Genomic DNA, 72,089 nt, shown 5'->3' with positions numbered 1-72,089 from the left:
ATTCAGTGTTTGTAAAATGACACATACTTCCCTCAAACTTCAATTCTTATCAGATTAAGGCATTTCTAACAACCTTGTGGTCCTTTGGCAGCAGTTGTCTTCATTCACCAACATGTCTGTTTATATCTAAGGTCATTAAGATAATTTGCCTTCCACGATTTTACAGACATGTAAGTTAATCAATAATCTCAGTAACTGTAATGCACAACAAGAGGCCCCATTTTCATACATGATTGGTTGATTTAGGCTTAGATTTTTCTGGACAAAATAGTCTTGAATCATGGAGACTTTGGAAGAATTTAGCTTGCATAGAAAAATATGTGGGTTGCTTCCTATTTATGTTAGTAAGCTTATTTGACATCATTCTCTTCCCTAAACATGTACATGTAGGAATTTATAAATTAAGCAAAAAAGTTTCACCTGTATTTTTGAAACAAAGCAGTATTAATTTCAGAAGTCTTGAAAGTTTACTCATAAAAAACCTTTTCAGGGAAGAAAATGGAAGAATGAGAGTTTACACATTAAAGTAAAATATATTTGGTGATGAATTTCAGTACATCACACTAATAATGAAATCATAAGAAAAGAAACCCATTAGTTTAGGTAATGCTTAGATGATCCTTAAATGCTGAAGATATCCATTTCAAACATAGCTTCAAGAATAGATGGAAATTAGCCTTATTTGTGATGGTAATTTGTTTCATAAAATAGCTTTTTTATTTTTGGATTAATCTTTATAACACCGTGATCTTTTATGCATAAACATCTAGCTAATAATAAGTATAGAAAGTAATATATATGCAAAGGTCTTAGAAGTATGAAAATTAGCCTTTAGGATGTCTTTAAGCAGAAATATATATCCCTCTATATGGGTTTGTGCCTTACAGACTTATAAGTTTATGTATTTCTAATTTGAAATTTCCCCTTTCTTTTTCACTGTTTTTTTTTTTTTTTTTTTGAAGGACTTAAATCCTTCATTTACCTTGAGAAAGGCTGGTCTTATAAAGTCAGTAGAAACATAGTTATGCTTTTCTGAAATATGGTGATCTATATGCAGAGGATGAATTCTTAAAGATAGGTTTTAAAATAAAGAATAAGAATCGATTAAAAACATCAGAATGAAAGAGAATGTACATCCAGTGAAAGATCTTTATTCTCCTTTTGTTGAATAAGCAACAATTCTATAAAAGATTATAACAAGGATTATATATTAATTCTCCCTAGGGAATTTTACCTTGTGTATTGAGAAATATACAAATTCAAAATTGGTAGATGTTTTATATTTTAATATTTGATTACTATAAAGAAAAGTGAGAACTACAGCAGAGACATAGTGCAAACATTAGAAGAGTGGCAAAGACAGTGGCAAGCAATGTATAGTTCCTACTCCAATTAAAATTTTTAGTAATTATTGATTGTGTTGCTGCTTTATATCTTAAGTAGTTAGGAAAATATAGAAATATGCAAATAATACAGGAATTATTTGGACATTGATCTTTTATTGATAAAATTCATTTAATCATATATTAAGCTATGAATGATGGGCTATCAGTAAATAATTGGAGAATTAATACAAATGATGTCAAATTGCTAAAAGTAACCTATAACCTGCGAACTCTTTTTAGTATTGAACAGTATGTTCAAATATGTTTCTATTATCCTTAAAGATCTGATGTAAGATAGCACTGGATATTGCTTTGTGTGATTGAAAGATGTAGCTATGTGAAAAGAATATGTTTGAATTTCTTATTATGTATGGTCTGTATGCTAAGTTCCAGGTAAAGAAATATAATTTAAAAACTTTGAATGTGATTAAATATATTTATCATAAAGTCACACCCATGTATATAAGTTGGATAATAAATCCATAATCGAAACAAACATTTTATTTTTCTCTAATAGTAGCATCACAGAAACCACTTACTTAGTATTCTACAAATATGGTCGCAGAGATGATTTTTTATTTTTCTCATTTTAGCTTTATTGGATACCCAAATTACCCATTTTCTGATGAATATTAGCGTGGAGACCTTTTTCACGATTCTACTACAAGTTCTCCCAAGAGTGTTGTAGGGCAAGCGACATCTCAGATGCTGGTGACTGGGTAACTCTCTTCTGGTTAATCTATGCTGTTTTAAAACTGGACCTCAACTAGAGCTGTATCCATGGGGTATGAAGTAATGGCTACAACTTTTGTCATTATGGAAAATAAATCAATCTTGTTGTATTAAAGATTTTTACCTACCACTGATTTTATTACTTGCCTGCTTAGTTTTATTCTAATTTCTTAGTCCCTCAAACTGATTTTACCTAGAAGTCTGTAGACCTGTGGTGAAAGATGATAAGAAATAGTCCACAGTCATTCCTGGGATTCAGGTGGGAAGTGTTGTCTGCCTGTAGAACAGTCAGCAAAGACTTTTCAGTCATTGCTTCTCCAATGCTTCCAGGAACAAGAAAACACACTGTACAAATCCCATAAAGCAAGGAAATACTGCGAGGATGACCAAGAGTCCAGAGGTCCCTTCCAGGAGCTTATGGATCATAGCTGCAGATACCAGGATATTTGGTATCTTTGGGGGGATGTTAAGTTGCAGGCGGTGGAATTCATGGGGATGTAGCCAGGAACAGTGCTTAGGAGTCAGGAGTGAGTGAGATTGAGGATGTAAAAAGTAAACATGCTTCTACTTGCAAATGTTGACAAAAGTCTTTTTTATATTATTTTCTGCAAATAAAATGTAATATCAATAGCCATCAGGGAAATGTAAATAAAAAACTCAATGAAGTTTTATCTCACCCAAGTTAGAATGGCTATCATCCAAAAATAAATAAAAATAACAAATGCTGGCGAGGATGTGGAGAAAAAAATACCATATACACTGTTGATGAGAATATATACTAGTACAACCATTATGGACGACAGTATGGAGATTATTCAGGAATCTAAAAATAGATCTACCATATGACTCAGCAATTTCACTCCTGAAAATTTACCCAAAGGAATTGAAATCAGTAAATAAAAGATTTATCTGTACCCACGTGTTTATAGCATTTCAAATCACAATAGCTAAGATACAGAAAGGACACATATGTCCAACAACTGATAACTGGATAAAAACTCACAGTATACATATACGATGGAATACTATTCATATATTATGAAAAAGAACAAAATCCTGACTTCTGTAATGAAATGGATGCAATTGGAGACCATTATACGTAATGAAATAAGCCAGTCTCAGAAAGACAAGTATTATATGTTTTCCCTTATTTCTTGTAACTAATATACAAAGTATAAAAAAGTAATGTATAGGAGTGAAATTGGTATTTTGATATTTTACTATTAATTATAGCCCTTGTCTATACTCTTGAGGAAGAGTTATTTTTCTATATACACTGCTTGTTGAATTCTTTATTATCAGAGGGTTAAGCTTGTGATTATAAGGTAAATTGAACGAATGTTATCACGAATAAAAAATAAGAAAGGAGGAAGGTGGAGAGAGGGAGTAAGTGAGGGAGGGAAGGCAGAATAGGAAGTATCATTATGTTCTTAAAATTGTTTATATGAAATACATGAAATTTGTGAAATAAGACCCAATGCTTTAAATGTGTTCTTTTCTTAGAACATTTTTACCAAATATAGAATTACTTTGTATAGGTTTTAGTGATGTAAGGCTAATTAGAAAATCACAACAGAGTCAGTATCTCATTTTAAAGCACTTTGTTAAAAAGTTGAGACAATTTCATGATCAAGACACTAAGAAACACGGTTTTCATGACTTGGGTACACCTTCAGATATTAAGGTGTTTAGTTTAACCCTTTTTGTTCCGTATTTACCTTTTTTCCTGTCAAATAGGCTTTCCCAAGCCATTTCCTTTAGCTGAGACATATCCTACCAAGATGTACATCTCATAGTTTTTCTGCAAATGAGTCACCTTTGAATTAATGTAAACTGTGAACTTGAAATGACCTAAGGTATTTTTGGACACTTTTCTGTCTTCACAAATCCCTTATGATCATAGATAGTCTCACCACTTTAATATCATCAATCATCAGTAAACTTCAAATTCAAATCTCGAGCTTAGCATTTTACTTAAACCCTGGGTAGTGTTGTGAAATTTCTACTCAGAATCTCTATGTGTGCCTACAATGTACATCTCACAATATTCTCTATCAAAATTCCATACTCCTCTGGCTATGTTCTCTACTTCACTTTTGCCATCCTTGGCAATTTTTGACTATGCCATTCCTTTTACACAGCTTGGACATTTGAAATCCTTGTTTCGCTTTTATTTTTTAAAAGTCCACATATAATCTTCATGTAAGGCTTGCCATCCATATTCACCTTCAAAATGTAACCAAAACTTGTCGTCAAGTGTTTGTGGCAAAGTCTTAAGTGTGTTGACTTTTGCCTACTAGATGAATAGAATAGGGAATTAAGGACACAGTAATGTTCTATATAAAAGGAAACATTTATGTTGATGATGGACAAAGTAACATTAGAGACAAAATAATATTGATAGAATTGCTTATCTTTAGTGGCAGTGGGAAATCAATAATGGAGAGGTGAAAATTTTCTAATTGACATTTTTCCAATGATCATTGCAAGATCAGATGGAATTGCATTGTTTAATTGAAAATGGACATACTATAACATTATTATAACAAAACAGCAAATAAATGACACAAAAAATGGATGCTTTGACCAACAGGACAGAATAGAATCCTCAGAATTAAATACACACATCTACAAACAATGAATCTTCGACAAAGATTGAAAAACACTTACTTGGGAAATGAGATTCTCTTCCATAATTGGTAATGGGAAAATCTTATTTCAGACCTTTACCTTACACCCGATAGAAAACATAATCCCAATGGGATCAAAGATACAAACGTTAATAGCTGACATTATGAAACAACCTTGAGAAAAGCATCTAAAAACATTCAAAGCTGTTAGGAAATCGTTTTGATTAAAAATCTCAAAAACACAGACAACAGAAACTAATGATATTAGCTAACAGTGTAATTGATAAGAATGCATTAGAAAGGACTATTCATGAGTTCTCACAAACACTCTGTGTAATAACTTCAACTGTCAAATTATTTTTACAGATAACGGCACTGTCTTATACAAGTTGACCTGAAATAAACACTTCTTCCTCTTTGCATGTTCTGATTGTCAAGATGCAACTTTCACTTTGGAACCTTTGCTAAGCTTCTCTTCCTTGCTTTTCCCTTAATCTGACAATAGGTCATGGTAGATACTGCACAGTCAGTGTTTACTGCAGGAGAAATCTTTATGTGTTACTTTTGCTCTTTACAGAAATGGTTTAATACTAGGAAGAAATGTGATGTTAGACCTTTAGCTTCCCACCTGTTTCTAAAGCCACTTTATGCATGAAATTTCCCACCGTTTCTAGGGAAACATATTGACTTCCACAGTTATGTAGGAGAACAGCTAAGGTCTGTTTGATATCTTGCACAGTTCTTGTGTAGCTCTTGTCTCATGTCTAAATATTTCTATACCAAACTTTAAAGACCTTGTTGATAGACAGCAGCTTGGAGGTTCCAAGGATCACTCCATCCCTAGATTAGAGGTTTCTAGTATTTGGTGTCCCCAGAGATTATTTGGAATTGAATGGCTATCAGGAGTGCCTCCAAGGGGTCAATGATAAAAAGAATAATTTGATGGAAAGGAAATCAGGATCATACTAGCCAGTTTTCCAAGGCTGACCTCCTCAATGCATTGTGATTATGGAAAATTTTGCAACTTCTCCTGTGTTGTCTTTTCCGGTTTTATTTTTCTTGCCCTGATTAAAACAGTAATATTATTTTTTTCTAAAATACAGTCACCTCAGGAGAAGAGATGTGGTTTTAGGTGAGCAAGTAGAAAGTGCATTTCACCATTTAAGTTGTTAGCATCAATAACAGAGATGCAAGATCTTCACCAATTAGGAAAAGCAAAACCACAGCCAAACACATAGTAAGATGGTGCAGTTCTCTTAACTATTGTGATTTGTATCTCAAACAGTATAGCGGTTTATTTCTATGTTTCTGTCAGAAGCTGATACTCAATATTTTATGACCCAGAGAAATATTGGAAGAAGTAAACAGCTTGCATTGGGAGATGGCAAATCCTTATAAAGAGAAAAAGTTAGCTCATTATAAATAGTGTCTATTGACCAATTTTTTTGTTTTCCAAGATAAATCATAAAAGAAAAGTACTTCCACATTATCAAGCTATAAAACCACCATTAACAAATCAACATTGATTATTGGTTGACACTATTTTAATTACTATAAAATTTGCTTCTAACTGACAAATAATAACTGGATTTTTCACTAGGTAAAATGTGATGTGTTAGGCTGGCGCTGCGGCTCACTAGGTTAATCCTCCGCCTAGCGGCGCCGGCACACCGGGTTCTAGTCCCGGTCGGGGCGCCGGATTCTGTCCCGGTTGCCCCTCTTCTAGGCCAGCTCTCTGCTGTGGCCAGGGAGTGCAGTGGAGGATGGCCCAAGTGCTTGGGCCTGCACTCCATGGGAGACCAGGAGAAGCACCTGGCTCCTGCCATCGGATCAGCACGGTGTGCTGGCCACGGCGGCCATTGGAGGGTGAACCAACGGCAAAGGAAGACCTTTCTCTCTGTTTCTCTCTCTCACTGTCCACTCTGCCTGTCAAAAAAAAAAAAAATGTGATGTGTTTATATACAACTACATTGCGCAAGATTTGATCATGAAAATTATCATATCTATAGTTCTGCAATTTTTAACAAGAATAAAACGTTTCTACACTTTCAGGGCCCATGGGTTACTTGAGGGAAGCAAAGAGTGAATTGGCTGGTCTGCACTGATATGAAGAGTTTTTTGTAGATTTGCCTCTAGTTTGTGCCTGTGCTGTTGGATATCTGGGTTCAGGAATATGAGGAGGAGCATAACCTGGTTCATCTGAAGGCTATTCATGATGCCAGCCATAGGGTGAGGCCTACACCCACTATTTGCTCCCAGTTGGGAAAACTTATTCACAATTGCACGTCCATGTCTGTGAGGTACTAAATTCACCTTCCCATAAAGTGTGTGTGTTGGGCGAATGACAAATGTGAAAAGATGCAATGGTAAGCTACTTATCCAACAAATGATATAGTATGCATACTATGTATACATAGTATATTTGCATATATTAATACTAATATAAAAGATACTAATATTAAAATTATAATATGTATTGTAAATACTAATATACTAATATATACTAGTAACTACATATACTACTAATAATATATATTAATATCTATAGATATATATTAATATACTAATATTATACATATATATACATGTGAGAATATATATATATATATATATATATATTCTGGCTTCCAGATTAGGCTGATTTTTATATATTAAAGCCTGGTTGGAGCCAGCGCTGTGGCGCAGTGGGTTAATGCCCTGGCCTGAAGTGCCGGCATCCCATATAGGCACTGGTTCGAGTCCCAGCTGCTCCACTTCTGATCCAGCTCTCTGCTATGGCCTGGGAAAGCAGTAGAAGATGGCCCAAGTCTTTGGGCCCCTGCACCCACGTGGGAGACCCAGAAGAAGCTCCAGTCTCCTTCTTCAGATCGGCGCAGCTCTGGCTGTTGTGGACAACTGGGGAGTGAACCATCGGATGGAAGACCTCTTTCTCTCTCTCTCTCTTTCTCTCTGCCTCTCCTCTTTCTGTGTAACTCTGACTTTCAAATAAATAAAAATTTTTTAAAAAGCCTGGTTAAGGGTTAAAGAGTTAATTCTGATGCCAACAGATTAGGGAAGGACTTTAATGCAATGCAGAATCTGAAGTCCAGGCCTTTGGTATGTGATATAACTGCATTAGGTTACTAAGATAGAGCTCAGTTACCATGATCAAATCATGATGATTCCTAAATAAAGACATGTGTACATGGAAGCAGACCATAATTCCTGTCACTCTGCTTCCCATGTAATCCTGTCTCCACACATGTTTTGCCTTCAGATAATGATAAATGGGCTGCCTTGTTTTTTTAAATGTGAAACTCATGCCTGTAAGGCAGAATAAACCTCTGCCCACAAAGTAGTTTATCTTAGGAATTAAAAATAATGAAAAATGTAACTAGAACACCATATACAGGTAAGAACATAGTATATAAAGGATTCAGTAACATCCATGGATTCTATAAAGTCTCAGAATAGTATACCCTCCTTGGAAAACAGTGGACAAATCGATATGGATATATCAGGTCAAAGAAAGAAAAGGAGGGTAATATGTTTTTCTAGGGCAGCAGTTCCCAACCTTTAGAAAAACATCTATACTAGGCAAAGAAAATCAATAAAATGGAACCAAGTTATAATCCCCAATTAAATTTTCTAATGTTTGCATTCTGTTTCACTTTCCAGCAATCTCAGTGGATCCAATGAGCCTTGGAAATGTCTCTGAAAAACTTCAGTTGGATGTTGATCTCTACATTTACTCATTTCTTAATGCCTCTGAAGTTGAGCAATGTGTGTGATCAAAATCATCTTACTACTGATATCAGAATGCCTTTACATTATATGGAAGTAGAATTAAAATTTTTCCTAGCAAGTTGAAAGGATTCTTATATTAGAAAAGAATCCTAAATAATGAATTCATAAGAAGCACTTCCTTTTTTCTTTTCTTTATCTCAGCCTTATAATTGGTATGCCTGATATAGGTCTCATCCTTCTCACTGGAAAGAAACCATGGCTTGGAGAATTGCTAGATCATGATCAGTAACACTTGAGAGTATCTCTGGAAATGTTTTGAATTATGGAGGATTCAACCCTCAGGATGTGGATTTATAGAAAAGGGAGAGATTTAAAATCAAAGGAAGAGTGCAGAGGCAAAGTCCCACCGATGGGGAAAATTGACAACAAACAACACATAACTTTCTGAATGCTTTCAGGTTACAGAATTTGAGACAGGACCTATAAATACATATGTAAATACATGTAAATATATACCACTTCCAGTGGGAATTCTAATTGATGATAGAAATAAACATGGTGCTGTTTGGAAACACATTACACAATGAAAACTAGAATGTTAAAAAAGTTAGATATCCTGTTATTGATATAAACAAGCATATTTAGTATTCCTACTGACACTGGGAATTTTAATTGATAAAAGAAACAAATATGGCAATGTTTGAAAACACATTTGACAATGAAAAATTGTATGAAAAGTGGTAGAGATTCTGTTGTTGACACAGACAAGAGACAGCTGAGGTATGAGGCCTGTAGCCAGTTACAAGGGGCTCAAGTGATCCAAGCCTGACATGCAGAGTTTGACTCAGCCGACATAGCAAACGCAAGCCTGACCTAGAGCAGGGCATGCCTGGAACTAAATGCTTCTATTCAAAATCAAGATAGAAAAACTAAAAACAAAACAAGATGACTTTACAGCTGGAGCTGTGTAAGTCCAAATACTGACTCCCCAGCAAGGAGGTCATCAATGACTAACTGAGAGGTTTGCAAAACTCTGTACAAACTTCTCCTACCCCAAAGGATATAAAGCCCGAACCAATTTTTCCTAAAGGATTCCTATTGAGAAACCCCTCCCACCTTGGAAGCTTTCCCATGCTTCAGTAAAACTTTGCTTTTTTTTTTTATTGCTAAATAAACCTTCCTTCCTGTTAAACCCTTTGTGAATCTTATTTGTCTGTGCACCTCAATCTTGTTGTCCATAGCGCACAAACCCAAACAGCAAGAACTACAGGACTCCTGCAACATTATCACTGCTAGTATATCTGTGAATGTAGAAAAAAATTTAACAATAATGTATGTACATAGTCAAAGAAACAGTGGCAAACAACAGGCATTCTTAAAACCTATTAAATACTCTGATGTTATTGTATTTCCTTTTATTATTAATGCACAAAGATCTCCCAATTATATGCGTTTTTCAGACATCGAATTCCTTCTTATAAATTGATATCCTTTGGATTTCAGAATCTAACACACTTTGTTGTGTGTGAAGAGTAGTCAGTAAATAATCAGCAAAATGGAAGTGAAGTTGCTAATATATGGGTGAGTCAATGTACTAAAAAAGGAAGTTTCAATTTATGTTTGACTATTCTAAATGAAGAAAAATGGCATATTGTTTTATTAAGTTGATAAGGTAAGAAAGAGGATTATGTTTAAATTAAGTTAAATTAAGACACCTTAGTTATGAATTCTATCATCACATTGTCCAGTGTGAAGATTATCATGGAGGCAGCATCTCTGATGTTAGTGATTGGATATCCGTTTTCTGGTTAATCCAAGATGCTGTTTACCAATACACACTCAGCTATACCTATGTCCACATAGTAGAAAGCAAAGGCTCTACATTATCATAGTTTTGTGTAAAACAAGAAGCTGTCGCTTTCCCTCAAGATCCTTACCTAACACTGAACTTATTACTTGTATGGTTTGTTTCCTTATGACTCTTTAGGACAAACAGCAGTATGATGAGCAGTGTGAGGACTGGTGGTGAGAAATACTACCATTCCTTTGACATGTCCTTGCACTTTTCAGCTTTTAGGTAAGTAGCAGATAACAGATGTTTCCCAGAAAGTTGTTCTCTCTAACCACTGAAGAAAGAAAACTCACTGCATTGAGTCTGAAAGATGTGACATATATTTCAAAGATGAGAAACAGTTCAGACTCCCTACCATCAGTACAAAGGTGAGGGCTGCAGGAAACTAAGGAAGGAATATCCTTGCAGGAGAACTGACCAAGAGTGTGAGAGGGGAACTACAGTGGAAGAAGGGTCATGAATCATATACAGGGGAGGTTTGGGAGGAGGTAAATGAGTCAATACCTACCTGGGAAATATTGATAAGTAGTCTTTTGATGATTACATCCTGCTGACCAAAGGGAAACTTTGCTGATATTTGTCCATGAGATGAGGATCAAACTTAGTAAGTTCCTAAGAACCCAGGGAATGGCAGTGATGTGAGGCTGTATGTAGTCAAGAATTTGAAGAAACAATTGACTGATCAGATTTTCCTGAATATCAACTCCATATTTATTTTATTTACTTATGTTATAAATAATTTAGACCATTTATAACTCATCCTTTTAAATAGGTTAAAATAAAACAAGGAAGATTTACGACTAAAAATACTAAAAGTAGTAGCTGTGGACATTTTGCTAATGAACAAAATGGAAATGATGATGAAAGATCTCTAGTTCTCCTTTCCTATAAAAAAAATTGCAGAGGTGTGGATATGATGTTCCTCATAACTAAATATTGCACAATGTAGTTGTAGATCAAGACTTTACATTTTACTTGGTGAAAAATCCAGTTATTATTTCTCATAAACATATTTTATAGTAATTATAAAAAGTCAACCAATAATCAAGGCTGATTTGTTAATGGTGATTTTATAGCTCGATAAGGTGAAGTACTTTTTCATGATTTATCTGGGAAAAAAATAAAGGTTAATAGGCACTTTATAATACATTAAGTAAGTTTTCTTTATAAAGAATTTGCCATCTCCCAATGCAAGCTGTCTACTTCTTCCATTATTTCTCTAGGTCATAAAACATTGAGTATCAGTTTCTGATAGAAAAGTAGAAATAAACTGCTACTATGATTCTGATGTAAACACAGCAGTTTAGAGAATTGCATCATCATACTATGTGTATGGTTCTGGCCCATTTCATAATTGGTAAAACAGCTAAATCTGTTATTGAGCTGTTATTGAGGCTAACAACTTAAATGGTGAAAAAAAAATCCCACTTGTTCCCCTAAAGCAACATCTCTTTTACTGAAGTGATTGTATTTTACAAAAAAAATACTGTTTTAATATTAATCAGGGCAAGAAAAATAAATCAGAGAGGGGCCGGGGCCGGGGCTCACTTGGTTAATCCTCTGCCTGCAGCGCCAGCATCCCATATAGGCACTGGGTTCTAGTCCCAGTTGCTCCTCTTCCAGTCCAGCTCTCTGTTGTGGCCCAGGAAGGCAGTGAAGGATGGCCCAAGTGCTTGGGCCCCTGCACCCTCATGGGAGACCAGGAAGAAGCACCTGGCTCCTGGCTTCGGATTGGTGCAGCTCCGGCTATGGCGGCCATTTGGGGAGTGAACCATGGAAGGAAGACCTTTCTCTCTGTCTCTCTCTCTCTCACTGTCTATAACTCTACCTGTCAAATAAATAAAATAAAATAAATATTAAAAAAATAAAAATAAAACCAGAAAAGACAACTCAGGAGATGTTGCAAAATTTTCCATAATCAGAGTGCATTGAGGAGATCAGCTTTGGAAAACTAACTGGTATGATTCTGATCTCATTTCCATCAAGTTATTTTTTGTATCACTGACCCCTTGGAGGCACTCCTAATCACTGACAATTCCAGATAACCTCTGGGGTCACCAAATACTATAAACTTTCAATCTATGACTGGAGTGATCCTTGCAACCTTCAAGCAGATGGTTAGCAACAAGGTCTTTACAATTTGGTATGGAAATATTGAAACATGAGACAAGGGTTACACAAGAATTGTGCAAGATATCAAACAGACCTTACCTGTTCTCTAACATAACTGTGGAAGTCAATATGTGCCCCTAGAGTAGTGAGAAATTTCACGTATGAAGTGGCTTTAGAAACAAGTAGGAAGCCGGCGCCGCGGCTCACTAGGCTAATCCTCCGCCTAGCGGCGCCGGCACACCGGGTTCTAGTCCCGGTCGGGGCGCCGGATTCTGTCCCGGTTGCCCCTCTTCCAGGCCAGCTCTCTGCTGTGGCCAGGGAGTGCAGTGGAGGATGGCCCAGGTGCTTGGGCCCTGCACCCCATGGGAGACCAGGAAAAGCACCTGGCTCCTGGCTCCTGCCATCGGATCAGCGCGGTGCGCCGGCCGCGGCGGCCATTGGAGGGTGAACCAACGGCAAAGGAAGACCTTTCTCTCTGTCTCTCTCTCTCTCACTGTCCACTCTGCCTGTCAAAAAAAAAAAAAAAAAAAAAAAAGAAACAAGTAGGAAGCTGGGGTTCCAGCATCTTATTTCTTTTTAATATTTAAACCATTTCTATTTAAAGCATAATTAATACATGAAGATTTCTCCAACAGTAAAAACTAAGTGTCTTCTATCTACCATGAGCTATTTTCAGATAAAGGGAAAAATAAGGGAGAGAAGGGTGAACAATGGTCCCAAACTACAGGTTGCTTTTGGGAATCAGAAAAGGCAACGAGGAAGAAACGTTTATTTCAGGTGAACCTGGATAAGTCAGTGCCTTTATCTGTACAATAATTTGATAGCTGAAGTTACTGCACAGAGTGTGTGTGAGAACTCATGGATAGTACTTCTAGTGCATTGTAATCAATCACACTGTTAGCTAATATCATTAGTTTCTCTTGTCTGTGATTCTGAGTCTTTTTTATCTAAAAATAATTGCCTAACTCAATTTTTGGATATTTTCCAAATGCTTTTCTCTGGTTGTTTCATAATGTCAGCTCTGACATTTGTATCTTTTATCCATTTGGGGTTGTGTTCTCTATAGGGTATAAGGTAAAGGTCTTGTTTCAAATCTCTGCATGTGAAATCCCATTTTCCCAGTACCATTTATTGAAGAGTCTCTTGTTTCTCCAGAAAGTGTTTTTCAATCTTTGTCAAAGGTAAGTTATTTTTATATGTGTGTTATTTTTTTTCTGAGGATTCCCTTCTGTTCCATATGTCATTGTATTGTTCTGATATATTACATGTATTGATTTGCATTTGTTGAGTCATCTCTAAATCCCTATAGTAAATTTCAGTTTGTCAGAATGAATGTTGGTTTTTTTCTTGATATTTTGTTGAATTTATTTGCTAGTATTTGTTCAGGATTGTTTACAACACGTTCATAAGGGATATTCACCTACCATTTCCTTTTTCCTTTATTCCCAATGCACTTGTCTGGATATAGAATTATAGTAAAATTTGCATAGTGGCACAAGTTTGAAAGGTTACTTTTTTTTCTATTTTTAGAATATTTAGAACAAGTGGCCTCATTTTAGCTCTTCCTAAAAAGTTTGGTAAAGGGACCAGCATTGATATGTAGTGGGTAAAACTGATACCTGAGATGCCAGTATTCCATATCAATACCAATTACTGTCCCAGTTGCTCCACTTCTAATCCTGCTCTCTGCTAACAGCTTTTGAAAAGCAGCCTAATATGGTCTAATTATTTGGGCCCTTAAAATCCATGTGGGAGATCTGGATGAAGCTCCTGGTTCCTGGCTTCAACCTGGCTCAACTACAGCCATCTGGGTAACCAGCAAATCAAAAATCTCTCTTTCCATCTCTACCCCTCTCTCTGTAACTCTGCCTTTCAGTAAATAAATGAATGTTTAAAAAGTAGTTTGGTAGAAATCATTATTGAAGCCATGGGGTCCTCTGCTTAGGCCTCTAGATTCCTAAGAAAATGGGCCTACCAATTTAACTATAGAGCCTGAATTCTACCATATTGATTATTTTTTAAAAGATTTATTTATTTATTTGAAAGTCAGAGTTACACAGAGAGAGAAGAAGAGGCAGAGAGAGAGAGGTCTTCCATCTGCTGGTTCACTCCCCAGTTGGCCACAACAGCTGGAGCTGGGCCAATCAGAAGCTAGGAGCAAGGAGCTTTTTTTGTGTCTCCCCTGCAGGTGCAGGAGCCCAAGGACTTGGACCATCCTTCACTGCTTTCCCAGGCCACAGCAGAGAGCTGGATCGGAAGTGAGAAGCTGGGACTAGAACCATTGCCCATATGGGATGCCAGCTCTGCAAGGTGGCAGCTTTACCCACCACACCATGGTGCCGGCCACTACTATATTGATTCCACTTGTTCAAATGGAACTGTGAAGAGAGACAATATATTGTACATTTAAAGAGTATTGTGTACAAAATGTGTGATTTTATGTATACTAATTCAATGTTATTACATGGACATGACAATTATATAATTAAACATATAGGTGTTGATGAATTATACTCATAGGTACATTTATTGACACATATTCAAATGATAGAACAGGCAAAATATTTTCTTGTCACATGGATGTTCAAGTCTATGATTTTACTGTAAAGCTTTTTACCATTTTGAGGTAATGGAGAAAAAAAGAATGACCACATCCACATAGCTATTTTAAATATTTTACATTTTTCAATATCATTTCTATTAAATATTCTTGTAACTCTTTTGCTGTGCCCAATTTTTACATTAAATTTTTATGTATGGATAGAAAATAGCTATATTATACCTATATCTATAGCTGTATCTATTTCTATATCTATCTTTCTCTATCTATATATAAGTATATGTGTGTATAGGAATCCTGTGCATATCTTAGAACATATCCCCCATGAATAATGATGGACTACACTATATGGATACATTGCAACAAAAATTCCTTAAGAAATTAGAGGGTCTTTTTGCTGGAGTCATCAGTTTATTTCTTGCTTTTTAAACATTTATTTATTTATTTGAAAGGCAGAGTTATGAGAGAGAGGGAGGGAAGAAGGAAGAGACAGAGGTAGAGAGAGATCTTTCATCTGCCTGTTCACTCCCCAATGTCTGTATCAGCCAGGAGTAGGCCAGACCAAAGCCAGGAGCCAGGAGCTTTTTCCTAATCTCCCACATGGGTGATGGGGACCAAGTTTTCCAAGGCACATTAGCAAGAAGCTGGATCAGTAGTTGAGTAACAGAGACTTTGAACCAGCAACCCATATAAGATGTACGTGTGGAAGGCAGTGTCCAAAACCCAGTACAACACAACACTGGTCCAGTTTCTAAGAGTGGAAAATGGAACTAGTTAAAATATTAACTCAGGGGGATGACATTGTGGGGCAGCGGGTTAAAGCCCTGGCTTGAAGCACTGGCATCCCATATGGGCGCCAGTTCTAGCCCCGGCTGCTCCTCTTCCTATCCAGCTCTCTGCTATGCCCTGGGAAAGCAGCAGAAGATGGCCCAAGTCCCTGGGACCCTGCACCCACGTGGGAGATCTGGAAGAAACTCCTGGCTCCTGGCTTCAGATTGGCACAGCTCTAGCCATTGCGGCAAACTGGGGAGAGAAACAGCGGATGGAAGAACTCTCTCCCTCCTTTCTCTGTAACCCTGTCTTTCAAATAAATAAAATAAAATCTAAAAAAAAAATTAACTCTGTTTCATTTTCAAAATAACTGGTCTATTTTCAAACAAACAATGCAGTTCCATATGACCTTGCAATGATCTCTGAAAAAAAAGTCAATTAGACAATTTGACCTCACCATTATTGATTTCCAAGTGCTACTAAAGATATGCAATTTTCATCAATATTATTTTACCTCTGATCTCACTTAATCCGTCATCAATATAAATGTTTCTTTCCCATTATATAGAACACGTATTGAGTCCTCAATTTCCTACACTATTCCTCTATTAGGCAAAAGTCAAAACACTTAAGGGTCTGCCACAAATATTTGAAGAAAAATTTTGATACATTTTGAAGGTGAAGAGGGTAAGTCTTGCATGAAGAATATATATGGACTTTTAAAAAAATAAAAGCAAAAAGAAGACTTCAAACTTCCAAGTGGTATAAAGGGAAAGGCATATTCAAAAATTGCGAAGGATGGCAAAATTGAAGTAGAAAACATAGCAAGTTGATTATGGGATTTTGTTTGAGAATTTTGTAAGATATGCATTATAGGCACATATGGAGATTTTGAGTAGAAATTGCACAACATGGGTGTAAGCTCAAATACTAAGCTCAAGATTTGGATTTGAGGTTTATTGATGACTGATGATATTTAAAGTGGTGAGAATATCCATGGTCATAAAGGATTTGAGAAGACAGAAAAGTATCCAAAAGCGCCTTAGGGCATTTCAAGTTCACAGTTTACATTAATTCAAAGGTGAATCATTTGCAGAAAGTCTGAGATTCACATTTTGGTAGGCTATGTCTCAGCTAAAGAAAATGGCTTGGGAAAGCCTAGTTGACAGGAAAAAGGTAATAACAGGAACAAAAAGAGTTAAGGGCTTAAATTTCTGAAGGTGTATACAGGACATGAAAATTGTCATTCTCTGAGTTTCTTGATTAGTAGTCCATGACATTGTCTCAACCTTTGAAGAAAGTTCTTTAAAATGAGATACAGACACTATTGTGATTGTCTAATTATCTTTATATCACTGAAGGCTATGGTAAGTAATTCTAAGCTTGGTAAAAATGTTCTGAGAAGAGAACACAATTAAAAAGCAGTAAGTAGAAACAACTTTTCTTTAAGAGTATAGATGGGCTAAAATTAATAATAAATTCTGAAAATGTCAATTTCACTCATATACATTACTTTTTGTACTCTGCATGTTAGTTACCACAAATAATGGAAAACATATGATATTTGCCTTTTTTGGACTTGCTCATTTCACTATGCATTATGGTCTCCAATTGCATCCAATTTGTGGCAGAATTCAGGATTTTGTTTTTTTCATGGCTGAGTAGTATTCCATTGTGGATGTATATTGTAATGTCTTTATCCAGTAATCCATTTTTGGACATCTGTGTTGATTCCACATCTTGGATTTGAGGTTTATTGTGAGTTGAGCTGCTATGAACATGGGGTACAGATAACTCTCACATGCTGATTTCATTTCCTTTGGGTTAATTCCCAAGAGTGGAATTTCTGGGTCATACGACAGTTCTATTTTTTGATTCCTGAGGAATCTCGATAGTGTCCTTCATAATGGTTATACTCGTATACATTCCCATCAACAGTTTATAGGGTACCATTTCCCCTATGTTGTTGGCGGCATTTGTTATTTTTATTTATTTATTTTTGGATGATAGCTATTCTAGGTAGGATGAAATGCAACTTCATTGTGGCTTTTATTTACATTTTCCACATGCTTGTGATCCTACATTTTGTTTGAAGACAATGATATAAAAAAAGACTTTTGTAAACCTTTGCAAGTAGAGACGTGTTTACTTTCCACTTCCTCATCTCTCTCACTCCTAACTCCTAAGCACTCTTCTTGGCTGAATCCCCTTGATTCCCACTTCCTTCAACTTAACATCCCCCCAAAGATACCAAATACAAATATCCGCAGCTATGATCCATTAGTTTAGGGAAGGAATCTCTAGTCTCTTGGTCATCCTTGCATTATTTCCTTGCTTTAATGGATTTATACAGTGAGTTTTCTTGTTCCAGGAAGCATTGGAGAAGCCATGTATGAAAAGTCTTTGTTAACGGCTCTACAGACTGACAGTGCTTCACACATGAATCCCAACAACATCTGTAGACTATCCGTTATCATCTCTCACACAGTCCACAAACTTCTAGGAAAATCAGTGTGAGGGACTAATGAATCAGAATGAAAGAAAGCAGGTGAGTAATAAAATCAGCGGTATGTAAAAGTCTTTAATACAACAAGATTATATTATTTTCTGTAATGAGAAAAGTTGTAGCCATGACTTTATACCCAGTAGATTCAGCTCCAGCTGAGGGTCAGTTATTAAGCAGAATAGATTAACCAGAAGAAAGTAGCCCAGTCACCAGCATCTGAGATGTCTCCTGCCCCATGACACATGTGGGAGAACTTGTAGTAGAATCATGAAAAAGGTCTCCACATTAATATTCATCAGAATATGAGTAATTTGGGTGTCCATTAAAGCTAAAATGAGAAAAATGCGCATTCTATACTCTGTTACCACATTTCTAGAAAACTAAATAAGTGGTTTCTATGATACTACCATTAGAAAAAAATAAAATGTTTTCATAATGGCTTTATTATCCAACTAAAATTCATGAGCATGACTTTATGATAAACATATACATGATAAACATAAAAATATAAATAAATAGATCAGTATGTTTATATATAAGTATATATATAAGTATGTAAATATACATTCTCATATACATTTTCTTATGATAAATATATAAATATACATTCTCTTTCATTTTTTGTTTTTTCTCCATTCTTTTTTATTTTTTTATTGTTTATTTAATAAATATAAATTTTCAAAGTACAGTTAATGGATTACAACAGCTCCCCCCATAATTTCCCTCCCACTCACACCACTCCCATCTCCCGCTCCCTCTCCCATTTCATTCACATCAGATTCATTTAGAATTATCTTTATATACAGAAGATCAATTCAGTATATATTAAGTAAAGATTTCATCAGTTTGCACCCAACCAGAAACACAAAGTGTAAAATACTGTTTCAGTACTAGTTATAGCATTACTTCACATTGGACAACACACTAAGGACAGATCCCACATGAGAAGTAAGTACACAGTGACTCCTGTTGTTGACTTAACAATTTGACACTCTTGTTTATGGTGTCAGTAATCTCCCTAGGCTCTAGTCATGAGTTGCCAAGGCTATGGAAGCCTTTTGAGTTTGTCAACTTCGATCTTATTCTGACAGGGTCATAGTCAAAGTGGATGTTCTCTCCTCCCTTCAGAGAAAGGTACCTCCTTCTTTGATGGCCCCGTTCTTTCCATTGGGATCTCACTCGCAGAGATCTTCCATTTAGGTCATCTTTTTTTTTTTTTTTCCCCAGGGTGTCTTGGCTTTCCATGCCTAAAATACTCTCATGGGCTCTTCAGCCATATCCAAATGCCTTAAAGGCTGATTCTGAGGCCAGAGTGCTATTTAGGACATCTGCCATTCTATGAATCTACTGTGTATCCCGCTTCCCATGATGGATCGTTCTCTCCCTTTTTGATTCTATCAGCTAGTATTAGCAGACACTAGACTTGTTTGTGTGATCCCTTTGACTCTTAGACCTATCAGTGTGATCAATTGTGAACTGAAATTGATCACTTGGACTAGTGAGATGGCATTGGTATATGCCACCTTGATGGGATTGTATTGGAATCCCCTGGCATGATTCTAACTCCACCATTTGGGGCAAGTCCGATTGAGCAAGTCCCAAATTGTACATCTCTCCCTCTCTTATTCCCACTATTATATTTAACATGGATCACTTTTCAGTTAAAATTTAAACACCTAAGAATAATTGTGTGTTAATCACAGAGTTCAACCAATAGTACTAGAACAAAACAAAGAGAAAATACTAAAATGGATAAATTATTACATTGTACATCAAGATCAGGACAAGAGCTGATCAAGTCACTGTTTCTCATAGTGTCCATTTCACTTCAACAGGTTTCCCCTTTGGTGCTCAGTTTGTTGTCACCAATCAGGGAGAACATATGATATTTGTCCCTTTGGGACTGGCTTAATTCACTCAGCATAATGTTTTCGAGATTCCTCCATGTTGTTGCAAATGACCAGATTTCGTTGATTTTGACTGCTGTATAGTATTCTATAGAGCACATGTCCCATAATTTCTTTATCAGGTCTACTGTTGATGGGCATTTGGGTTGGTTCCAGGTCTTGGCTATTGTGAATTGTGCTGCGATAAACGTTAGGGTGCAGACCGCTTTTTTGTTTGCCAATTTAAATTCCTTTGGATAAATTCCAAGGAGTGGGATGGCTGGGTCGAATGGTAGGGTTATCTTCAGGTTTCTGAGGAATCTCCAGACTGACTTCCATAGTGGCTTGACCAGTTTGCATTCCCACCAACAGTGGGTTAGTGTCCCTTTTTCCCCACATCCTCGCCAGCATCTGTTGTTGGTAGATTTCTGCATGTGAGCCATTCTAACCGGGGTGAGGTGAAACCTCATTGTGGTTTTGATTTGCATTTCCCTGATTGCAAACCTGGGAAATTTTCTGCTAGTATCTCACTAAAAAGCCCTTCTAATCCTTTCTCCCTCTCCATGCCTTCAGGAACTCCTAGAACCCGAATGTTGGGTTTTTTAATAGTATCTTGTAGATTCCCCCACAATATTTTTTAAATTTCTAATTTCCTCTTCTTTTCTTTGGTTTGACTGTATATTTTCCTGTTCTCTGTCTTCTAAGTCCGATATTCTCTCTTCTGCTTCACCCATTCTGTTTTTAAGGCTCTCTAATGTGTTTGTCATTTGATCTATTGAATTCTTCATTTCATTATGATTTCTCATCACTATCACAGTTTCATGTTCTACTAGTTGTTTCATTTCATTTTGATTCCTCCTTAATATTTCATATTCGCGAGAAAGATTTTCTATGTCGTCCATTAAGGATTTCTGTAGTTCAAGAATTTGTTTTTGAGAACTTTTTAATGTTCTTATCATTTTTTTGAGATCTCCTTCTTGCATTTCTTCTATCTCATCATCTTCATAATCTTGAATTGGGGTGTCTTTTTCATTTGGGGACGTCCTAGTGTCTTCCTTGTTCTTATTACCTCGGTTTTTGCGTTTGTTGTTTGACATATTGGAGATATTCTTTGGTTTCTTCACTGTGATGTTTTTTCTTGTTATACTATGACTCTAGATTAAGTGGACTGTCTGTTTTTGATGGAGCCTTAGAGGCTTGAGATAGGTGTGGCCAGAGAGCTCTGTTTGGTTCCTCAGGGTTAGGGAGGGGTGTGCCAAAGGTGACAATCCCAGGTTAGGTGTGGTAAATCTTTCTCTTTCTTTCTTTCTTTTTTTGATTCAAAAGGGAAGTAATTCTGCACAGCTTGCATTCCAGTGCTGGTGTGTTGAGTCTGCCGCTGGTGTCCCGAACTGTGGGCTCCCACACTCTCCACGCAGGTTCACTGTGAATCACTAGTTCCGGAAGAGTTTCCTCTGCTGTTTCTTCCCCTACTCTTCCTTGAACCTGCAGTATCTCCACTTTTATTAAACTGTCTCTCCCCAGACTATCAGTGTGCTCCCTTCCTATTCTGCCATCTTGCCGAAAATCTCTAGCTCCACATTTTGACTAACTAGGTCTTAACCTCCTGTTATTTCTCCCCACCAGAGTCAGGTTTTTCTGCTTGGCTAATGACAGGTGCCTCTCTACATAGATAAAATGGTGCCTTCTCTTTGTCTTGCTTGGCTTTGTAAGGTGAGTGGAGAGAGAGGTTAAGGTCCGTGCCGGTTCCCCTTATTTGTTCATTTTTTCTCTCCTCCAGTCAGCCTGCTGAACTTTCCCCAGTGGGGCTTCAGGCCTTGCTCCCTGTGGGCTCTTTCTGCCTTTCTCCGCCAATGTCTTGGGTTACTGAGGTTTTTTGTCTCACCTCCTCTTCCAGCGCTGGTGTGCACACTCTGCGGATCATGCGGCTGGGCTTCTGCAGCAGCTCAGCTCCCATGGCGGCTCAGCCTCTGCGGCAGCTTGGCTCCCGCAGCAGCTCGGCTTCTACGTGGTGGGCAACCTTGCTCTCCCCACAGGTCCTCCGTGTCACATCCACTAGATCTGGAAGAGTTTCCTCTGCAATTTTTTCCTGAGCCTTTTCCTGAGGCTACAGTAATTCCACTTTTATTAAACTATCTTTTCCCGGACTATTGGTGCGCTCCCTCACTATTCCGCCATCTTGGCTCCGCCCTTTTACTCCATTCTTATCCTTGTTTTGAAATCTACTTTTAAGAATATATCCTCTGCATAGAGATTACCATATGTTGGAAAATCATACCCAATGTTTCTATTAACTTTGTAAGGTCAGCCTTTCTCAAGGTAAATGAAGGATTTGAGTCCTTAATAAACACACAGTGAAAAGGAAGGGGAAGATGTCAAACTGGAAATCCATTAATTTACAAGTCTGTAAGGGACAATTCCATATAGAGGGATAAGTATTTCTGCAAAAGGACGTTTTAAAGGCTAATCTTTATACTTATTGAACAGGTTTGCATTAGTATTACTTTCTATACTTATTATTAGCTAGATATTTATGCATAAAAGATCAAGGGTGTTGGGGCTGGCACTGTGGTGCATCGGGTTAACTCCCTGGCCTGAACGCCGGCATCCCATATGGGCGCCAATTCTAGTCCTTGCTGCTCCTCTTCCAATCCAGCTCTCTGTTATGGTCTGAGAAAGCAGTACAAAATGGCCCAGGTCCTTGGGCCCCTGCACCCACGTGGGAGACCTGGAAGAGGCTCCTGGCTCCTGGCTTCAGATCGGCACAGCTCTGGCCATTGCAGCCATCTGGGGAGCGAACCATCATATGGAAGACCTCTCTCTTTCTGCCTCTCCTCTCTGTGTAACTCCAACTTTCAAATAAATAAATAAATCTTTTAAAAAAGGATCAAGGGAGTTATCAAGAGTAGCCCAAAAATTAAAAAAAACTCTGTTATGAAATAAATTAATATCTCAAGGCTTCTTTCCATCTATTCTTGATGTTATGTTTGAAATGGATATCATCAAACCTAAGGATCATCATCACCCAATCTAATGGACTTCTTTTCTTATGATTTCATTATTAGTGTGATGTATTGAAATTCATCATCAAATAAATTTTACTTTATTGTGTAAATACTCATTCTTCTATTTTCTTCCTGGAAAAAATTTTGTTTGAGCAAACTTTCAAGACTTCTGAAATTAGTACTGCTTTGTTTCAAAAATACAGGTGAAACTTATTTATTTAATTAATAAGTTCTTACAGGTACATGTTTAGGGAAGAGAATGATGTCAAACAAGCTTACTAACATAAATATTAATTAGTAAGTAAACCCTTGTATTTTAGTATAAGCTACATTTTTTTCAAACTTTCCAAGATTCAAGACTATTTTGTCCAGAAAATCTACTAAGCAAAAGTCAATCATATATGAAAATGGGGACTCTTGTACATTACAGTTACTGAGATTATTGATTAACTTACATATCTGTTAAAATCGTGAAAGGCAAATTATCTTAATGATCTTAGATATAAACAGACATGCCTGTGAATGAAGATGACTGCTACCTAGGACACAGGGTTGTTGGAAATGCCTTCAATCAGAGAAGTATGTGTCATTTTATAAACGCTGAATTAGGCTACATTGGTGAATCCCATAGTGCATGTTCATAGATAGTAGGGCAACAGAAGCTAATGCCTTTCCTACATTCCTCATCAGAAAATAAATGGAAGCAACACATTTCCAAAACCACTTACATATCAGCTGGATAATAGTGAAGATTTTTGTTCAGGCCATCCAGAGTTTTCATGTCCTCTGAAGACAATTGAAATTCAAACACCTGTTAGAGAAGGACAATATTTGGTTATTTTTATACTGAATATTTGTTAATCTGGAAAATCCTGAAAAATTTCCAAATATTTTGAGACATGAAGCAAATCATTCTTCAATAAGCACTGGGTGTTGGGTGGAATGTAAACTAGTATACCATCATGAAATATTGTATGGAGATTTCTCAGAAATTTGAAAATATTGCTTTTTTAATTTTTTAAAGATTTTATTTATCCATTTGACAGGTAGAGTTACAGACAATGAGAGAGAAACAGAGAGAAAGGTCTTCCTTCTGTTGGTTCACTCCCCAAATGGCCACAGTGGCTGGAGCTAGGCTGAATTGAAGCCAGGGGCTAGGTGCTTCTTCCCCGTCTCCCATGTGGGTACAGGGGCCCAAGCACTTGGGCCATCTTCCACTGCCATCACAAGCCACAGCAGAGAGCTGGACTGGAAGAGGAGCAACTGGGACTAGAACCAGCGCCCATATGGGATGCTGGCACCGCAAGCAGAGGATTAACCTAGTGCCCTCTGAAAATATTTCTACTGCTCATCAAACCATCCTATTCCTGAGCATTTAAACAACAGAAATTAAATCAGCTTATGAAGTAGCGCCTGAATCGTCATGTTTAAAGCATCTAAATTCATATTAGCTAAGATATGAGATCAACCCATTTGTTCATCAACTGATGAATGCATAAACAAATCTGGTTCATATACACAATGAAATAATACTCAGCCATAAAAAAAGAAGGAAATTCTGTCTTTTCCAACAAAGTAGAAGCAAACCGAGGAGAATTATGCTTAATGAAATAAGCGAGACCCTAAAAGGTAAACATCATATGTTTTCTCTGATTTGCAGTAGCTAACATATAGTATGCACACGTGTAAACCTATACACACACACACAAACAACTGAATGTAGAAGAGCGAAATTGACATCCTATGATTTGATTATTCTTTATAGCTCTTGTATATATTCCTGTGGAATAGTCCTTCAACTTTTACTTATTAAACACAATATTTACTTGAACATTAAATATGTGGTTATAAAATAAATGGAATTAATTCTATCAAAAATTAAAAGAATAAAGAAAGGAAGATGGAGGGAAGGACCAAGGGACTGAAGGAAGTATCAATGTGTCTTAGAATTGTGTCTATAAAATATATAAATTCTGTTCTCTTTATGTTAACCATAAAAAATTTTAAAAATAATAAAATCAGCATGTGTGAGGAGTTGCTTTTGTGGCACAGAAGGTTAATCAGCACCTGCAATTCAGTCATTTCTTGTTGGCACCAATTGGAGTGCCAGCTGCTTGACTTCTGATACAGGTCCCTGCTATGGGCCTGGGAAAACAATGCAGGAAATATAAAGTGCTTACACCCCTCCACCCATGTGGGAATCTCAGATTGTTGTCCAGGTTTCTGGCTTTAGCATGAGACAGGCCAAGAGTTGTGACCCTGGCCGGCACCGCGGCTCACTAGGCTAATCCTCCGCCTTGCGGTGCCGGCACACCGGGTTCTAGCCCCAGTCGGGAAGCCGGATTCTGTCCCGGTTGCCCCTCTTCCAGGCCAGCTCTCTGCTATGGCCAGGGAGTGCAGTGGAGGATGGCCCAAGTGCTTGGGCCCTGCACCCCATGGGAGACCAGGAGAAGTACCTGGCTCCTGCCATCGGATCAGCGCGGTGCACTGGCCGCAGCGCGCCGGCCGTGGCGGCCATTGGAGGGTGAACCAACGGCAAAGGAAGACCTTTCTCTCTCTCTCTCTCTCTCACTGTCCACTCTGCCTGTCAAAAAAAAAAAAAAAAAAGAGTTGTGACCCTTGGGGAGTGAATCAGTGTATGGAAGATTCTCTCTCTCTCTCTCCCCTCCTTCTTTCTCTGTATCTTTGCCTTTCAAATGAATAAAATCTTTAAAAAAGTGAAAAATAAATAAAAGCAGTGCACTTTGCTAGTGTACTACAAATTATAATATATTAAAACCACACAATATTAAAGATAAAAAGAAGTCTCAACGTTAGCTGTAGAAGGAAGCTGACATTACTTAAAGAAGATAGGGCCATGCACTTACAAGATCTAGAAGATTCTAAAGGCAAACACTGAAATATATAAGGTTATTTAGTAAAGTTCCTTGATGTAGTCACGTGTTTATATCCCATCAGGGAAGAAAGAAAAGAACAGAAAGTGTTGATAATTTAAAAAAGAGAAAGGTATTTTTAAAAATTCTTTTGTAATTAATGGAGAGTTTCAATTCAATATTAAGCAACAGCTTAAAGTCTTATTCTATGTGAAAAGTGAAAGTCCTTACAAATTTTACATAACAATTCAATGAAGAGTAACTGAGATATTTTAAATATGAGGTATTAGTAAATGTTTTACCATACTGGAAAACAGAGCTTTATTTTGCAACTCTACAGAAATGAGATGAAATGAAAACAATTTCTTGAGGAGAGGAGTGAATTCAGATATGTATATGCAGAGTGAAGAGAGGATCATTGATGTGTCAAAGTGTCAGAAATACACAGTGACAGAATGAGTGAGAGATACAGAGTGAGTGAAAGAAAGATCTCTTATCTACCAGTTTACTTTCAAATGTCTGCAAGAATCAGAGCGGAGGGTGGGGGGAGGCAGAAGCCAGCAGCCTGGAAATCAGTTTGGATCTCTAACAAGGGCTATATGCATTCAAGCACAAGGACATAACTTGTTGATTCCTATGGGGTGTATTAACAGCAAGATAGAAGCAGGATCAGGGCTCAAATCCAGGCATTTCAGTATGAGCTAAGGGCATGCCAAGCAATGAACCAAATTATTAATCTTGATATTCTTTCTGAACGTATATATGCATGTCAGTGGACTCTTACATATTTTTCACATGGTATTTTAAAAACACCAGTTGAATTAATAACAAAATTTAGAAAGACCAAAATGTTTTATAGATAATATAGTAAAATATTATTCTGTTCCCAAAATAAAGAACACTTGGATCAGACACAAAAATCTAAACATACATACAAATGTAGGAATTTTTATCGTGAAAATATACCATAAAGAGAATACAGTTTGTGAGAATGTGTTGTAAAAGGTTTATGTATTTATTTGAAAGACATGATTTCAGAAAGAAAGGGAGAGACACAGAGAGAGTTATTCTAACTGCTGGCTCACTCCCCAAATTGCCACAACAGCTGTGGCTGAGCCAGACTGAAGCCAGGAGCTAGGGGATTCATACTAATCTCCCTTGTGGATGGTAAGAGCCCAAACACCCTTGCAATCCTCCACTGTTGTCCTAGGCACTTCATCAGGGAGCTGGATCAGAGAGAAGAACCAGAACTAGAATTGGCTCCATATGGGATGCTGGAGTTGCTGGCAGCAGCTTGACCTGCTGTACCACACTGGGCCCTGAGAAAATTATTAACAAATACATCTTGATACATAATTAAAGCCCAGAATACATAAACATGCTACATTGAGTAGGGAACTATCTCCCAATACTTCACTTTGCTAGGCTCTATACCCCTTGGATCCATTAGCTATTACACAACAATTTCAGTGTGGCCTGGTCTGTTCACTGGTCATAGAAATTGTCAGAAGCAATTGCTAGGCAGTTCTGAGAAGGCTTTTCCAGTATGCAATCAGTGCCTTTGGATTGTGCCATGTAATGAAGAGAAGCCTAGGATACTTAGCTGTAGGATGAAAAAGTACATGGAGGAGCACTGACGCATCCCATGCAACGCTCAGTTAACATCATAAAGGGAGATGCCTCATTTATGATTCCTGAGGGAGTGGATGGCAAGTACATGAAAGAGCCTAAAATAGAACACAAACTGAATGAGTTCAGGCTCAGCCCAGGCTAATTCACAATCCACGAAAGGATGTTATAAATTTGTTAAATACAATCATCTGTTCAGAAGGTATTTTTTATTTTACAGCTACAACAATAATAGTTAAATAATGACTTCTTAATTAAAAACACATATACAGTCAATATATTAATATGGTGCTTCACTAGATAGGAAAATCAATGTGAAAACAATATGAATATTAAACTATATGAATTCTAAAATTGCAAAAAAGATAATGTGCAAACCAAATTGACATCTTCCAAAAAGGAATAAATCTCAAGGACACTGAGCCCCACATGCTCATCACCTGAATGTTCTCTTTGATCTCCTTCTCTATGAAACTCTTGGCCAGGACCACAACCCCACGCTGCAGCTGGTAGCGAAGGGCAATCAGGGCTGGACTTCACTTGTGCTTTTTTGCCAAGGCACAGATGACTGGATCTTCCAGGAGAACCGGGTAGCTCTGGTCCACCCTGCAAGGATAGGTAGAAAAGTTGAACTCATGATGTTGGGCATTCAGTTTGATAAGAGGCTTCCAAAACAGACTGGGGGCCCACCCTAGACCAGCATTTCTCAAAGATGGCCTCTGGCCCAGCAGGGTTAGTATTATATCTGATCTTGTGCAAATGCAGGTTATCCTGTGTCTCCTAGCCATTTGAGAATTAACGTCACAAAGCTAACTATTGTACAAACAATAGTATTTCATGAACAGTGGTGTTTTCCATAAGCATTCCGAGTTTCTTTTACCATTTTGGATCTGGACTTGATCCCAGAGCACCATAGGCAACCAGAACAACATCTTTTGATTTGCCTAAATCCAGCAGTTTGCTCTGATTGAGATGGGGATGGTATTCCACCTGTGGATAGAGAAGATTAAAAGTATCAGAGTATATGAAATGCTAATATTAAAAAAGAAAAATTTAAGAAGTAAAAGTAGCTGAATTTAGAAATGAAACATGGAAAACAAACTGAAATTATCATCATATAAGGATTTTAATCTGCTTTAAAGACTTTTTTATTTATTTTTGAAAGACAGAAGGACAAAGAGAGAACTCTTCTAACTCCAGTTCACTCCCATAAGTGAACACAATGGACTGCACTTTGCCAGGCCAAAGCCTGGAGCTCAAACTCCATCCCAGTCTCCCATGTGGATGGCAGTTTCAAGTAGTTGAGCCTTTTTTAATTTCCCAGGTACAACAGCAGGGAGCTAGACCAGAAATGGAGCAACTAGGACTTGAACTGGCACTCCAATATGGGATGCAGATATCACAAGCACACAGCTTTAGCGCAGTGATGACCCCCCAACTAAAGGTTTTTTGGGCCGGCGCCACAGCTCACTAGGCTAATCCTCCACCTGCGGCGCCAGCACCCTGGGTTCTAGTCCTGGTTTGGGCACAGGATTCTGTCCCGGTTGCTCCTCTTCCAGTCCAGCTCTCTGCTGTGGCCCGGGAGTGCAGTGGAGGATGGCCCAGGTCCTTGGACCCTGCACCCACATGGGAGACCAGGAGGAAGCACCTGGCTCCTGGCTTCGGATCAGCACAGTGCGCCCACCGCAACATGCTGGCCGTAGCGGCCACTTGGGGAGTGAACCAATGGAAAAAGGAAGACCTTTCTCTCTGTCTCTGTCTCTCTCACTGTCTAAGTCTGTCAAAAAAAAAAAAAAAGATTTTTTTGAAAGCAATAAATATCCTCTCTGTCTCTCCCTCTCTCTCTATAGCTCTACCTTTCATATAAGTAAATAAAATCTTTTTAAAAAGTGTATTACTGAAGCATTAATAAGCATTATCTATTGAAGAATTGGACTGAAACTAGTACACACTACAAGTAATTATAAAGAGGTAGTTCAGATGCATGTGGAAAGTGGAACCATTCAAAACAATAGATTGGGGAACTTGGCAGGCACCTGTGGGAAAATTGAGTTGGATTCTGCATCAGAGATGGGCATTTGTCACCTGAATCCATTCTCCCCTATTTCCAGAGCACACAAATTAATGTAGTAGCCCTCTAGGTGGTTGGAGGTGGCTACACTCCAAATTGTTGTCGCCAAGTGCATATAGGTAAGAGTAAGATATGTGCATTTTGGCCTGGGACTTTGCGTCATGTAGAAAGTGCTTTCTCTCCACTCATCTCTCTTCTCACTTGCTGCTGCCCAGACCTGGGGGCAGCCCAGCACTGACCTAGAGGCCAGGATACCTTAGGGGGTGGAGGGAAAACAAGATAGTACCCAAATTCCTGATCGGCTGTGTCCAATTCAGGCAACCACAGATCTGGAATTTGTACCACAGTCATATGAGATGTTCACTTTAAGTCACTGGGCATTTTTGATGCTGATCTCTAAAAACATGCCAGCCCTCACCCTGTTCCCTACAAATCCCTAACTCCTTGCTCCACCAAATCAGCTGAGTTGCAGCAAAGTTTAAATGCAAAAAGATGACGTGTGGGAGGACTTTAAAACTTTTTTATTAGAAAATTTTTTTTGCTGTATATATTTAGGGTATGCAATGTGATTATTTGATGTACATATACATTGTGAAATAATCACCACAGTCAAGTTAATTAAATATCCATCACTGGGACACATATTTAGCCTAGTGCTTAACAGGTGCACATCTCCTGTGTGGCTATCTGGGTCCTACACCTGGCTCAGCACCCAATTCCCGCCTCCTACTGACACACACCCTGGGAGGCAGCAGATGATGGCTCAAGTACTTCATTGTTTGTCACTCACATGAAATATATGGAAAGAGTTTCCTGCCTGGCTTCCTGGTTGCCACAAGGCCTGCCCGCGGGGAAGGCCAGGTGTTCACCTATACCTGCCTGGGTTGAGCCATGGTCCAGGAACCCTGAAGGTAGCCACTGAACTCTTATCAGGGGTGCGGAGGAGCTGCCTTCCCCTTCCTCTCTGGAGATGACGACCTGGAATGCCACTCCACGCCTCCCTGGGGCCCAGGGGAAGGGTCTCCAGATGTGCAAGCCTGGAAGCCTGCCAGTCGGGTCCCAAGGGGAGACTGCAGGCTTTGGTACGCTGGGATTGCCAGGGTCAGAGCTGCGCCTAATCTTCACGGAGTGCGCTCTCTCCCAGGCGGTTGCCACCCCAGGGCTTGCCAGGGCCCTCCGTTCCCAAAGGCAGCAGCTCACAGAAATGCGGAGAAATGGGCGAGAATTGGCAACAGACACTTGGCAGGTCCTCCAAGCTTGGGGCGCTGTTCTCTGCCAGATGTCGCCTCTTGTGGACTTACTTTGATAAAGTCTGAGATCAATGATAGCAAGGCCACACATCAACTTTAGATCCCAGGTTACTTTTGAGAAGGAAGGATGAGGATTCATTGGATAGAGGGACCATTCAATTCCACTTGTAGATAATTGATTCTTAAAATAGTTGAAACAAAGATGGCAAAAAAATTAAAGTGTGTCACTCTGGAATGGTGGGTGGGGCAACAGGCGACATCCGGCAGAGAACAGCGCCCCAAGCTTGGAGGACCTGCCAAGTGTCTGTTGCCAATTCTCGCCCATTTCTCCGCATTTCTGTGAGCTGCTGCCTTTGGGAACGGAGGGCCCTGGCAAGCCCTGGGGTGGCAACCGCCTGGGAGAGAGCGCACTCCGTGAAGATTGGGCGCAGCTCCGACCCTGGCAATCCCAGCGTACCAAAGCCTGCAGTCTCCCCTTGGGACCAGATGTCGCTCGCTTGGCTGGTCCAAGCTCGCCTTGCCAGCCCTTCATTAAACTCAAGTCCTTAAGTCACCGGGAGTGCGCAGACTGCATGCTGCGCCAAGCCTGTACAGATCTTGTCGGAATCAGGACTACGGGGGAAACTCACAGATAAATGAGAAAATACTCAAGGAAGAGGAGCTATGGCTATGCGGAGGACATTCACAAAAAGGCCAAGAAGCAGGAACACACGTTGAACCTCAGCCACGCTCCAAACTTTGGCTTCTCCCACACAGCGGCTGCAAGAGTGTGAGCACCAGACACTCACTCATAGCTGAATTGTAAACTGCAGGAATTTGGGAGTGCAACTTGACAGACAGTATCTAGCAGAACCTGAGTCCCATCCCCTCCATCAGCCATGCCTCTCGCAGGAATCCCAAATGCAGCAGGATGGTGCACTCAATTCCTCTCCAGGCATACTTCTTACTGGAACATACACACCTGCACCGTCACAAACACATGGAGGCCCAGTTAGTGGCAATAATCTGTAACTGTTTATTAATAGAGGAAAGGGTTACAAAATGTATTCTGTTTACAAATTACATTTTTTTTCTTTTTCTTTCTTTCTTTTTTTTTTTTTTTTTTTTTTTTTTTTTTTTTTTTTTGACAGGGAGAGTGGACAGTGAGAGAGAGAGACAGAGAGAAAGGTCTTCCTTTGCCGTTGGTTCACCCTCCAATGGCCGCCACGGCCGGCGCGCTGCGGCCAGTGCACCGCGCTGATCCGATGGCAGGAGCCAGGTGCTTCTCCTGGTCTCCCATGGGGTGCAGGGCCCAAGCACTTGGGCCATCCTCCACTGCACTCCCTGGCCACAGCAGAGAGCTGGCCTGGAAGAGGGGCCACCGGGACAGAATCCAGCTCCCCGACCGGGACTAGAACCCGGTGTGCCGGCGCCGCAAGGCGGAGGATTAGCCTAGTGAGCCGCAGCGCCGGCCTACAAATTACATCTTAAGATAGTTCACATTAGCCACATCTGTCCTAACATGGACAGATTTAGAAATGGTAATGTTAAGTGAGTAAAGTATATGCACATGGAAATGGACACTATGAGAAACGGTGACTTGATCAGCATAGCCCTGACTGTTAATGAACAACTTAATACATTATCCCTCTTAGTATTTTTTCTTTGTCTGTTCTACTTAATACTATTGGTTTAATTCTGTAATTCATACACAGTTATTCTTAACTGTTGAAATTTAACTTAAAAGTGATCCCTGTTAAATATAAGAGTGGGAATAAGAGAGGGAAGAGATGTACAATTTGGGACATGCTCAATCAGACTTGCCCCAAACGGTAGAGTTAGAAACATACCAGGGGATTCCAATTCAATCCCATCACGGTAGCATGTACCAATGCCATCTCACTAGTCCAGGTGATCAATTTCTGTTCACAATTGATCATAATGATAGGACTAAGAGCCAAAGGGATCACATAAACAAGAATAGTGTCTGCTAATACTAGCTGATAGAATAAAAAAGGGAGAGAATGATCCAACATGGGAAGCGAGATACACAGCAGACTCATAGAATGGCAGATGTCCTAAACAGCACTCTGGCCTCAGAATCAGCCCTTAAGGCATGCGGATCTGGCTGAAAAGCCCATGAAAGTATTTCAGGCATGGAAAGCCAAGACGCTCTGGAAAAAAAAAAAATGACCTAAATGAAAGATCTCTGTGAGTGAGATCTCAGTGGAAAGAACAGGTCTTCAAAGAAGGAGGTAGTTTTCTCTGAAGGGAGGAGAGAACTTCCACTCTGATTATGACCTTGCCTAAATAGGATAAGAGTCAGTGAACTCAAAAGGCTTCCATAGCCTTGGAAACTCATGACTGGAGCATAGGGAGTTTACTGATGCCATAAACAGGAGTGTCAATTTGTAAAGTCAACAACAGGAGTCACTGTGCACTTACTCCTCATGTAGGATCTCTGTCCTTAATGTGCTGTACATTGTGATTTAATGCTATAATGAGTACTCAAACAGTATTTTTCACTTTGTGTTTCTATGCGGGTGCAAACTGTTGAAATCTTTACTTAATGTATACTAAGCTGATCTTCTGTATATAAAGAGAAGCGAAAATTAATCTTGATATGAATGGAAGGGGAGACAGAGCAGGAAAGGGGAGGGTTGCAGGTGGGAGGGAAGTTATGGGGGGGGAAAGCCATTGTAATCCATAAGCTGTACTTTGGAAATCTATATTCATTAAATAAAAATAAAAAAATAAACATAAAAAAATTACAAAAAGGATATGCATATGTCATATTTATGTGCAGGATTTTAAAATTTGGAACAATACCATATTGCTTGTGGACTTACTTTGATAAAGTCTGAGATCAATGATAGCAAGGCCACACATCAACTTAAGATCCCAAGTTACTTTTGGGAAGGAAGGATGGGGATTAATTGGATAGGGGGACCATTCAATTCCACTTGTAGATAATTGATTCTTAAAATAGTTGAAACAAAGATGGCAAAAAAATTAAAGTGTGTCACGCTGGAATGGTGGGGCAAGTTTGACGTAGTGTCTCCTGTGGGTTAAGATGACCATGTTCTCCATTGGTGTTTTGGGGACTGATTTCTAGCTCCAGCTCAATTTCAGTTTCTTGCTAATGCAGGGTCTGGATGAGAGTTGTGATGGCTCAAGAACTGGGTTCCCTGCCACCCACATGGGCTATTGGTATGGGTTCACATCTTCCAGCTTTGGCCAGAGATCCCCAGCCCCAGCTGTTGTGCACCTCTGGGGAGTGAAGCAGCAGATAGGAGCTCTCTCTGTCTCTGTCTCTCTGTCTCTGAAATCGATGTGTTTTCTTTAAAATTTTTATTTATTTATTTATTTGAAAGTCAGAGTTACACAAAGAGAGGAGAAGCAGAGAGAGAAAGAGAGAGAGAGAGGTCTTCCATCTGCTGGTTCACTCCCCAATTGGCTGCAACCAGAGCTTTGCTGATCCAAAGCCAGGAGCCAGGAACTTCTTCCGGGTCTCCCAGGTGGGTGCAGGGGCCCAAGGACTTGGGCCATCCTCCACTGCTTTCCCAGGCCATAGCAGAGAGCTGATTGGAAGTGGAGCAGCTGGTTCTTTTGTGCCCATACGGAATGCCAGCACTTCAGACGCCACAGCACCAGCCCCAATATAAGTTTTTTAATTTCAAAAATGATTGGGCAGGCATTGTGGTGCAGCAGATTAAGCTGCTGCCTACAATGCCCGATCACACTGCTGCTCCATTTCCAATCCAGCTCCCTGCTAATGGCCCTGTGAAGGCAGCAAAGATGGCCAAGTTCTTGGGTTACTACACCCATGTGCCTGTGAGACCCAGAGGCAGTTCCTGTCTCCTGGCCATGTCTGGGCCTGGCCCAGCCCAAATTGTCGCAGTGATTTGGGGAGTGAATGAACAAATGGAAGATCTCTTTCTCTCTGTCTCTTCATCTCTGTCACTGCTTTTCAAATAAAAAAAAATTTAAACAATAAATTTAGAAAATTATTCATTAAACGTAATATTTTTCTCTATTTTGTACATGAGGAATCTTTTATAAGTTCAAGAGAGTTAACATGGGCCGGTACCTTGGATCACTTGGTTAAATCCTCCACCTGCGGGGCCAGCACCCCGGGTTCTAGTCCCAGTTGGGGCACTGGGTACTAGTCCCAGTTGCTCCTCTTCCAGTCCAGCTCTCTGCTGTGGCCAGGGAGGGCAGCAATGGATGGCCCAAGTGCTTGGGTCCCTGCACCCGCATGGGAGACCAGGAGGAAGTACCTGGCTCCTGGGGCTCCTGGCTTTGGATCGGCACAGCACTGGCTGTAGCAACCATTAGGAGAGTGAACCAACGGAAAGAAGACCTTTCTCTCTGTGTCTCTCTCACTGTCTATAACTCTGTCTCTCTCACTGTCTAACTCTGCCTGGAAAAAAAAAAAAGAGAGAGTTAACATGGGCAAAATGAAATAGGTTACAATGCATACATAGAATTTAAAAACCTCTTAAAACCCTCCACATCAAAGAACTTAGTGATATGGGGGAAAGGGTACAATATACATTATTTAAGGATGTATTTATTCATTTGAAAGTCAGAGTTACACAGAGAGAAAAGGAGAGGCAGAGAGAGAGAAGTCTTCCATCCACTGGTTCACTCCTCAGTTAGCCACAGTGCCCAAGCTCTGCTGATCTGAAGCCAGGAGCCAGGAGCTTCCTCCAGGTCTTCCCACGTGTGGGCAGGGGCCAAAGGACTTGGGCCATCATCCACTGCTTTCCCAGACCATAGCAGAGAGCTGGATCAGAAGTGGAGCAGCGGGGACTCAAACTGCAGACCGCGGCTTTACCAGCTACTCCACAGTGCGGGCTCTACATTAAACATTTGATGTGAAAGGGTAGATTAGAAACCAACTGTGGGGCTGGCACTGTGGCACAGTGGGTAAATTGCCATCTGCAGTGCTGACATCCCATATGGGCACCGGTTCAAGTCCCAGCTGCTCCATATCTGATCCAGCTCTCTGCTATGGCCTGGGAAAGCAGTGGAAGATGGCCCAAGTGCTTGGACCCCTGTACCTGCATGGGAGACCTGGAAGAAGGTCCTGGCTACTGGCTTCAGATCAGCCCAGCTCCAGCTGTTGCGGCCATTTGGGGAATGAAACAGGGGATAGAAGATCTCTCCCTCCCCCTCTCTCTCTCCCTCCCTCTCTCTCTGCCTCTTCCTCTCTGTAATTCCGCCTTTCAAACAGATAAATAAATCTTAAAAAAAAAGACACAATTGTATGGGTGAGATAAGTTTTATGTAATCTCTTCTTTCTATCATGTGTCTATAACCATGAAGATAAATTTCAGATTGTTAACTCTGGCTATATTCAAGAAGTGTTTCCTAAGTTAACTTGTATTTTTTTTTCTTCTCTGTACCAATTTTACAATGATTGTATAGTTATTTTATCAGAAAAACAACCTAATAAATATTTTTGTGCAAATAACTTTTTTTTTTTTTTACAGACAGAATGGACAGTGAGAGAGAGAGAGAGAGAGAGAAAGAGAGAAAGGTCTTCCTTTGCCATTGGTTCACACTCCAATGGCCACCGCAGCCAGTGCGCTGTGGCTGGCGCACCGCGCTGATCCATGGCAGGAGCCAGGTACTTATCCTGGTCTCCCATGGGGTGCAGGGCCCAAGGACTTGGGCCATCCTCCACTGCACTCCCGGGCCACAGCAGAGAGCTGGCCAGGAAGAGGGGCAACCGGGACAGAATCCGGCGCCCTGACCGGGACTAGAACCCGGTGTGCCAGCACTGCTAGGAGGGGGATTAGCCTATTGATCTGCAGCGCTGTCAAATTATTTATTTGAAACTTGTCAAAATGAACTGATCAATTAACATCAGTGTTCAATTTCAGAACAAATATGCAGAAATTGCATGCTACTTTATTTGAAGTGCCTATGTTGCCACCTTCTGGACAAATGGAAAAATGCTTTATGATGTAGAGTGACAATATACAGATGTAAAGACAGGAATTAATTACATAGAGGGACTCTTCAATTCTATCTATAAATTATAGTTGCTAAAAATATTTAAAGCAAAGATGGCAAAAAAGTGAACATGTGGATTAAATGTGGATAGTGGGGTGGATGTTTAGCCTACGGAGAAAGGCACGGGTTAAGATGTCTGTCTCTCATCTTAAAGTACATGGGTTTGGGGGCGGGCGCTGTGGCATAGTGGGTTCAAGGCCTGGCTGCTCCACTTCTTTTTTTATAAGGTTTATTTTATTATTTACATGAAAGTCAGAGTTACACAGAGAGAGAAGGCAAGGCAGAGAGAGAGAGAGAGAGAGAGAGGTCTTCCATCTGCTGGTTCACTCCCCAGTTGGCTGCAATGGCCAGAGCTGTGCTGATTCAATGCCAGTAGCCAGGAGCTTCTTCCAGGTCTCCCACACAGTGCAGGGGCCCAAGGACTTGGGCCATCTTCTACTGCTTTCCCAGGCTATAGAAGAGAGCTTGATCGGACGTGGAGCAGCTGGGACTCAAACCAGTGCCCATATGGGATGTCAGCACTGCAGTCAGTGGCTTCACTGGCTACACCACAGAGCCGGTTCGTGCTCCGCTGCTGGTCCAGCTCTCTGCTATGTCCTGGGAGGGCAGTGGAAGATGGCCCAAGTCCTTGGGCCCCTGAACCCGTGTGAGAGACCCGGAGGAGGCTCCTGGCTCCTGGCTCCTGGCTTTGGATTGGAGCATCTCTTGCCACTGTGGCCAGTTGGGGGGGGGGGGCAGTAAACTAGCAGATGGAGGACTGCTCTCTCTCTCTGCCTCCCCTTCTCTCTCTGTGTGGCTCTGATTTTCAAATAAATAATTAAAATAAAATAATGTACTTGGGTTTGATACCTGCTTCCAGCTTCCTGCTGAGGACGATCCTTCAAGGGAGCAGCGATGGACTCAAGTAATTGGCTTCCTGACACTCACATGGATTGAGTTTCCAGCTCCTGGTTCTAGCCTCAACTCAGAGCAAGCTTTGCAGGCATTTAGGAAGCAAACCAGCTAATCGGAACTCTCCCTTTTTCTCTCTGACTCTCTCTGCTTCAGAAATATATTTTAAAATTTTAAAAATTTGATTACATTATTTGGGTGACTACAATATTTTTCTTCATATATTTTGTATATGGGAAATCCTCTACCATTTAAAGACAATTAACATGCCTAATTTAACTCATTCACAGGATGGAATATCATGCATTCTTCAAAGTCGCCAAGTCAAATAATTCAGTCACACAGGGGAAAAGGCTCAAGAAACACTGGATGTAAAAGGATGAATTAGCCGGTGCCGCAGCTCACCAGGCTAATCCTCCGCCTTGCGGCGCCGGCACACCGGGTTCTAGTCCCGGTCGGGGCGCCAGATTCTGTCCCGGTTGCCCCTCTTCCAGTCCAGCTCTCTGCTGTGGCCCGGGAGTGCAGTGGAGGATGGCCCAGGAGAAGTACCTGCAGCACGCTGGCCACTGTGGCCACTGGAGGGTGAACCAACGGCAAAGGAAGACCTTTCTCTCTGTCTCTCTCTCTCACTGTCCACTCTGCCTGTCAAAAAAAAAAAAAAAAAAAAAAAAAAGGCTGAATTAGAAAACAACTGTGCTGCTTGGGTGGTGGTGGTAACATATTTTGTCTGAAAAATGTGTAGTCTCCTCTTTCTATCACATTCCTGCCAACATGAAGGTCAATATCAGACTCAACCCTGGCTGTATCTGAGCAGTACTACAACAGGTAACTTGCATTTTTTCTCCTTTATACCAATTTTGCAATGCATGTATAGGCATTTTGCAAGAAACATAAACAATCCAATTAGTAATTCTTTTGTAAATAACATGTCGCAATAAACAAGCAATTAACATCAGCATTCAATTTCAGACCAAATACACTGTTTTTGCTGCTACTTGATGTGATGTGTTTGTGCTGCCATCTTGTGGACAAACATAAAAATGCTCTATGGTGTAGCATGGTAAAAGTCAGATGTGCATTTCAAATACTGGTAAACAAAAAAATTTTTAAGGCAAACGACCAACACAATGAAAACCTGATTTATCATTTTTTGTTTTTCAATATATTTGAAGAGCAGAGAAAGAAACAGACAAAAAGATCTGCCACCTGTGAATTCATGCTTTAAATGTCTGCAACAGTCAGGACTATGTCACGCCAAAGCCAGGAGCCCTAAACTCATTCCAGGTCTCCCACGTATGTGACAGGGATCCAAGCACATGAGCCATCATCTGGTATTTCTCAGGGTGTACATAAGCAGGAAGCTGATCTGGACTGGAGCTAAGACTTGAATTAAGGCATGCTGATATAGGATGTGGGTGTCCCAAACAATGTCTTGGCCACCCAAAAAAAAGCTTATTTACTGAAAAACAAAGTAGACAAACTATTAGATTAACAAAGGAAGGACAAATAAAATTAGAAATGAAAATGAGACAATTGCAACTGATACGACAGAAAAATAAACCATCATAAGAAGCTGCTATGGGGCCGGCGCCACTGTAGCCCAATAGGCTAATTCTCTGCCTGCGGCGCCGGCACACCAGGTTCTAGCCCCTGTTGGGGCGCCGGATTCTGTCCAGGCTGCTCCTCTTCCAGTCCAGCTCTCTGCTATGGCCCGGGAGTGCAGTGGAGGATGGCCCAAGTCCTTGGGCCCTGCACCCCATGGGAGACCAGGAGAAGCACCTGGCTCCTGCCTTCGGATCAGTGTGGTACACCAGCCGTAGCGCTACCAGCCGCAGCAGCCATTGGGGGGTGAACCAACGGCAAAGGAAGACCTTTCTCTCTGTCTTTCTCTCTCTCACTGTCCACTCTGCCTGTCAAAAAAAAAAAAAAAAAAAAAAAAAACAAACTACCATGAATGATTATATGCAAACAAATTTGACAACCTTAAGGAAACAGATAAATCCTCAACACTTCCCAAGATTCAGCTTCCCAAAATTAATTAAGACAGGATGTAGAAAATCTAAACACACCAATAACAAGTAATGAAGATTTAAACAATAATTGAAAGTCAGGGCCAGCGCTGTGGCGTAGCCAGAAAAGACATCCTGTGGTGCCAGCATCCCATGTGGGTGCTGGTTCAAGTCTCAGCTGCTCCATATCTGATACAGCTCTCTGCTATGGCCTGGGAAGGCAGTGGAAGATGGCCCAAGTCCTTGGGTCCCTGGACCCACGTGGGGAACCTGAAAGAAGCACCAGGCTTCCGGCTTTTGATTGGCCTAGCGCCGACCATTGCCTCCATTTGTGGAGTGAACCAGCAGATGGAAGACTATCTCTCTCTCTCTCTCTCTCTGCCTCTGTCTTTCTGTATTTATGCCTTTCAAATAAATAAACAGATACTGAAAGTCTCCCAACAAGAAAGTTTAGGATCTGATGGATTCACATATGCATTCTACAAAACATTTAAAGAAGAACTAAATCCTTGGGGCTGGTGCTGTGGCATACAGGTAAAGCCACCACCTGAAGGGCCAGCATCCCATACTGACACAGTTTGAGTCCGGACTGCTCCACCTGTGATCTAGCTCCTTACTGATGTACCTGGAAAGCACCAGAAGATGCCCCAGGTATTTGGGCTCCTGCACTCACATGGGAGACCCAGAAGAAGCTCCTGGCTTCTGTCTGGATTGGCCCAGCTCCAGCTATTGTGGCCATTTGGAGAGCTAACCAGTGGGTGGAAGACATCTATCTCTCCCTTTCTGTAACTCTACTGTTCAAATAAATCTTCACAAGAAAAAAAAAAAAAGTAAATGGAATGAGTGCCAGGGAGACCTACGTTTATAATGAAAACAGCTGGGTCATGTCAAGCTGGATCCCTACTTAGAAGATAAGTCAGGATCCATCAGATGGATCCTGACAGTGGGCTCACCATCCATGTGTAAACAGACCCCAACTGACCCCTACAGGCTGCCAGAACAGAGGACAAGTAAGGAGGGAAAGAAAGCCATGACGTGGTCATGGCCCATGACATAATGGCTGCTGTCATGGCATTCACAGCCTAGCAACTGAGAATTTAGAAGGTGGTGACTTGACAAGGAGTGTGGATGTTGGCCAGAGTGGAGAGCTAAAGAGAGGGCCTGGTGACTGAACACTGTGCCACGTACAGCTGCCTCAATCCGGAAGCCCGCGATGGAGAGCCAGGGGAGATGTCACGGAGGTACTGTGTCATCCTCAGCCATGCTGGCCCTGTGAGGTGCCAGCCTTCTCTCACATTGCTTCTGGTTCACTTGGAGACCACACAGCTGGTTAGTGGACACTCCCTCCCTCTTTCTTTTTCCTCATATGGTAGTAAAATATGCATGACAAAACCAACCATGTTAAAGCTGTTACTGTAAATTCATTTTGAAAGGAGAAGCACAGTGGGGGCAAGAGGCCTGGAGTCACGACACTGACACCAGGAGTCAGGTGAAAGCCGGCTAGAGGTGAGCAGCTTGCAGACTCTTGCAGTTGGTGTAGCAGCTTATCTAGCCAAGGCAGCCAATCTGGTCAAGGGATGGTTTATGCCATAACCAATCACTGCCTGTTGCTAGGCAGGCTCCTTTGCCAGGTGGGTTCCGAAGCCATTTCCTGAGTAACTGACACTCGCTCACCAGTGCCATATTGGCAAGGTCTGCTCATTCCACCACAGTTAATTAGGTAAGTAGCATATTGTTGGGCAGGTCTTACCAATATGCAACTTGGGAACATTTTCATAAACCCCAACTGAAACCTATCTGCATGAAATGCCACCTCCCCTGTTCTCCTGCCCCCTAGGCTCTAGCAGTCACTACATTCAGTCTTTATGAATGTGACTACCCTGGGTACTTCATGTAAGTACAATCATACAGTATTATCCTCTTGTATGTGGCTTATTTCACTTAGCATAGTGAGCTCAATGGTCATTCCTGTTACACTCTGTGTCAGAGTTTCCTTCATTTCTAATGCTGTGAATATAAATAATATTCCATAATACATATAGATAGTCCTGGACATACAATGTGTTATGCCCAGATAAGTAGATGCCTAAGAAGCTATCAGCAACCCGATCACACCAAAATGCAAAAGCAAGGTTTTATTAAAAAGGTACAAGCTGCAACAGGGACCTCATCCAACCAACCGGTGCAGTGGAGGAAGGAGGAAAGGCCCAGGTCTTTGTTCGGGGACGCTTTTAAAGGGAAAATATGTCAGCATGGGCAGGGCGGGGGGTGGGGGTCTCCGTTTGGCTTGGGTTTAAGGAGTTACCTCTTTTGGTAATCTCTACAGAGCTGCCCTTGGTCTGCTGAGCTAGCTGTCCTTGGTAAGCTTTGATATCTCTGGAATGCCTGAATGCCTGCTTTTACAAGGACTCAGGTCTGCTATGGGAAACGGAGGCTGCTTTTTATTGTTTCAAAATGGAGTCACTTTGGCTTTTCACAATGGTTTGACTTAGGATGGTGGGACTTAAAACTTAAGACTTTACAATCAGACAATATGGGTTCAGTAGAAATGGTTCTTTGAATTTTGCATTTGGATATTCTCCTGGGTTTGTATTTTGCAGTTCCATCCTCTTTTATGATACTGGGCAGTGACAGTGAGCACAGGTCCAACAGCTGCACAGTCACAAGGGACACAAGCACCACTTTGCAGTGTGTTGTGTTGCTCAGCTAGGGTGCTTGGGAGGGGAGTGTATTAAATGCATTGTTGACTCATGATGTTTTCTTTTCCTGTTTTTTTTTTTTTTTTTTTTTTTACAATAGTTCTTATTTAAGAAGCGGGGAGACAGATCTCCTATCTGTTTGAATACTCCCCATATTCCTGCAACAGGCTGGTCTGGGCCAAGCCAAAGCTGGCAGCCAGAAACTCAATTTGGGTTTTCCACATGGGTAGCAGGGAGCGAAGTTCTTGAGCCATCATGTGCTGCCCCCCTGGGGTGTGCTCTAGCAGGAAGATGGAATCAGAAGTGAAGTCAAGATTGAACACAGGCACTCTGATATGGGATGTGGGTCCTAACTGCTGGGCCAACCACCAGCCCAACTCAAAATATTTTGAATTTATGATTGTTGGGCATAACCCCATTGAGCACCTGAAAATATGAGGGTACTTCAAAAATTTCCTGGAAAATAGACTTAAAGGTTTGCTTTGGTATAAAAGAAATCTAAATTTTATGTATGAAGGGTCTTCGAAGAGTTCATAGAAAATGTGTATCATGACAAAACTGTACAGCAATTTCACATTTTTTGCAACAAAATAAAGTGTTATCTTTAATTAATAAAAATGATGTATTCATTTGAGAGACAGAGAGAAGGATGGACACAGAAAAAGAGTGCTCCTGTCCCCTAGTTCATGCCTCAAGTGCCCTCGACAGCCAGGGCTGGGCTGGGCTGAAGCCAGAAACTGGGAAGTCAAGCAAGGTCTCGCATGTATCTAGCTGGGATCCAAGTCTTTGAGCCAAAACCTCTGCCTTCCAGGGTCTGAATGAAGAGTAATTTGGAGTAAGGAGCTGGAGACAGGTATTGAATCCAGGTACTCCAGTATAGGAAACAAGCCTACAAACTGGCATTTTAAGCACTATGCTAAATGTGCACCCCTAAGCTTATCTTTTAAATCTGTTTTCCATAAACTTGAAGTTCCTTCATACTTAGTAGGTATTAAATTATGTACTTCAAAAATTTCATAGAAAATGGAATTAAAGTAGGAGTTTAATTAGGTGCTAAAATGAGTTTGAACCCCATACATTTTTTTCCTTGATACACATTTTCCATGTGTCAAGAAATTCATTTTAAAAGTTTTTCAATATTTATGTTACTTATTAGAAAGGCAGAGTTACAGGGGTCGGGGAAGGATCTTCCATCTGCTAGTTCACTCCCCAAATGGCCACATCACTGGAGCTGAGCTGAGCTGAAGTCAGGAGCCAGGAGCCTCTTTCAGGTCTCCCACATATGTGCAGGGGCCTGAAGCTGCTTTCCTAGGAACATTAGCCGGGAGCTGGATTGGAGTGGAGCAACCATACAGGATGCTGGTGCTGCAGGCAGTGGGTTAACCTGCTACGTCAAATGGCCATTCTTTTTGTTTTGTTTTGTTCTGTTTTGTTTTTTGCAGCAAAAACTTTTGGACAAAAAGAAACTCATACTTTTAATTCCATTTTCACATAAACTTTCTAAAGTACCCTCTTATTTAGATTCCAGCATTAGTTAATCCTCCACAGTCTGACAACTTTTTAATGAAGTCTTTTTGTTATTTCTTATTTTAAAAGACCATGCTTATGACAGAATATCAAAAACTACTGAGCAGCCAGGCATCATTAAAAACATCATCACATGAATGTCAGAAATAAACACAGTATTGAGTGAAAGAAGCCAGTCACAAGGGATTGACTATTTTAAGGAGCCTGTTTTGAAAACTGAACAAACTTGAATTCCATTGTCTGAGGAGGGGTGTTTGGGGATGCATATTGAAGTGACAAAACTGTAAAGGCCACGAAGTGGTGATAGCTGTTGCAAACTCAGTGGTAGTGACATGGGTGTGTACCCTGTGATAATTCATTGAGCTGTACACTTAGATCTACATATTTTTCTATATATGTGTGATTCTTCACAATATAAATAGCTTTTAAAAAGTCATAATCCCATGGCCGGTGCTGCAGCTCACTAGGCTAATCCTCTGCCTGCAGCGCCGGCACCCCGGGTTCTAGTCCTGGTTGGGATGCCAGATTCTGTCCCGGTTGCTCCTCTTCCAGTCCAGCTCTCTGCTGTGGCCCGGGAAGACAGTGGAGGATGGCCCAAGTGTTTGGGCCCTGCACCGCATGGGAGACCAGGAGGAAGTGCCTGGCTCCTGGATTCAGATAGGTGCAGTGCCGGCTGTAGCGAGCCAGCCATAGTGGCCATTTGGAGGGTGAACCAATGGAAGGAGGACCTTTCTCTCTGTCTCTCTCTCACACTGTCTAACTCTGCCTGACCAAAAAAACGTCATAATCCCTCAGACGCAGTTAAAAATTTCTCTTGGGACAAGCATTTGGAGCAGCAGTCAAGCCGCCACTTGGGATGCCTGCATTCCATAGCAGAGTGCCTGGGTTCAGGTCCTGGATCCACTCTTGACTCTAAGTTCCTGCTAATGTGAACCCTAGGAGGAAACTGTGATAACTCAAATACTTGGGGTCCTGCATCTCCAGACAAAATGCACAGTTCCCTGCTTCAGCCTAGCACAGTTCTGGCTGTTGCACGCATTTGGGTAGCTAGCTAGTAGAGAAAGAGATCACTCTGCCTTTTAAATAAAATTTTTTTTCTTTTAATAATTAGCAGATAGCCTTCCAGTTCAATTCTTATCCATGATTATATCCACACACTATTTTATAACAAGTTGTTTGTACTTGATGTATTGTGAACATTCTTCCTTTTGGTCACATGAGATGGTAACTAGAATGGCTCCAATATGAAAGACTACAAATACCAAAAGTTGGAGATGATGTGGAGAAAATGGAACCTATCCTATCCTATCTGTAAAATAGTTTGATGACTTGTGGAAATGGGTTAGCAGTTGCTAAAAATCAAATATACACTTAGTATACATCCCAGCAATTCTATTCCTAGGCATTTATGCAAGAGAAATGTGAAAATATGTCAATGCAGACTCATACACATATGTATATATGTGTGTGTGTGTGTGTTTGTGTGTGTGTGCATAATTGTGAATTTTCATAGTAGCATTATTCATAACAGACAAAACATGAAAGCAGTCCAGATGTCCATAAACTAAAAATGACTTGGCAAATGGTGTTATTCCCATACTATAGAATCCCCCTTTTTAACCCATTTGTGGCTTCTGGAGTCCTGTACATAATTACTAGTGTCTGTGTCTTAACCACAGCATTCTGGAATTAATACTCCATTGTGAGTGTACAAGGCACTGCATTCCCATCATCTTTCCATCTGCCATTCAAGCCGGATACCCAGGAAGCAGGGAGTGCCATTCTAGTGGCAGCTCTCTCTGCCTTCCTCATGTTTTTGAGTGGCTTGCTTTTCTGCCTTTACAAGTTTCCTCCTGGACAAGAAAGTGTATCCTGTTTGAGTACTATTTATAGCATTAAGTCACAATGTACAGCACATTAAGGACAGAGATCCTACATGAGGAGTAAGTACACAGTGACTCCTGTTGTTGACTTAACAATTTGACACTCTTGTTTATGGCGTCAGTAATCACCCTAGGCTCTTGTCATGAGTTGCCAAGGCTATGGAAGCCTTTTGAGTTCACTGAATCTGATCATATTTAGACAAGGTCATAGTCAGAGTGGAAGTTCTCTCCTCCCTTCAGAGAAAACTACCTCCTTCTTTGATGACCTGTTCTTTCCATTGGGATCTCACTTGCGGATCTTTCATTTAGGTTTTTTTTTTTTTTTTTTTTTTTTTTTTTTTCCAGAGTGTCTTGGCTTTCCATGCTGAAATACTCTCATGGGCTTTTCAGCCGGATCCGCATGCCTTAAGGGCTGATTCTGAGGCCAGAGTGCTGTTTAGGACATCTGCCATTCTATGGGTCTGCTGTGTATCTCACTTCCCATGTTGGATCGTTCTCTCCCTTTTTTATTCTATCAGTCAGTATTTGTAGACACTATTCTTGTTTATGTGATCCCTTTGGCTCTTAGTCCTATCATTATGATCAATTGTGAACAGAAATTGATCACTTGGACTAGTGAGATGGCATTGGTACATGATTGAATTGGAATCCCCTGGTATGTTTCTAACTCTACCATTTGAGGTAAGTCAGCTTGAGCATGTCCCGAATTGCACATCTCTTCCCTCTCTTATTCCCACTCTTACATTTAGCTGGTATCACTTTTCAGTTAAGTTTCAACACTTAAGAATAACTGTGTCTTGATTACAGTATTCAACCAAAAGTATTAAATAGAACAAACAAAAAAAAATACTAAGAGGGATAAGGTATTAAGTTGTTCATCAACAGTCATGGCAAGGGCTGATCAAGTCACCATTTCTCACAGTGTTCATTTCACTTCAACAGGTTTCCTTTTTGGTGCTCGGTTAGTTGTCACCAATCAGGGAGAGCATACGATATTTGTCCCTTTGGGACTGGCTTATTTCACCCAACATAATGTTTTCCAAATTCCTAACAGGGATCACTTTCCAGTTAAAATTTAAACACCTAAGAATAATAGTGTGTTAATTACAGAGTTCAACCAATAGTACTAGAACAAAAAATATGAAAATCGATAGAGTATTACATTGTACATCAACAGTCAGGACAAGAGCTGATCAAGTCACTGTTTCTCATAGTGTCCATTTCACTTCAACAGGTTTCCCCTTTGGTGCTCAGTGAGTTTCCCCTTTGGTGCTCAGTTAGTTGTCGCCGATCAGGGAGAACATATGATATTTGTCCCCTTTGGGACTGGCTTAGTTCACTCAGCATGATGTTTTCCAAATTCCTCCATCTTGTTGCAAATGACCGGGTTTCATTTTTTTTGACTGCTATATAGTATTCTATAGGGTACATATCCCTTGATTTCTGTATCCAGTCTACTGTTGATAGGCATTTGGGTTGGTTCCAGGTCTTAGCTATTGTGAATTGAGCTGCAATAAACATTAAGGTGCAGACAGCTTGTTTGTTTGCCAATTTCATTTCCTGTTTTCATTCCCCCAGTATCTCAGTTTTCTTTGCTGAGTTTCTCATTCATGTCATTACTGATTTCTTAATTTCATTCAACATCTTGTGTAACCTTAAATTTATTCTTTTGAATTCTTTTTCAGGCTGTTTACCAACCTCATAAATCTCCTTTATTCACAATATAATATTCATGTGCTATTGTGCTTCTTTTGAGAAATCATATTGCTTTTCTTTGTTAATATTACTTGTATTTCTACATTGTATTTTGTGTTCCTGGGGAATCACTAGATTCTGTCACTTCCAGAGAATAACTTTTCTTGATTGAAGACTTTATTACTAGAGAGATGCCTCTGTGTGTTGATTTGGTGGAGTGGTTTATCTTTAGTTCCAGTTAGATTTTCTAGTACAGTTTTCCCATGCCTTTATTCACTAAACAGATGGTAGGTATAATAGGGATCTGGGCTCTTCATGTGGCTCAGTGTTGTTACTGAGATTCCTAGCATGCAGGGCTCTATCTCTTCAGAGAAGGACTACTGTATGAACTTCTCAGGTACTGGGAGAAGGCCTTGCTGGTGTTGTGGGTGTGCATGGTTCATAGATTCCCAACCAGTATAAAATTTGTCTTTTAACAAATAATTACAAATTTTGTCCAATTTTGTAAAGCTAGTAATTTTTATTTTGCTCTGTTTATATTTTATCTAAAAGAAATGACCTGTTTTTATGGATTGACAATGAAATTAATAACCCCTTACAGCTAATTTAGCATGTGAAAATATCTATCCCTTGAGTACACACTTTTAAAGATTTATTTATTTATCTGAAAGGCAGAGTTGCAGAAAAGGTGGCAGAGACAGAAAGCAAAATGGATATTCATTCCCCAAATGCCTGCAACACAGAACTGGTCCAAGTCGAAGCCAGGAAGATCATCTTGATCTCCCACACAGCTCAGCATTCTGTGGCTTTATTCAGCACATTAGCATGGAAATGGTTCAGAAGTGGAGCAGCCAGGACTCATACCAGTGCCTATATGGGATGCTGGCAGGGTAGGTGCAAGCCTTACCTGCTCCATCACACAGCCACTTGAATAAACATTTTTATTGCTAACAGTTATTTTGTGTGGGTGTATATGTTGGGGGTAGAACACAGAATGGCTCTGTGGAAAAGAATTAACGTAATATTCTACTGCCCATTCAACTAACTGCCCGTCTTTGATCTTGCCCTTGATTAGCATGAGGGAACCCACATTGTTCCCCATTCTCTAACTTATTCAGTTGGTGGCTTTTAGTTACACTGACTGTGCAGACAGTGGAGTGTATGTATCCTTGCTCTTGTTGAGAGGCAGGAGTATGTGTGTGGGCTAAAACAGGGGATCTATGCAACTCAACCTCAGTGAAGAATTTTAGGGATTATGACTCTAAAAAGCATCTTTCATTGCAGATAAGTTTTCAGGTTGTCCAAATCATTCCTCACAGAATTGAATGAGCTATGTTTATTTCACTGGAAGAGGATACATGGAAACTTGCATCATTTTTTTCCATATTTTATTTCATTTCATTTCTCCTGCTGTAACTTTTGTTTGTGAATTCACTATATAAATAATAACTATGATATTAGCTTTTTGCTGCAGCCTTTGCATCCTTTCATCAAATCAATAAAGCTGGCATAGTTTGTGAGAAACATTGATGCCAGTGATCAATAAGGTAGCCTGGTACGGGGAGGTTCCTGACCTGCCTATATCTTGCTAATAATTAGGGGAAACCCTGACAAATTGACATATGTACATTTCCCAAAATGCTGTCTTATATTAAGACATGGGAAAAAAATAATTTCTGTGAAAGTCACTGATGATGCGTGAACTAATTCTAATTGCATGGATCTCCCAACAATACTTTTGGCTATTTCTCTAGGTTTCTGAGAGTGAGGCTGGGGAGGCTTCCAAAATAGCTATAGATGTTGGTTTCCGCCATACCGATGCTTCTTATGTGTATCAAAATGAAGGGGAAGTAGGTCTTGCCATCCAAACAAGATTGCAGATGGCACTATGAAGAGAGAATATGTATTCTACATTTAAAAGGTATTGTAAATTTGATGTTTAAGCTTGTTAATTAATGAAGTGTGATTTTTGGCAATGATACTTATATGATTTGGTAATTAGTTGTTGAGAGATTATTATTTCTTTTTTTTTTTCACCTTTTTTTTTAACTTTTATTTAATGCATATAAATTTCCAAAGTACGACTTATGGATTACAATGGCTTCCCCCTCATACCGTCCCTCCCACCCACAACCCTCCCCTTTCCCACTCCCTCTCCCCTTCCATTCACATCAAGATTCATTTTCGATTATCTTAATATACAGAAGATCAGCTTAGTATACATTAAGTAAGGATTTCAACAGTTTGCTCCCACACAGAAACATAAAGTGAAAAATAATAGATGATTTTTTTTAAATGATGATGAAATCAGAGCAGACCTATTGTCATGTTTAATCCCAGTGAGAGTCAAGTTGGGAATTGATAATTTCTTTTTTTTTTTTTTTTTTTTTTTACAGAGGATCAGTTTAGTATGCATTAAGTAAGGATTTCAACAGTTTGCACCCCCATAGAAACACAAAGTGAAATATATTGTTTGAGTACTCGTTATAGCATTAAATCTCAATGTACAGCACATTAAGGATAGAGATCCTACATGAGGAGTAAGTGCACAGTGACTCCTGTTGTTGACTTTACCAACTGACACTCCTGTCTATGGCATCAGTAATCTCCCTATGCTCCAGTCATGAGTTTCCAAGGCTATGGAAGCCCTCTGAGTTCTCCGACTCTTATCTTGTTTAGACAAGGTCATAATCAAAGTGGAGGTTCTCTCCTCCCTTCAGAGAAAGGTACCTCCTTCTTTGATGACCTGTTCTTTCCACTGAGATCTCACTCACAGAGATCTTTTGCCAGAGTGTCTTGGCTTTCCATGCCTGAAATACTCTCATGAGCTTTTCAGCCAGCTCTGAATGCCTTTAGGGCTGATTCTGAGGCCAGAGTGCTATTTAGGACATCTGCCATTCTATGAGTCTGCTGAGTATCTCACTTCCCATGTTGGATCACTCTCCCCTTTATTTACTCCATCAGTTAGCGTTAGCAGGTACTAGACTTGTCTATGTGCTCCCTTTGACTCCCAGTCCCTTCACCATGACCAACTGTGAACTGAAACTGATCACCTGGAACAGTGAGATGGCATTGGTACATGCCACCTCGATGGGATTGAATTGGAATCCCCTGGTATGCTTCCAACTCCACCACTTGGGGCAAGTCAGCCTGAGCATGTCCCAAATAACACATTTTAATTGCTTTTTAGATTTACTTTTTCATTTAAGTTTTAACAATTTAACATTTTGTAATATTCACTTCATATGTAGATATATGCAAGCACATATACACTGCTTTTTCTAGAAAACAGGGGTAAAAATATCATAAAATGTAGAATTCATGACAATGTCATAGAGCGAAGAGATAAGGGTATATTGTCATGTAGATGGTATGATTCTGTGAAGTGAATCTATATGCCATAAAATATGATATCCACCAAGTTTCATATTCTCTCTATATATATTAAGCAGCCTATATAATAGAAAGCTTCTGACAAATGTCTTTCTGTCTTTGGCTTATTTCGCCCTGTACAATGATCTTTAATTTCATGAATTTTGTTCCAAATGTCAGGATTTAAAGCATTTTCAAGGCTAAGTAATTTTTCATCATTGATATGCACCACATTTTGTTCATCGAGTTGAGTTAATGGATATCTATGATGACTCTGACTTTTGCTCTTTTGAATTGTGCTGCTATAAACATGTGAATGTAGATATCATTTTCATATATTGTTTTCAAATCCCTTGGATATATTCCTAGAAATATGATAGCCAGCTCTTTTCATGGTTCTATTTGTAGTTTTTTCAGAAATGTCCATACTATTTACCATAGTAGTGTTTTGATTCCATTCCCTCTGTGTATTAGGGCACCCCTTTCTACAAAATTTTGCCATTGTTTGTTATTATTACTATTATTGTTAATCTGATAATAGCTATTCTAGCCATAACAAGACAATACCTCATTGTGGTTTTTGTTTTTGTTTCCTCGATGGATAATAAAACTGAATTTTTTCATGTGTCTGTTAGCCATTGTTCTTTCTTCTTTGCAAAATATCTATTCATATTCTTTACATATGTCTTAACAGCACTCTTGTCTGTTGTTAAGTTTATTAATCTCTGTTATGATTTAGATATTAATTTTTGTCAGAGGGATAGTTTGAAAATATTTTCTCCCATTCTGTTGGTTTTCTCTTCACTTTAACTGCTTCTTGATGTATAGAAATTTCTTAACTTGATAAAATTCCATTTATCTGTTTTTGCTTTTATTACCTCTCCTGTGCACTTTGGGTATTTCACAAATAGTCATTGGCTAAGCCAATTGCATATTTTCCTCTGTTTTTCTCTAGTAGTTTAATAATTTCAGGTCTTACTTTTAAAGCCTTAACCTATTTTTGAGGTTGTCTATATTCCATAAGTAATGTAAGCATCTTGCTTCAAACTTTTGTATTTACAAATCTAATTTTCTCAATACCATTTGTTGAATAGTCTGTCCTTTCTTCACAGAATGCTTTTGAATCAAGTTTGTTAAACACCAGCTGATGACAGATTGTGGATTTGTTTCTGATGATTTCATTCTGTTCCACTCGTCTACATGTGCTTTTGGGGGAGGGGCAGTACCACGAAATTTTGATTATCATAACCTTGTAGTATATCTTAAAATCTGGTATTGTGATACCTCTGGCTTTGTTATTGTTTTAGGTTGCTTTGAACATACAAGGTCTTTTTTATTTTCATAGTAATTTTCTAATTTTTTTTTTCAGTTTATTTGATGAGACTGAGAAAAAGAGGCTTTCCATCCGCTATTCACTCCTTAAAGTTCTCCATGATCCTGGCAAGGCTAGGCCAGACCAGAATCCATTAATTGCATTCAGGTCTCCCATGTGGCTGGCAGGGGCCCATGTTCTTTAGTTTTCCCATGTATGTTAGCAGGGAGCTAAATCAGAAGCAAAGCAGTTGGAATGTGAATGGGCACTTTGATTTGGGATGCCAGCATTGCACAAGGGTTTACATGCTATACCACAATGCCTTCTTATTTTATGAATTTTAGAGTTGTTTCTAGTTCTGTGAAGAATGATCTTAAATTTTAATAGGGGTTGCACTGAACCTTTCAACTGCATGGATATAGTAGATTCTTTGATAAGCTTCTTCCAATCTATTATTCTGGAAGTTTTATCCCTTTTTTGATGTGCATTTATTTTTTTCTTTTTTAATGCTTTTTTTTTATTGTAGAGATCTTCTATATCCTTGGTTAATTTTTTCCAAACTACTTAAAATTTCTTGCAGTTATGGTAAAAAGATATATTCTTATAAGTTCTGTCTCAGCCGGATTCTTATTGGTGAATATATGAATGCTATTGGTTTTTCTGTGTTGATTTTGTATCCTGCAACATTGCTGAATCCTCTTATATATTAGGATCATGTCTTGGTAGAGTCTTTTTGTTCCACTAAATAAAGAAACATGTGATCTGCAAAAGCAGATGATTGACTTACTTCTTTCCAGTTTGTATCCCCTGGATTTCTTTTTCATGCATGACAGATTTGGATAAATTCTATAGAACTATATAGAACAAAATAAATGAGAGTGGATATTCCTGTCTTGTTGCAGATATTAGTAGAAATGATTTTAGCTTTCCTCCATTCAGTATGATATTGGTTGTGGACTTTCCACCCATTGCCATTGTTGTGATCAGGGAGGTTCCCTCTATCTACACATTTAAAAAGAATATTTAGGATATTCTATTTTACCAGAAAATTTATCTGTATCTTTAGAGATAATCATGATTTTTCCCCTTCCTTTTGTTGATGCACTGTGTCCCAATTATATGTATATGTTGAATATATATCCTGAATTCCCAGGATAAACTCCACTTGGTCTGGGGGATGATCTTTTTGATGTGCTGTTTGATTGGAATTGCCATTATTTTGTTGTGGATATTTGCATCTATGTTCATCAGAGATATTAATCCATTTCTCTATATTTTTTGTATCTTGGTCTGCTTTTGGAATTAAGGTAATACTGGCTTCATACAATGAGTTTGGAATGACTCCTTTCCTTTTATATGTGTGGAGGAATTTAAGAACTGGTGCTAGATCTTGCTTGAAAGTTTGATAAATTCAGTAGTGAAGGCATCTGGTCTTGGGCTTTTCTTTGTCAGAAGGCTTTCTGTTACTGATTCCATCTCAGTCTTGGTATTGGTCAGTTTATTTTTTCATGTGTGTATTTGTATCTGAACTTTGGCAAATTGTATGTCCAAAAGACTATCCATTGTGGGTAGATTTTCCGATTTGTTGCATAAAGTTGTTCATACTTGTTCCTAATAACTCTTTTCCTTTCTGTAGTATCAGTTTTAATATCTCTTTTTTCACCTCTGATTTTTTTATTTTGAAACTTTTCAACTGTTTTTAAAAAGATCTTATTTATTTACTTGAAAGGCAAAGTTACAGAGATAAAGGGAAACACAGAGAGAGATTCCTTTCATCTGTTAGGTCACTCCCCAGATGGCTGCAACAGCAGGGGCTAGGCCAGGCTAAAGCGACGAGCCAGGAGCTTGTTCCAGATCTCCCACATCAGTATGGGGGCCCCAGGCCTTGTGCCATCCTCTACTGCTTTCCACAGACATTTACAAGATGCTGGCTCAGAATTGGAGCATGAATGGCATGCTGTTACTGCAAGCAGCAGCTTAATCTACTGCACTACAGCACTGGACTGAGACTTTTCTCTTTTTTGGTTATTCTGGCTAGTGGTTTATCAATCTTGTTTATTTTTCCAGAAAACCAGTTCTCTATTTCATTGATAATTTCTAGCACTATGTTTTTTTGTTTTGTTTTGTTTTGTTTTGTTTTGTTTTGTTTTGTTTTGTTTATGACAGGCAGAGTGAGACAGTGAGAGAGAGAGAGAGAGAGAGAGAGAGAGAAAGGTCTTCCTTTTCCATTGGTTCACCCCCAAGTGGCCACTACGGCAGGTGTGTTGCGGCTGGAGCGCTGCGCCGATCCAAAGCCAGGAGCCAAGTGCTTCTCCTGGTTTCCCATGCGGGTGTAGGGCCCAAGTACCTGGGCCATCCTCCACTGCCTTGCTGGGCCACAGCAGAGAGCTGGACTGGAAGAGGAGCAACCGGGACAGAATCCGGTGCCCCGTCCAGGACTAGAACCTAGAGTGCCGGCACCACAGGCAGAGAATTAGCCTAGTGAGCCGCGGCGCCAGCCTTCTATCACTATCTAATTTCTATTTTGTTTATCTCTTCTCTAATTTTTATCATTTCTTTCCTGCTTCTGAACTTGGTTTTGTTTTGTTCTTATTTTCCTAAACCCTTGAGTTGAATTGTTTTCTTTTTTCTTTTTTTTAATTAGATGCAGTTTCATTTCTTTTTCATCTAGGTATTTATTGCTGTAACAAACTTTCCTCCTAACACTTTTTAGCTGTATGCTATGAGTATATGCTGAATATTGATATGCTGCATTTTCACTTTCATTAGTATCCAGCAACTCTTTTTACCCTTTATTTATTTACTTGAAAGGCAGTTACAGAGAGAGAGAGACAGACAGAAATCTTCTATTTACTGGTTCACTCCCTAGAAGTCCTCAGTGGCTGCAGCTGGGCCATTTGGGACTGGGCAGGCCAAAGCTAAGAACCAGGAGCTTCTTTTGGGTCTCCTATGTGGGTGTAGGAATCCAAAGACCCAGGTTATCCTTTGCTACCTTCCCAAGTGCATCAGTAGGGAGCTGGATCATAAGAGGAGCATCAAGGACTTAAACTGGAGCCCATAAAGGGTGCCGGCACTGCAAGTGGAGGCTTAACCTACTATGCCATAGTGTAGGCCTCTATCCAGGAACATTTTAATGTTAATTTTGAGATTTTTTTTATGGCTCTGTTTTCTTCAGGAGCATGTTATGTTGATCAGCCTCCATGTATTTGCATAATTTTTAGATTTTTTTTTTGTGGTTAATTTCCAACTTTATTCCTCATGGTCTTTAAAGATACATGATAGACATCTAGGATGAATTTCAACCTAGCTGTCCATCAACTGATGATTGGTTAAAGAAAAAAATGGGATATATACATGAGGAAATATTAGTCAGCTATAATAAAGAATGATATCCTGACATTTGTGACAAAATTGATGGAACTCCAGATAATTATGCTAAGCAGAATAAGCATGACAAAATGGCAAATATCAGATGTATCTTATTTGTGGAATTTAGTATGGAGTATAACATTTATGGGGCTATCATTTTATTTTACATATTTATTCATTGAATCATATAATGTAAAGACAATTTATCCTTCTTTCCTCATGTTTTACCTATCAATAAAACATTAAATTAAAATATGAATATTAAAAAATAAGTTATTGATGCATGATTTCATTTTTTTTAATTTATTGAGGCTTGTTTTGTGACCTAATATTTGGTCTAGTCTAGAGAATGTTCTGTGTCGTGGTGAAAATCCTATGTATTCTCTAGACATGGGATGGGATGTTCTGTAGATATCTTTTAGCTCAATTTGGTCTATAGTGCAGATGATTTCTCTTATTTTGTTTTACTCTTTTGTTTAGTTGATCTTTCCATTGATGAAAGTTGCATGTTAATATCCCCCCAGTAATATTGTATTGAATCTTAAGTCTTCCTTTAGGTTCATTAACATTTTTTATAAAACTGGATTCCGTAGCATTAGTTGCATATACATCTTCAATAGCCATGTCTTGAGGTTGAACAGATCCCTTGATCAATCTATATTAGCTTTCTTTGACCCTTTTAACAGTTTTCTTCTTATAGCCTATTTTGTCTGACATAAATATAGCTACTTCTGCTCTATTTGGTTTTTACTTGCATGGAATACCTTTTTTTTTTTTCACTTTCATTATCTTTGTGTCTTTCTTTGTGAAGTTGATTGAGATTCATTTTCAATTAACTTTGTACACAGAAGAACAACTCTATACTAAGTAAAGGTTTCAACAATTTGCACACACACATAGAAAAAAACTGTTTGATAACAAGTATCAAATTTAGCTCTCATAATACAACTCATTGAGGACAGAGTTTCTAGATGGTCAGTTAGTGCACAGTGACTCCAGTTGTTAATTTAAAAATTAACACTCTTATGTATGGCGTCAGTGTCCACCCAAGGCTCTTTACATGAGCTGCCTAAGCTAGGAAGCCTTTTGAATCCACAAAATCCATCATTACTCAGACAAGGCCATTAACAAAGAGGAAGTTCTCTCCTCCCTTAAGAGAAAAGTACACCCTTCTTTGATGGCCACTTCTTTCATTGAGATCTCATTCACAGAGACTCTTCATGTAGAATATATATATACATACTTTTTTGCCACAATGTCTTGGCTTTCCAAGAAGCCTGTTCACTTACAAGTTTATTGTGGGTAATTACTTGGTCCTGCCTTTTTTCCCCTAAACTTCCTGTTGTTTTGAATATCCTTTGTTCTTTCACTAGCAGTTTTTCTACCTATACATTGTCTTATAATGCTGATTGCCTTTCTCTATATATATGTAATACGTACTTAAGAATCATTTGTGATGCTGGCTATTTAGTGATGGATTATTTTAATTTTTTGAATTTTCCTGGAAGGTCTTTATGTCACTTTCACCCTGTACTCACATAGGAGACCAGGAGAAGCACCTGGTTCCTGGCTTTGGATCAGTGTGGCACGCAGGCCGCAGCGGCCATTGAGGGGTGAACCAATGGAAAAGGAATACCTTTCTATCTGTTTCTCTCTCTCACTCTCCACTCTGCCTGTCAAAAAAAAAAAAAAAAAAAAAAAAAAGAGAATTTCTTTGGGTAGAGTATTGTGGAATGGCAGTTTTTCTTTTTTTCAGAACTTGGACTCTATTTGCCCCTTCTATCCTGGGCTATATTGCTTCTATTGAGAAATCTGTCAATTTCATGGAATTTCCTTTAAAAGAGACTTTGAAAATTTTAAGACAATCTTTATGTTTTTCTTTGCAAAGTTTGAGTATAATGTGCAGTGGTGAGGATATTTTCTAATCAAGCCTATTTGGGATTCTGTAAGCTTCATGTCTATAAAATTTTCTACTCTTATTTCATTGACTGGGTTTTCTTACCCATTCTTTTGTACCATTTCTTAAGGAATTCCAAAGATATATAATGATATTACAGAGATTCTGGACATTATTTTCATTAATTTTTTTCTTTTTTTTGATATGAAATATTTGAAAAGGCCTCTCATTAAGATCATGTATTCTTTCTTCTACTTTAGCCTGTTGTTAAGGCTTTCCATTATATATTTGTCTTTACTTACTTAGTTCTTCATTTATACTACTTCTATTTATTTCTTTTTCAATGTCTTATTTCTTTGCTTTATAAAATGCCATACATAATCTGAACAATGACCATTATTATTAGTTTATGGCATGATTGTCCCAGATATAATATCCACCATGGATTAGTGTTTGTATGAGTAATATCCAAATAAATGATAGATGTTATTATGATATGTCAGGACACAGGAAATCCCAAAATAAGGGATAATTTTTCTTTGGCATTCATCATTTTTAACTAGTTAAAAAAAACTCAATATACATGAAGGAAACCAAGAAATTTGGCTAATGTATTCATTCAACACAGTTTCCACTTTTTAACCCCTGCAGCTTTGGTGCACATTCCTTCGACCAGAGCTGATCTGAATCAGATTAAGCAATCACTGAAAAAACTTCAACTGGAATATTGGCCCTCATATTATTCATTTACCAGTAGCTATGAAGGTAGGCAATTAACATCATCAAATTTATTTCACATTAGCTGTCAGTGTGGTTATCATTTTCTTGGATGAGTAAAAGATCAATGATATATTTGCAGAAGCTTAATATATGTAAGACATAGAAATTGCTCATATTGGTTTCAGCAATATAGTTTATTGTATTACAAAAATGAGGAACCTAAGTTATGAGTGATTCACATCTTTGAAGTAACTTTCGAAATAGCTTTGTATTACTATTTTTTCCACAGCAATGTAACAAGTTTAATTAGTTTTTGTCTGAACAATTTCATTGGTGGCATATATGGCTCTGGGGCAATTATAAACTCATAGCCATTAACATTTATAGCTTATCTGCATCTTCCAGTATTACACTTATTATAGAATAGAATGTTGATCCACATTCTGTGGTACAAGTGCATGTTGTTTGATCCCCATATTCTCAGGAATAAGGTACACTGACTTTTGGTGAAGATTACAATCTAATATTGGTGGAGATCAAGGCCATGTAATATTGACTTTCCCATTGAAAGAGAGATACTTCTCTAGACAAAGAACAGAAGCAAAATTACATCAATCCGTGAGACACCATTAAGGTCTTGAAAATAGTATTTGTTAATGCATACACAATAGATGTGTGAAGAGAACTCTGCAGAATAATGATATTCCTTACTACTTCATATGCAACGCATGTTGTAAATCTATGTCTTAGAAATGTTGCTGCACATGCTTCACTGAAATTTAATGTTCGCATCCTAAATACATCTGGTTGTATTGCCATGATATACATACATGATGATATCGTGAAAAAATGGCTGTTTCTATTCTAGCCTGGGGAGGAACTATTCCCAACAAATGAACATGAAAAAGTATTATTTGAAGTAGTAGATTTATATGCCACCTGGAGGCATTTATTCTATCAGCTAGTGATCCCTGTTAGGAATTTGGAAAACATTATGCTGAGTGAAATAAGCCAATCCCAAAGGGACAAATACCACTTGTTCTCCTTGATAAGTGACAACTAACTGAGCACCAAAAAGGAAACCTGTTAAAGTGAAATGAACACTATGAGAAACGGTGACTTGATCAGCCCTCACCCTGACTGCTGATGAGCAACTTGATATGTTATCCCTCTTAGTATTTTTTGTTTGTTCTACTTAATACTTTTGGTTGAATACTGTAATCAATACACAATTCTTCTTAAGTGCTGAAACTTAACTGAAAAGTGATCGCTGTTAAATATAAGAGTGGGAATAAGAGAGGGAAGAGATGTGCAATTCGGGACATGCTCAAGCTGACTTACCTCAAATGGTAGAGTTAGCAACATACCAGGGGATTCCAATTCAATCCCATCAAGGTGAAATGTACCAATGCCATCTCACTAGTCCAAGTGGTCAATTTCTGTTCACAATTGATCATAATGATAGGACTAAGAACCAAAGGGATCACATAAACAAGAATAGTGTCTGCAAATACTAGCTGATAGAATAAAAAAGGGAGAGAATGATCCAACATGGGAAGCGAGATATACAGCAGACCCATAGAATGGCAGATGTCCTAAACAGCACTCTGGCCTCAGAATCAGCCCTTAAGGCATGCAGATCCGGCTGAAAAGCCCATGAGAGTATTTCAGGCATGGAAAGCCAAGACACTCTGGGGGAAAAAAAAAAGACCTAAATGAAAGAACTCCGCGAGTGAGATCCCAGTGGAAAGAACAGGTCATCAAAGAAGGAGGTACCTTTCTCTGAAGGGAGGGGAGAACTTCCACTTTGACCATGGCCTTGTCTAAAAATTATCAGAGTCAGTCAACTCAGGGGGCTTCCATAGCCTTGGCAGCTCATGACAAGAGCCTAGGTTGATTACTGATGCCATAAACAAGAGTGTCAATTTGTTAAGTCAACAACAGGAGTCACTGTGCACTTACTCCTCATGTAGGATCTTTGTCCTTAGTGTGCTGTACATTGAGATTTAATGCTATAACTAGTACTCAAACAGTATTTTTCACTTTATGTTTCTGTGTGGGAGCAAACTGTTGAAATCTTTACTTAATGTATGCTAAACTGATCTTCTGTATATAAAGAGAAATTAAAATGAATCTTGATGTGAATGGAAGGGGAGAGGGATTAGGAAAGGGGAGGGTTGCGGGTGGGAGGGACGTTATGGGGGGGAAGCCATTGTAATCCATATTCTGTACTTTTGAAATTTATATTCATTAAATAAAAGTTTAAAAAAAGACCCTAAATAGTACCCTTCAATCTTGCTTCTGTGCAATATAACAAGTCGTCTTTAAGCCAGGTCTGTTTCTTCATTTCTGCACATGCATTGTGTATATTTGTGAGATTATTGCTAGATAGAACTTTGTACAGAAAACAAAGAATTTGGTTTCAGCATTAAATTGGCCATATACTCTTTGGCTTTGTGTAAGTGACATATCTTCTTAAATGCGAGTGTCGGATTGCTGGGGTGCGCAAGTGAAGGGAAAGACAGGACACAGAAATTCCTCTTCAGAAAACCACCACCAGGCTGACTCAGCAGGTTTTCTTTATTGATAAGGATTATCATAGCCTATTACACAGCAATGCACATGTTCATATAACTCAGGTTTTTCTGAAACATGTTTAGCAAGGCATATTAGATAAGTATGTCTGGGGGAAGCATCTGCATGTCCTTGATAAGTCAACATTTGCACAAGGGCTCAACGCTCTTCTTATTAGGTCATACTGTCCTTAATCAGTCCCTGCGGTCACATTCTGTGTTCTAGGAAGAAAGTATCTTCACTAGGAATGCACTGGCAGAAATCATATTCTCCATATCGTATTAGGTGGCTTTATTTACACAAGGACTTATTTTGCATTTTTCAGAAAATTCATAGTTTAAAGTTCAGATTTTTTCACTTCACATTTCCTGTCTTGTGAAGCATCTATCCAAGTCTTTGCCTAGTAAGCTGACAGTGTTTGTTTTCAATTAAGAAGCCCTTATTATACCGTTAGCTGTTGTAGTTATAAAACAAAACAACTTCCACATAAAAGATTAATATAAAAGCATTTTATACCTCATCATTATGTGGTTTGTAAATTAGCCTGGGCAAAGTTTAAAGTCACATAAGTTGTGTTTTGTGTTGGGCTCTTTCATGTATTTGCAGTTCTAGAATAGGCAGCTCTCTTTGAAGATGTTGACTGAGTATTGCCTGGGATGCCTCAGCCCTCCTCCATGTACTTTTTTATCCTCCAGCCAAGTATCCCAGGCTTCATTTTATCATGTGGCACACTCAAAAAAGTAATTAGTAAACATTTGAAGGCTTTTCTCAAAACTGGCCAAAATTTTCTTCTGGTGAGCTCAATTGATCATTGAACATGTCACATCATACTGAAGTGAGGGGGGTAGTAGATACTGAATCCAAAGGACATGCAGCCTAGCAGAGTGAAGTATTCAAGAATATTTCTCTAATCAATCTACCACATTTATATGTTCTCCACTTTATTTTAAAATTGCCATGCATTTGTTGAAATACATTCTCACAAACTATACCAATATTTTGATATGATCAAAAGTTCCAAATCTTCATATATTTAAATCTTCAATACTTATTTGTGGCTGATGTGTGTCATATTTTTTCTCTATTCTATTATTTCATCTATAGAAGTCTTTCCTTCTAAATTTGGTCTTTAATTTAGCTGATTTTTTTTCAAGATTATATGAAATATCTGTAAGGGTCCACAGATATACATGTATCTATTTTAAAGAATACTACATACAAGAATTTAGGACATTGTTTGGGATAACCACAACCCATATTGCAGGTCTGGGTTTGAGCCCACATCCTAATTCTGATCTAGCTTCCTGCTGATGTATAACCTGGGAAGTAGCAAGTTGTGATCCAAGTACTTGGATCCCTGTCAGCCTTATGACAGATCCAGAATGAGTTCCAGACTCCTGGATTCTGCCTGTCCAAGTATTAGCACTTCAGACATTTGACAAGTGAACTAGGGAATGGGAAATATTTCTCTCTCTCTCTCTCTCTCTCTCTCTCTCTCTCCCTCTCTCTCCCCCCTATCTTTCTCTCACACACTTTGACACATTGCAGTGTTCCCCTCCTCCAAAGTATGTTTCTGCCTTCTCTTTTCTCTTCAATGGATTTATTTGCTTTTCTGGGGTGATTATAAGGAGAAAATTTACTTACTGTAATGCTATATTTTATCAGTAAAAAAAAATCTATTTCATATAAAATAGTGAATTCTTTCTAAGCCTTTACTTAAATGTGGAATACTGCTTTAACACCACTACCAATATGTCATAAGCCATTGGTCAGGTAGCTGGGGTGTTGACTTCTGACTATCCATGTGAAGGCAGAAAAAGTAAACAGAGTGTACTTGGAGAGAGGAGTGAAAGGAAATGGACCCAAACATCAGTTATGGCATTAAATGATGGTCACTTCATTCTTGAACTTGGACTTGGTACCTATGCACTTTAGGAGGTAACCAGAGGGGCCAGCACTGCAGCGTAGTGGGTAAAGCCACCGCCTGTAGTACCAGCATTCCCAGATGGGTGCCCATTTGAGTCCCAGCTGTTCCACTTCCAATCAAGCTCTCTGCTATGGCCTGGGAAAGCAGTAGAAGACGACCCAAGTCCTGGGGCCCCTACACCCATGTGGGAAAATTGGAGAAAGCTCCTGGCTCCTGGCTTTGGATTGGCACAGTTCCAGCCATTGTAGCCATCTGGTGAGTGACCCAACGGATGGAAGACCTCTCTCTCTTTCTCTCACTCTCTCTCTTTTTCTCTCTCTCTTCTCTATACCTCTGAGAGACCTCTCTATAACTCTGGCTTTCAAATAATAAATAAATCTTTAAAAAACAAAAAGAGATAACCAGAGTAGTTTTGTGGTTGAGAAGACAAAATAAAATAGATCTAGGAATGGTGGAAGGTAAACTGGGTTGTGAAGTCACCCAGTCCCTGTGTGACTGCAGGTTTTACTTGGTTGTCTTTTTCATTGTGCTGGAGTGTTTTATGCAGAAGATTGAACTTAGTCACATTTGTTTCTATGTGGTAATCAGATCCTCTGCTGATGATCCTGTGTATTCATTTTGCTTTATATTTCAGTCTACTTCTCACTTAGGTAGAGAAAAGATAGTCACTACTCAACAAAACTGCTGGTTAACTAACTTTCCTGGGGTTTTATTGCAGTGGGCTAATTTCTCTTCTTTTTTCAATAATTCAAGAAGTGTTTTTTCTTTCTATTAAGGAATGATGCATAGAAACTTTTTAGTAGAGGGGAAATGCATAGAGCGTGAATAGAGAGCAGTACTGTTCCACTGTGGCTTAACCTCAAACACTACACAATAATTATGGGAATTGAGCAAATTGGATTTTCCCTTGTATATTCTCACCTCTGGGAAACTTCCCTGGATGCAAATGCAATATCATGTTAGGGGAAAATGCGAACCTAACAAAAGAAAGACTAAATTATTCATTCTTGTTAACCAATGTTGGGCCTAAAACAACATAGAGTGTGCTCTTATGAAATAAAATTGAACAGGGAAAGGAAATTTGCACACTTATATTGCCCTTTGATCACATAATTGTATGACAGGAGACTGTTTACCTCAAATGTGAACTTCTACTTTATTCTTGTATAACACTTAAGGAAATCACAGATGACTATTTTGAAGACATGTGCCTGGACTCGGTTACTTTTCAGAGTGAAGAGACATGAAGGAGAAGGAAGGATAAAAACATCAGATAAAGCTTCAGTCTTGGTAAATCTGAGTGCTGTAACAACTAGCAAAAGTAGGCGGTTGCAATCAGGAAAGAGCAAGAGGGTCCAATACCTAATTTGATGTAATTTCATTGAATAAAATTGGTTTCTCAAATTCTTCCCATAAATGCAAAAGGATTTGTTTCATTTACCCACTTGTCCTTTAACAAATACTTTCAAATAGTTATCAAATTTGAGAAAGTCAATAATTTTAAATTTCACTATATTTATATCTTTTATAAAATAATTGCGAAGGCTCAATATTGGGTAAAGCCAACACCTGTGATGCCAGAATCCCATATGAACACCGGTTTATGTTCTGGCTGCTCCACTTCCTAGCTACCTCCCTGCTAATGGCCTGAGAAAGCAACAGAAGATGACTCAATTGCTTGGGCCCCTGTTCACACATGGTAGACTCAGAGGAAAGTCCTGGCTTCTGGCTTTGGTCTGGCCAGTCCCAGCTGACATTTTAGCTATTTGGGGAGTGAACCAGTGGATGGATGATATTTCCCTGTGTTTCTTCCTTCCTCTCTCTCTGGAACTCTGCCTTTCACATAAATAAAATAAATCATAAAGATAAAAAAGGTACTTGTGCTGTGGCATAGTAGGCTAAGCCTCTACCTGGAGCGCCAGCATCCCATATGGGCACTGGTTTGTTTTCCAGCTGCTCCTCTTCCAATCCAGCTCTCTGCTTATGACCTGGGAAAACAGTAGAAGATGGCCCAAGTGCTTGAACCCCTGCAGCCAAATGGGAGACACAGAAGTAGCTCCTTGCTCCTGGCTTTGGATCAGCCAAGCTCCGGTCATTGCGACCATTTGGGGAGTGAAGCAACAGATGGAAGACCCTTGTCTCCTCCTCTATCTTTAAGTCTACCTCTCAAATAAATAAGTAAAATCAGAGAGAGAGAGAGAGAGAGAGAGAGAGAGAGAGAGAGATGGCCTTTTTTTATTACATTGACAAAACCTGAAATGACTTTTTAAGGGATATTTAGGGATAACCCTAAATAAACCATTATTTTCTCACGTAAAGCATATTTGCGTGTATGTGTGTATGTGTGTGTCCCTACACATACATCTTATTGCTAGCATCTATGAATTTTTTAGGGGGTGCAGACAGAATGGCTCTATAAAACAGAATTAGCATGAGATGCTGCTGTCCATTGAACTCCCTACTTTTAATATTGCCCCGATGGTCATGTGGGAACCTGCTGAATAAAGTCCCCATTTCCTCACTTTTGAGTATGGTGACTATAACTGAATTGCTAGTTCAGAGGGTGATGTATATGTATCCCTGATTTTATTTGAGAGTCTGGAATATGTACATAGTCCAACATATCTATGTAACCAGCCCTCAGTAAAAACAAAAATTCAAAAATGGAGACTAAATAATTAGCTTTATTTGCAGACTAGCTTCCCATTACGTTTTCAAATTCACTGCTGACAAAACTGAACATGTTCTGTTTATATCAATGTAGAGGACTCTCAGAAGCTTGCCCTGCATTTCTTCCATACTGCATTCTATTCACTTTTCCCTCAAATTAATTTTCCTCTGTAACCTCACTGTATCAATAGTAACCATGAATTTAAGTATTTAGTCTGTCCTTTGAACCCTTCCAGCAAATCAATAAAACTGGCACTGTTCCTGAATACATTTGATGCTGGTGATTAATGGGGTTACAAAGGTTGCTGAAATGCATAACTTTTGCATTCTCTAACAAATAGTTAGAGAATATCCAGGCAAATTGGGAATTATCCGAAGACATGAGAACTTATTCTTGTGAAAATTACTAATGATGCCAAACTATTTCTAATTGTATGCATCTCCAAATAATCCCTTTGGCTGTTTTTCTAGATTCCTAAGAGTAAGGCCATAGAGGCCCCCAAAATAGCTATCGATGTTGGGATCCACCGTATTGATTCTGCTTACATGTACAAAAATGAAGAGGAAGTAGATCTGGACATCTGGAGCAAGACCACAGATGGCACTGTGAGGAGAGATGACCTATTCTACACTTCAAAGGTATAATGTACTTGACTGTATAAGTTTGCTAAAGAATGAAATGTGATGTGTGGGAATGCTCATTACAAGATTTTGTCAGTAGTTGTGAGGAATTTTTCTGATTTAAACACTTTAATCACACATTCTGTTTTTTTTCATTCTGTCTTTTTTAAATTTTGAGTTGATTTTTCAATAGGGTATAAGTAAGGTAGTGTTCTTTCAAACTTCTGCATGGGAATATCTAGTTTTCTCAACATGATTTGTTGAAGAGACAGTTCTTCTCCAGGAATATTTTTATCATGTTTGTCATAGAGTAATTGGGTATAAGTGTGTCGATTTTGTACTGGGGTTTCTATTTTATCACATTGTTCTACATGTCTATTTTTATGCTAGTACTATGATGTTTGGTTATAATAGCCTTGTAGTAGCTCTTATAATCTGATATTGGGATGTCCCTGGCTTTCTTTATGTTATTTGAGATTTCTTTTGATTATTCAGAGTATTTTGTGTTTCCATTTGAGTTTTAGGATTGTTTTTCTAATTCTGTGAAAAATGTTCTTAAATTTTGATGAGGATTTGCATTAAATTTTTAAGTTTATTTGAATATCATAAACATTTTGATATTATTAATTCTTTGAATCCATAGCTCTGAAAGAGTTTTATCCATGTTTGGTTTCTTTTCTGTTACATATGTTTTAATGTTTTATAATTTTCATTGTGGAGCTCTTCCATATCATTACTTAAATTTATTCCGAGAGATTTAATTTTTTTGGCTGCAATAAATACATTTATGTTTACAAATTCTCTCTCAGCCAGATCATTTTTGGTATGTGATAATGCTGTTAAGTTTACTGTTTTAATTTTACATCCTGTGACTTTGCTTAATTCTATTTTCAGTAATGATAGTCCTACTGGAGACTTTTGCTTCACCTCAGAATCCTATTATCTATGAACAGGGATAAATTTTTTTGACAGACAGAGTTAGACAGTGAGAGAGAGACAGACAGAGAGAAAGGTCTTCCTTTCCGTTGGTTCACCCCCAAAAGGCCGCCTACCTTTCACCTTACACAAAAATCCACTCAACATGGATTAAAGACCTAAATCCATGACTCAACACCATCAAATTATTAGAGAACATTGGAGAAACACTGCAAGATATAGGTACTGGCAAAGACTTCTTGGAAAAAACCCTAGAGGCACAGGCAGTCAAAGCCAAAATTAACTATTAGGATTGCATCAAATTGAGAAGTTTCTGTACTGCAAAAGAAACAGGAAAGTAAAGAAGCAACTGACAGAATGGGAAAAAATATTTGCAAACTATGCAACCGATAAAGGATTAAGAACCAGAATCTACAAAGAGATCAAGAAACTCCATAACATCAAAACAAACAACCCACTTAAGAAATGGGCCAAGGACCTCAATAGACATTTTTTTTTTTTTTGACAGGCAGAGTGGACAGTGAGAGAGAGAGAGACAGAAAGGTCTTCCTTTGCCGTTGGTTCACCCTCCAATGGCCGCCGTGGCCAGTGCACTGCGGCCGGCGCACCGCACTGATCCGATGGCAGGAGCCAGGAGCCAGGTGCTTTTCCTGGTCTCCCATGGCGTGCAGGGCCCAAGCACCTGGGCCATCCTCCACTGCACTCCATGGCCACAGCAGAGGGCTGGCCTGGAAGAGGGGCAACTGGGACAGAATCTGGCGCCCCGACCGGGACTAGAACCCGGTGTGCCGGCGCCGCTAGGCGGAGGATTAGCCTAGTGAGCCGCGGCGCCGGCCTAATAGACATTTTTCAAAAGAGGAAATCCAAATGGCCAACAGACACGTGAAAAAATGTTCAAGATCACTAGCAATCAGGGAAATGCAAATCAAAACTACAATGAGGTTTCCCCTCACCCCAGTTAGAATGGCTCACATTCAGAAATCTACCAACAACAGATGCTGGCGAGGATGTGTGGAAAAAGGGACACTAACCCCCCAAAAATTAACCAGTAAGATTCTTTTTTAAAACAAAAAAGATTTATTTATTTATTTTTTTGAAAGGTAGAGTTACAGAGAGGTAGAGGCAGGAAGAGGAAGAGGAAGAGGAAGAGGGAGAGGGAGAGAGGGAGAGAGGGAGAGAGGGAGAGAGGGAGAGAGGAAGAGAGGGAGAGGGGGAGAGAGGGAGAGAGGGAGAGGGGGAGAGAGGGAGAGAGGGAGAGAGGGAGAGAGGGAGGGGGGAGAGAGGGAGAGAGGGAGAGAGGGAGAGAGGGAATCTTCCATCTCCTGGTTCACTCCCTAAATGGCTACAATGGCTGTAGTTGGGCCAATCCAAAGCCAGGATCATAGAGCTTCTTCCAGGTCTCCCACATGCGTGAAGGGGCCCAAGTACTTGGAATATCTTCTACTGCTTTCCCAGGCTATATCTGTGATCTAGATCAGAAGTGGAGCAGCCAGGTCTCAAACTAGTACCCATCCATATGGGATGCTGGCACTTCAGGTGGTAACTTTATCTGCTATACCACAGTGTCAGCCCCACTCATAAGAGTCTTAACATATTATTATTTTTTCTTTTTAGTACTTAAGAGCTTCCCTAAGTTTTTGGAAAAAAATTTGCTTTTAAGGCTATTCAAAGTTCAAGATTTTCTTTCTTGTAGAGCTGGTTCTCATTATCTCTCTTTATCACTAAAAAAGTTACGTAGCAACTAATATTTGGTCACAGAGTTGCTTTTATCTCAGGAATATAATTTTCTTCACCTTTGTAGGAGAAAAAAATAATAAATTTATTCTTTTCAAATTATCCTTACTTGGTGATTGGTGTTGTGATGCCTTGGGCTAAGATGCTATTTGTGACACCAGCATCCCATATTTGAGATCCAGTTCCAGTTCCGGCTGTTCTGCTTATAATTTAGCTCCCGGCGAATGTGCCTGTGAAACCAGGGAAAGATGCTTTAAGGACTTGCGCTTCTGCCACTTACATGAGAGACCCAGATGGAGGTCCAATTTCCTGGCTTTGTCCTGGTTCAGCCCCAGCTGGTGCTGCCATTTCAGGAGTGAACAAAGGGATGGAAGATCTTTCTCTCTCTCTTGCTCTTACTCTCCCTCTCCTCATCCTGTCTCATTCACTCTCACTGTCTTTCAAATAAAATCAACCTTTAAATTATTTTAAAAATCCTTACCTGATGATAATATTTTCTGCTTAAATTTCATGTTCATTTTTAAATTCAGCTATCTTTACTCTTTATATTTCCATTGATATTAATACTAGCATTTTATACAGTCTGATACTTTTGTATCTTGTCTATTCACAGGTGGAATGTCATTCTTAACTAAAACAAACTACTGGATTTCCACAAGTCAAAAGACATTGTTCTGGTTGCCTAAAGTGCTCTGGGATGGCATTGAGAATGAAAATGGTGAAAGAAAAATAGAAAGCTTATGTAAAGTACTTTTGTTGATGAAATTTTTGTGGTCATACAAAACTAAGTTTTCTAGAATTAACTATCAATGGGCTCAGAGGAAGGGAGAATTTCCATTTCTTTCTCTTTTTTTTAAAAGATTTTTATTTATTTATTTATTTTAAAGTCAGAGTTACACAGAGAAGGAGAGGCAGAAAGAGAGAGAGAGGTCCTCCATCTACTGGTTCACTCCCTAAATGGCCACAAAAGCTGGAGCTGAGCTGATCCGAAGCCAGGAGACAGGAGCTTCCTCCAGGTCTCCCACGTGGGTGCAGGGGCACAAGGACTTGGGCCATCTTTCTCTGCTTTCCCAGGTCATAGCAGAGAGCTGGATCAGAAGTGGAGCAGCCAGAACTCAAACAGAGCCCATATGGGATGCCAGTACTGCAGATGATGGCTTTACCAGCTAAACCACAGCGCCAGCCCCAGATGATTATTCTTTAGTTTATAAATTGAAGGGCTGGCACTGTGGCATAGAAGATAAAGCCATATGGCATCCCATATGGGCACTGGTTCATTTCCAAGCTGCTCGACTTCCAATCCACTCTCTGCTATGGCCTGAGAAAGCAGTAGAAGACAGCCCAAGTGCTTTGGACCCTGCACCCACGTGGGAGACTTAGAAGAAGCTCCAGGCTCCTGGCTTTGGATTGGCCCTGCTACGGCCATTGCAGCCATTTTGGGAGTGAACCTGCAGATGGAGACTCTCTGTCTCTCTCTCTCTATCTCTCTCTCTCTCTTTCTGGCTCTGCCTCTCTGTATAGCTGCCTTTCAAAAGAAAAAGAAAATTGAAGAAACTGCCTTCAGATGAAGAACTAAGGGAAACAGTAAGAAATTATTGACCAATGCTACCTTGCAGCAAGTTACAATATATATCATATAATATGATTGCTTGATCATATGCTAGCTGTATTTCAGTTTTTTAAAAGAATATCCATACTATCTTTCATAATGGCTGTACTAATTTACTTTTTTTTTTTTTTTACTTAACAGTGAGAGAGAGAGACACACACACAGAGAGAGAAAGGTCTTCCTTCTGTTGGTTCACTCCCCAAATGGCCGCCACAGCCAGCACTGCACTGATCCGAAGCCAGAAGCCAGGTGCTTCCTCCTGGTCTCCCATGCAGTTGCAGGCACCCAAGGACTTGGGCCATCCTCCACTGAACTCCCAGGCCACAGCAGAGAGCTGGACTGGAAGAGGAGCAACCGGAACTAGAACCCGGTGCCCATATGGGATGCCAGTGCTACAGGCAGAGAATTAAGCAAGTGAGCCATGGTGCTGGCCCCAGTACTTATTTACTTTCAACCAATAGGTACAAGTTTCCATTTTTTCAAGTCCTTGTCAACACCTTTAAATAATTTTTATTGTGATATTAATAGAAGTGGGTAAGACTGCCGCCTGCAGTGCCAGAATCCCATATGGGTGCCAGTTCTAGTCCTGGCTGCTCCTCGTCCAATCCAGCTCTCTGCTATGGTCTGGAAAAGCAGTGAAAGATGACCCAATTCCTTGGGCCCCTGAACCCTTATGGGAGACCCAGAATAAACTCCCGGCTTCTGGTTTCGGGTCAGCTCATCTCTGGCCGTTGTGGCCAATTGGGGAGTGAACCAGTGGATAGAAGACCTCTCTCTCTCTCTCTACCTCTCCTCTCTGTGTAACTCTGACCTACAAATAGATAAATAATTTTTTAAAATAATACAATGATATTTTTTACTTCTGTCTTTTTGATAGCTGACACTCTAGCAGATGTGAGTCGATATACTACTGTGGTTTTAATTTATATTTCCTTAGTGGTTAGTGATACAGGATATTTTGTCACATACCATTTGTGACATGTCTATTGATGCCATGGTCCAATTTTTAATTTAGTTTTTTCTCACTATTGACTTGTTTGAGTTTCTTACATGATTTGGATATTAACACTGTATAAGATGAATGATTTTCAAAAATGTTATCCCATTCTATAGGTTGCCTCTTTATTGTTTTGCTTTTTGCTTTTTTTTCCCATGCTTTTGGAGACCTACCCAAAAACCATTTTCCAAGCCAATGTCTTGAAGCTTTTCTGCTATGTTTTCTTCAAGTAGTATAATTTAAAGTTCTGTTTAAATCTTTAATCCATTTCTGGATAAAATTTATGTGTGGGATGAAAGAAGGCTTCAATTTTATTTTTCTTCAGGTGGACATCCAATTTTGACAAGTTCATTTATTGAAGATGCTATTATTTTTCTATTATATGTCCTTGGCAGTATGTCAAAACCTGATTAATTATACAGACATTGTTTTACTGTTGCACTCTCTTTTCTTTTCAGTTGGTCTTTTTTATGCTAGTAGTATACTGATGGCTCCATCTTTATTTTTTATGCTCAAATTTCTGTTGAATTTTAGAAGCCCTTTGTGATTCCATACAAATTTTACTTTTTTTCAATTTATTTGAAAAAATGTCACTACCTATTTGATAGGAATTCGTTTCAGTCTGTAGATTGCTTTCAGTAGAGCAATAAAGTTCT

At 39.3% G+C, this 72,089-nt stretch overlaps 1 protein-coding gene, 1 long non-coding RNA gene and 1 other non-coding gene across 7 annotated transcripts in view; 2 read left to right on the top strand and 1 right to left on the bottom strand.

Moving 5' to 3' along the window:
• Positions 1-2,251, top strand: part of PGER8 (prostaglandin-E(2) 9-reductase) — a 17,069-nt gene extending 14,818 nt beyond the window's left edge. For both annotated transcript variants that reach the window (XM_008248600.4, XM_002721692.5), the window contains exon 9: positions 1,979-2,251. In XM_008248600.4, the coding sequence (XP_008246822.1) occupies positions 1,979-2,021 (43 nt within the window). In that variant the 3' untranslated portion in view covers positions 2,022-2,251. The remainder of the gene's footprint in view (positions 1-1,978) is intronic.
• A 16,782-nt stretch (positions 2,252-19,033) lies between these two features.
• Positions 19,034-31,215, bottom strand: LOC127487867 (uncharacterized). 2 transcript variants are annotated; one of them, XR_011381284.1, is made up of 3 exons: positions 28,548-31,215; positions 28,108-28,273; positions 19,034-27,765 (listed from the first exon to the last, which is right to left on the bottom strand). It is a non-coding gene; the product is annotated as an uncharacterized protein (transcript). The 2 variants fall into 2 exon arrangements; XR_011381285.1 differs by having other exon boundaries at positions 19,034-23,976.
• A 9,730-nt stretch (positions 31,216-40,945) lies between these two features.
• LOC103345164 (putative aldo-keto reductase family 1 member C8) lies at positions 40,946-69,569 on the top strand. 3 transcript variants are annotated; one of them, XR_011381603.1, is made up of 5 exons: positions 40,946-41,220; positions 49,450-49,616; positions 64,045-64,156; positions 66,008-66,175; positions 69,441-69,569. It is a non-coding gene; the product is annotated as a putative aldo-keto reductase family 1 member C8 (long non-coding RNA). The 3 variants fall into 3 exon arrangements; XR_011381605.1 differs by lacking the exons at positions 66,008-66,175; positions 69,441-69,569 and adding an exon at positions 58,297-58,410 and having other exon boundaries at positions 40,984-41,220; positions 64,099-64,167; XR_011381604.1 differs by lacking the exons at positions 66,008-66,175; positions 69,441-69,569 and adding an exon at positions 58,297-58,410 and having other exon boundaries at positions 40,986-41,220; positions 64,045-65,952.
• The last annotated feature ends 2,520 nt before the right edge of the window (positions 69,570-72,089 follow it).

Source organism: Oryctolagus cuniculus, chromosome 13 (assembly GCF_964237555.1).
Source record: "Oryctolagus cuniculus chromosome 13, mOryCun1.1, whole genome shotgun sequence".
NCBI classification, from domain to species: domain Eukaryota; kingdom Metazoa; phylum Chordata; class Mammalia; order Lagomorpha; family Leporidae; genus Oryctolagus; species Oryctolagus cuniculus.
Note: the sequence above shows the minus strand (reverse complement) of the source record. Positions and strands in the feature narration are given on the sequence as shown.